A 72089-nucleotide genomic window follows, 5' to 3' on the forward strand; every position below is an offset into this window, starting at 1 on the left:
TTTTATATACAGTATAACTACAGTATCTCACAAAAGTGAGTACACCACTCACATTTTTGTAAATATTTTATTATATCTTTTCATGTGACAACATTGAAGAAATGACACTTTGCTACAATGTAAAGTAGTGAGTGTACAGCTTGTATAACAATGTAAATTTGCTGTCCCCTCAAAATAACTCAATACATAGCCATTAATGTCTAAACCACTGACAACAAAAGTGAGTACACCCCTAAGTGAAAATGTCCAAATTGGGCCCAAGTAGCCATTTTCCCTCCCCGGTGTCATGTGACTCATTAGTGTTACAAGGTCTCAGGTCCCAGAAGGAAGCCTCTTCTAAAGATGATGCACAAGAAAACCCGCCAACAGTTTTCCGAAGACAAGAAGACCACGGACATGGATTACTGGAACCATGTCCTGTGGTCCGATGAGACCAAGATAACGGAAAATTGTATACTCACCTTTCCGTAATTTTTCTTTCCTGGTGCATCTTCATGGCAGCATACATATGGGGTTGTGGCTCTGCCCCCACAACCTGATAGGTCTGGTTAACTATAAATCAAAGACAGAACCGCCTATTAGAGTGTAATGAAGGTGTCCTGGGAGGACCATATTGCTGACTTGCAAATAACCTCAGGAGACACTCAGCGCTGAGCTGTCCACAGAGCTGCCACTGCCCTAGTGCTCTTAAGACCTCCAAAACAGGAACACATTGAAGAGTAGGCTCTTTTAATTGTCTTAACAATCTAGGAGGTGACTGAACATGTTGATGCTAACTGACCCTGCCTTAAGCCACGCTGGAACCAAGAACATATTTCAGCTTTCCTGAATGAAAAGGTAGCTGCCAAGCAGGTCACCAGCGTTAGCTCAACATCCAGGGGATGTGGTTCTCTTGACCAAGAAAGACGGAAAATTAACTTCCTGGTTAAATTGGAAGGAGAAAGACACCCCATGGATAAAAGCAGTCTTGAGTTTTAGGACTATTCTGTCCGGGTAGAACGTTAAGTGAGACTCCTTGAGTACAAAGCCTGCAGTTCTGACATCTTTTTTCACAGAGGTTGTAGCAACCAGAAATACGGTCTTTAGGGTTTGCAGAGTGTAGTCAATTCTGTAGGATAGAAATGAGGCCTTGATAGAAGTGAGAACCATAAGCAAGTTCCACATAGGAAACAATGGTTTCCTGGGAGGTCTATAACTTCATGCAAGCCTTATAAGAATTGCATCACTAAAGGGTTAAGGACTCCTTAAACCCTTGCAAGTGCAGACAAGGCTGAACTTTGAGCTTTAAACATATTTGAACCTAGGCCCCTGTTCAGCCCCAGTTGTAAGAACTGTAGAACCTTGGCTGGTTTAGGTGATAAAAGGACTCCAGACTTTTGCTGTGCGAGATCTGCATCATTTTCCCATATTCTTTGGTAAATCTTATTCATGAAAACCTCTCTGGTTTGACACAAGGTAGGCACCACCTGAACTGAGCATGCTTGACTTGGTAGCCACTGCCTCTCAACTTCCATGCCATCAAAAGTAGTCTCTTGGAGCTGGATGGCAAAACTTTCCATAAGAGCAAATCCATCATCACTGGAAGCGGCAGTGGTGATTCAATGCTTATGAGTCGGAGAGACACTAGAGCCTCCTAAGCCAAAATGGTATATTTGCAATTATTGATACAGGAAGCTCCACTGACAGCCTAAGAATTCCACCCTTCCACTGCTGTCTAGGCACAGTACAAATCTTGCTCCTTTTGCTAAAAGGAGTGAATGACAGAAGTGCTTTGAACACTACTCGATTCAAGAAAATTCAATACTATTCCTCATAAGCTTAACATCCCATGACCTTAAGCAGCCTGCTCTTTGAAATGCGTCCCCCAACCTTTCTAGCTGGGGTCTGATGTGATAATGTTCCATCTGAAAACAACTGGTCAGTTACAAAGAACCAAGGATACTCGGGCACTGTTCTGCTGGAAGAGACTTCACTCCCAAAGCACCTTTGAGTTTCTCTATCAGAGCACGGAAATTCCCTTGTGGAAGTTCTACTGAATTTTTCCCGTCGCTATTGCAGACAGTAAGACCTTTGTGAATACCCTGGAGGAGATGTACAGACCGAAGGGGAGGGGCAGCTGGTTGATAATTATGAAACCACTCCCATTAGGCTCACTCAGCACATGGGCTGGTTATAGCTGGTGTGCCAGCACCTGCAGATGCTACAGTATGTAGGAGCACTTCAGATCTAGATCTAATTTTCGGACTAGAGCCTCCTTGAATGTGACATGTCTTGCCAGCTACATTCATGATGCATCCACCATCAGAGACTACAGCAGGTTGACCTTTAGCTTTTTCAGAGTATACAGTTTTGACAGCCTGTTTATAAGCACATTTTTCTCTGACCCTTTCAATTCTTCCTGGATTAACTCTTCCAGTTGTTCAGTGAAGGAAATTAGTACTTTCTAACCTTGTGGAGAGTTTCCTCCATTTCAACCCAGGCAATTGCGTCCTTAGCTGCCCTTGCAAAAAAGTCTCTATTGGGCAATCTTCAAAGCTTGTGGCCCCTTTAACGTTTTATTCTCATGGCAAGCTTTCCTATTTGGACACCACCTACTGGCTCTGGTTGAAAGTGCTAGGCAATTCATTTACCGTAGCTTGTCAAGCAATGACTTTCCACCAAGAATGCAGCAACCATTAGGGCTGGTAATCTGTGGTGTTTGTAAACGGGAAGCAAACAAAATGAGAGGTGAGATGATGACATTGATCAATGTTGCCTGTATGTCTGCGCTTGAACGGTGACTGTTCTGGCTTTTAGCAGGCTCTCTTCACCTTGAGGTGCTTGCAGGGCTGTATAGTGCTTGTTCCAGGCAGATTTGACATACTAGCTTGGCAGGTAATGACTTTCCACAACAAATGCAGCGAATCAACATTGCCTGGATGTCTGTTCTTAGATGGTGACTTTGTCTTGACTGTGAGAAGGCTCCCTCCATCTTGTAGTCCTTACAGCACTATAGATATTGGCTCTCTTTTTCTCAGTCTTCACTACTTACCTAATCCCTATACCTTAAAGGCAATGGGCGGTCTGACTGGACAGGATTTCCGATAGAAACAGAGCAAAGCAGCAGACTGAAATGAAAAACAGCATAATGCTAAGTCTCCGCTATTGCGACCTGAAAGTCGCATGATTTTGCAGTAAATTTGATCAGACTTTGAAACAATGCCTGTGTATTCTCAAGGTCTATGAACACGGATATGAATGGTACTCATTGGAAATCATGGGGTACAGCTTGTCATGTGACTTTGCAGTGAAAAGTCGCACTACTGGAAACTGAGCCCAACACAGTGATCCCAGAGCAAGCACTGAAAAGGAGATAGGAAGAGCCCAGGTGAAGGCCATAAAGAGCACAATGATCCTAGAGCAACACTGAGAAGGAGATAGGAAAAACGTAGGTAAATGCCATAAAAAAGGAAAACATACCTGCAAACAATGACCACATAAGCATCCAGCATGCATGAGTAGAGAGCTCCACCATTTGTTGCCTAAAAATGCCATAAAACCATTTAGAACTCACATTTGCCATTAGTGATGATATCAGTGCCTGAGCATGTTCAGATCACCATCCTGGAAAAGCTCTAACCAGGAAACACAGAGGCCACATCACTTCCTGCCTCTCATGCTGAGAGTGTACTTGCACTGCTGCAGCCATCTTGGGAATGGCAAATGCCCATAACACAGAGAAAAGAAGTAAAAAAGCATATGGAAAGCAAAAGGAAATGCTGTCACTTACGTTAAAGCTTGTTTAAAGCTTTCTTTGAGAAGCCTGCACCACCAGAATGGGGCTTCAACCATATAGCTCATTTAGAGACTGTAGAGGAAGGACTTCCACCCAGGAGAGGCTGAAATTTGCCCCCCAGACCACCAGAATGGGGCTCCAACCATATAGGCTCATTTAGAGACTGTACAGGAAGGACTTCCACCCAGGGGAGGCTGAACCTGGCTGGGGCGACAAACAGTAAGGGATACCTCGTGATTTCAGTCCTGGTCAGGTGAGGGAAAAAAAGGAGAATGTTGTGAGCCGGGTCTGTCTTTGATTTATAGTTAACCAGTCCTATCAGGTTGTGGGGGCGGAGTCACAACCCCATATGTATGCTGCCATGATGCACCAGGAAAAACTTATTTGGTTCAGATGGTGTCAGCGTGTGTGGCGGCAACCAGGTGAGGAGGAGTACAAAGACAAGTGTGTCTTGCCTACAGTCAAGCATGGTGGTGGGAGTGTCATGGTCTGGGGCTGCATGGGTGCTGCCTGCACTGGGGAGCTACATTTCATTGAGGGAAGCATGAATGGCAACATGTACTGTGACATACTGAAGCAAAGCACGATCCTCTCCCTTAGAATACTGCCCTGCGGCCCAGTCTCCGATCACATGATAACGACCCCAAACACACCTCCAAGACGACCACTGCCTTGCTAAAAATGCTGCATCCACCTAGGTGAGTATTTTTTCTTTTAATATGGAGGTGCAGAAGGAGAAAACTGGCCTTTGACTTTGATACTGTTGTAGAATTGGAGGGATATAAGGGTGGAGGCGTGGAGGCAGTTGCTGCTACTGCCTATTCACGCATGCACCCCCAAAGTTAAAGATTGGGACTATCTCGGCACTTGATAATAACTTACAATTGAAAAGAACATAAAAATTATATACATTTTAATGATTGCAATACAAAATTACATAAATAGTGTATACATACAATAATAAAATCAGGAATATATACCACACTGAATACAGTAAATAACGGGTGAAACCCTCAAAGTTTCTGTAGAGGGGGGTATACAGGATTTTTATCTCGACCGGTTTCGCGGTCAAAAACGCTTCTTCAGGAGGAACAGGTCTACAAAGTAATTGATAATATTTAATTCGTAAACAAATTAGAAGGTATGCAGCAGACATAGGTAGTCACAAAAACATAATACAGAGGTAATAAAATTGAGGACTGGCTCACCCACTCAGGCAGGTACAATGGGATAGCAGGACCCAACACAATTCCCCCCACGGTGGACACGGGGGATTGTGAGCAGACTCTAAGTTGATAGAAGGTAAAAAATGTATATGTAATTATGATAAGGAAACTAAAATGTGGGGGGAGTGCACACCCAGCTGAGGAGGGGGCCGGAATGGGAAGTGATGAGAATGGGGTCAGTGGAAGGGAAAGGAAAGGGGGGGAAGAGGGGGGGAGGGAAGAGTAGGTAGTGCAAAGGGATGGGACAGGTGGGGAAGGGGGGAAAAGAGGGGGGGAGGGGAAAAAGGGGGAGGAAAAGAGGGGAAGGGAGAGGAGGGGGGGAGGGGAAAAAGGGGGAGAAAAAGAGGGGAAGGGAGAGGAGGGAGGGGGGAAAGAGAAAAGGGGGGGGCAAGGGGAAGGAAGGGGATGAGGAGAAGGGTGGGTTGAGGGAGAAGGGGGGTAGGAAGTGGGGGGGAGAGAAGGAGAGGGGCCAGTGAGGGAGAAGGGACGGGACGTAAAGAATGGTGGGAGGGAAGGGGTTGGAGGTGATGGATGGGGAGTGATGAGGGCACGGGAGGGGAGGAAGGTGCAAAGGGACCCCCAAGGCCTAAGGGTACTGTGAATTATATACTGATAAGGACTGAAGCGATAGCAAGCTGACACTCACCGGGTGGTCAGTGAGCCAAAAGTAAGCGCATGAGCTGTGTGTGGCGAGGTATGGTCTGGGGCAAGCAGCATCAATGAGTGGCATAGGGGTAATCCTGAGTTCAATTGTTGAACATTATGGTTTGGGGTTACAATGATGCTAAACAGGATAAAAGCATGGCAGCCTCATCTAAAAGATAAAAATGAAAAAATATATATGACCAGCATGGATAGGATCAAGGTTCCGAGGGTCAGGGATCAAGGGGGATGGTAGAGAGGGCAAGGAAGAAACACATATAGGAATGAAAAAGGTCAAAACAGCCCTGCAAGGCTGGAAAGGGTGTAAGGTACAGGAGATGAGGGGGAAAAAAGAGAGAGACACATGTATGAGATAAGGGAATCTCTGCATAGCTTGCAGGGACATATGACACGTAAGGAACAGGGGTTGCAGAGAACAGTGGAAGGCGCATTCCTGCACAGATCACAGGGACACACCGACACAGAGCAAGGAGCGAGGTAAGGTAATAGGGGAAAGCGGTCCCCTAAGCGAAACCGGTCAAGATAAAAATCCTGTATACCCCCCTCTACAGAAATTTTGCGGGTTTTACCTGTTATTTACTGTATTCAGTGTGGTATATATTCCTGATTTTATTATTGTATGTATACACTATTTATGTAATTTTTTATTGCAATCATTAAAATTTATATAATTTTTATGTTCTTTTCAATTGTAAGTTATTATCAAGTGCCGAGATAGTCCCAATCTTTAACTTTGGGGGTGCATGCGTGACTAGGCAGTAGCAGCAACTGCCTCCAGCCTTATATCCCTCTAATTCTACAATATCGGGATGATGGTAGTAATATCAGTTCTCTACTAATTTGTAATTGAGGCTTCACTCTCTTCTTTTTTACTGTTGTGGTAACAAGTGGTAAAACAAACCTTACCACAGTGCATGGTAACGCACAAAAGTGTGGTGTGTTAAAGTGCCAGTAATTCTGAATGCCATCTCAAGGCGCCTAGCCAGCACACAACAATGTACATGTGTTTTAGGGCATATCAGTGCTTTGTGGTGAACTATGATGACATAAATGCTGCAGGTCTGTTAAAGTGACACTAAACTCACATTTTTTATAACATAAAAGAAATGTAATATGTTTAAATATAAGTAAAATGTACATTCTATCTGTTCATTTCTTTATTTCACCTCTCAAATGCATTTTCCCAGGTGGCTACATTTATTCTCCATGCTCCCCTTGTGTATGTGAACGTAGCCTGCTTGCCTCCGAATTGATCTACACATCTACTTGCAGACACATTCAGAGCTATGAGAATTATAGTATACATAGAGTGAAGCATGATCACCATCTACCGTCCAGTTTTTGTATTTCAACACTAAGTGCAGCTTTAGCGCTATATGATGTCCCTTGTAGTAGAACATCGCAAAACCTTTTGTTTTTTCATTTTGGATAGAGTAAAGGAGGGTTATAATCCCTGTCTCTTTTTCTTCTGTGTCCCTTTGGGGAAATTTCTCTTTGCTTCCTCTCCCATAGCCAAAACAGAAATTGAGACAAAATTCCACCAAAGTAGATTTTCTTTTAATTATACTCTTGGTGATAACGGTAAAGGTGAATCTCCTAGGGGGCAGCAATACAAACCTGGAAGGGGTTCCAATCCCTCTCCACTCCAAAACTAAAAATAGGTTTTGCCTTTAGTTATACTTTAACTCATGGTGGCCCTTTAAATGGGCTTTAAGGGAGAAGTTCAGCTATATAAAAAAAACAAACATACATACTCACCTCCATGCTATAGTATCAGTATAATCCTGCAGCTGTACCCCACTGTCTCTAAGCCTGAACTCAGTGATCACAGGGCCGCTGATTGCTATGCTCTCAGAATAAAGAGCAGTGACTGCCAGTCACCACTCACTGCATTGCCCCTCCAGCGCTCACTGGAGCTCCAGTAGGGTTGCCACCTGTGCGGTTTTCTCCTGGACAGTCTGCTTTTTGAATGATGTGTTGATGGGTTTACTTCTGCCCCAGACCTGGACACACCATTCACATGGACTGCATGGAGAGTTACATGTCTTCCCTCTCCCTGACAGCAGCTTGGTTCAGCAGAGCAGAGTGTCAGTCTATCAAAGCTCCTCCCCTCCTCCTCCTTCTCCATTCTGTACACAAACGAGGAGGAGGGGGGAGCAAGGACGCGCTGATCTCAGGTCTGTAGAAAGTTTTTATTATGCTCTGTAGATGGAAGAGGGAAGGGGAGAGAGCGGCTGGAAAGGAGGACAAGCAGTGGCGGAACTACCGCTATGGGGCCCGCAGATGAGTGGGGCCCGCACAGGGCGGATCCCAGGCGGGTGCACGGGGTGAAGTGCACCTGGGCGCCAGAGAGGTGGGGGCGCTGAAGTGCCAGAGTGCTCCCCTCCCTCCTCCTCTCCTTGTCCAGAGGCGGCTCTCTCCACCCGTCACCGTCGCCGCCGCTGTGATTCCTGCTGAAGCCCATCCCCCCCTCCCTCCTCCTCCTGTCAGAGAAGGGGAGCAGACGGAGATCAGAGCGGCTGGTTCTGTGTGGACAGAGACTGGGGGGGGGGGCGTTCCGTGCCTGACACATATTCTCCTCCTCCTCTCTGTGTCTAACTCCTACCTGCTGTGATCTGTTCTCCACCCGGGTGGCGCGGCTGCAGATTGTCCTCTCCTCTCCAGCTGCCACCGGGTGTTTTTATGTACCCTAATGGAGGAGGGGGGTTTGTCCAGGTAGGGGGGTTTGTAATAATGGAGGGGTGGTTTGTCCCGGGGGGTCTGTAATAATGGAGGGGGGTTTGTCCTGGGGGGCTGTAATAATGGAGGGGGGTTGTCCTTGGGGGTCTGTAATAATGGAGGGGGTTTGTCCTGGGGGGGTCTGTAATAATGGAGGAGGGGTTCCTGGTGGGGGGTCTGTAATAATGGAGGGGGGTTTGTCCTGGTGAGGGTCTGTAATAATGGAGGAGGGGTTTGTCCTGGTGGGGGGTCTGTAATAATAGAGGGGGGTTTGACCTGGTGGGGGGGATCTGTAATAATGGAGGGGGTTTGTCCTGGTGGGGGGTCTGTAATAATGGAGGGGGGTTTTTCCTGGTGGGGGGGTCTGTAATAATGGAGGGGGGGTTGTCCTGGGGGGGTCTGTACTAATGGAGAGGGTGGTTTGTCCTGGGGGGGTCTATACTAATGGAGGGGGGGGTTTGTCCTGGGGGGATCTATACGGATGGAGGGGGGTCTGTACTGATGGAGGGGTTTATACTTAGTGAGGGGTCTGCACTGACGGAGGGGGGTCTATACTTCGTAAAGGGGAGGGGTTGGTAAGATGATCACGCCCATGTGGGGGCGCCAGAAATATTTCTGCACCCAGGCGTCTGTGACCCTAGGATTGGCCCTGGGCCTGCAGTAGGGTGCCCACGTCTCCCGGATTTCTCGGGATTGTGCCTCAATTCAGATTTGTGTCCCGGGAACCTTCATTCAGGGACAATACAGTGTCACGGAATGAAATAAGGACACATAGCCACCCTGATAAACACTGCCAAACTGGTTGCTAGGGCCGCCCTGCCTCGCATCTAGCAACCAGTGACATCATTGGCATAGTCAGTCAGAGGCTGAGCGTCGCAAAGTCCACCCACCTCCTCTCCTTCTCTGCCTCAGGCCGCAGCAGCAGTAGCAAAGAGAGAGAAGCAACCAGAGCCCAGTCCAGAATGAGCGTCTGTATCTCCTCCTCCAGAGGCATTCTGCGCTGCAGATCCACGGCAGCCTGTGCCCAGTGCCAGCCAGTCCCGAGGCCGACTCCTGCTGCCTGCAGTACATTGCCAGCAGCCAGACTTCTCTCCTCCTCCCGCCCACGAGGGCCGCGACCCGAGCCGCCCGACCGAGTGCCTGAGGGAGGGCCCCCCAGCCAACTTGCAGGTTTGTAATGTATTAGTAGGTGTGTGCTCACTATTCTATGAGAAGAACATGCATGCTGAGCTCAGTGGAGTCCCTGCTGCTAGCCTATTTGTGCACTATATTTACAATTATTCCACTAGGTGTATGTTACATGTAACACTGTATAACAGTTAATATAATACCATATGTAAAGTTAATTTTTTTTGGGGGGGGGCTGTTTGCAGGGGGGCCCCATACAACATTTTGCTATGGGGCCCTGTGATTTCTAGTTACGCCCCTGAGGACAAGGTAGAAAATATGTGCAGTGATCGAGGGGTTAGGAGGATATGTGCATGGGGGGGGCTTTGGCAGGAGGAAGATATGCTAAAAGTGTGGATTGGATTTGAAATCTGACAACCCCTCCTAGCAGTATCTCTCTTCCTTCCCAAAGGTCCCCTCCAGCACATATCCTACCCCCCTACCCCTCCCCCTTGCACTGGCCCTCTTCTCTCACATATCTGACCCCCCCAAGTGCCCCAGCACATATGGGCACAGCCTGCATATGATGAGCACAGAGGCTGTATGATTGGCACAGAGACTGCATATCATGGGCACAGTGGCTGTATAATAGGCACAGAGGCTGCATATGATGGGCACAGTGGTTGTATGATAGGTACAGAGGCTGCATATGGCTGCGTATGATGGGCACAGAGGCTGCATATGATGGGCACAGAGGCTGCATATGATGGGCACAGTGAGGCTGCAATTGATTTTTTTTTTCTGAATTTTTCAGTTTGTTTGCGTCCCCCCCAAATTTTGAGCGCCAGCCGCCACTGCCCCCCAGCAAATATCTAACTCTCCCCACCCCCCTGCTACCACTAGCCCTCTCCCCAGGACATATCTGACCCCTGCATTCCATGCAGAACACTCACATTTCAGCCACGCGCACTGTTTGATGCGGTGAGATATGCGCCATATTACTACTCTCAGGCCACCAAAAGTGTCCCAGGTCTTTTACAATCTTATAGCAGATACCCCCCCCCCCCCCCCCCCAAAAAAAAAAGCCGCCGCTAAAGTGTTCGGGTTTGGCTTTAGGAAAAGGTGGCAACCCTATACGAGGGGCCAAATTACACAGCACAAACACTGTGCTGTATATAATGCTTTAAAGGAACAGGATCTTTATTTTTTATTTTTTTGGATTAACAAGCACTTCATCCCTTAAGAACCACTTTAAAGTCTCTCAGGCACCTCCTTGCGTTTGACACCGAGCTGCGCTTGTGCAGCTCAGTCTACAATTTCAGCAATCTGAGGGAGTGACATCATCTCGTTCTGGAGTGGGAGTGAGTAGAGTTCTGCTTTAAGGCCTTGTTTACACATGCATTGCACCATGAAGAGCAATCAGCTGTGGAATGCATTTCATTGAGGTGTGGCATGCAGGTGTGGCATGTTTTTTTTTTTTTTTTAAGACAGCAAAATGGGCTATTTGAATGGGAATACGTGACACAACTGCTAGCCAAGGGCTTAATTTACCAGCGCTTTATGGCTGGGGCATGTGTGCAACCCTGTCCAGCTGCTTCCTCATGACCACCAACACTGTTTTTTTTTTTTTTTTCTTGGCCATTTTTTTTTTTTTTTTGTGTGTTTAAAGGAATAGTCCACCTATTGTAAAAAAAATATAATTATTTGCGCTCACATTGCAAAAAGATAGAGATATATAGATATATAGATATATAGATATATAGATATATATATTTATACATAACAAGAGACCTAGTAAACCCACTTTGAAAAAAATAAACTAACACCTGCAAGAAAAAGGCATAATGATCTAGTATGCATAGCATACCAGCTCATTATGTAATACTCACCTGAGATCGAAGCCCTCGCTGTGGTGCCCGTACACAGCACCGGCCGGTGACATCACTCCCGGGGGTAACTCCGCGCTGTGATTGGCCGGAGCTGTGATGACGTCACTCCCTGGCATGCGTGTGGTAATGGCACGTACGTCCCATTGCTTCAGTTTGTGTCAGTGCGCATGTGCCGATGACGTCGGCACATGCAAATACAGGGGATATCTCCTAAACCGTGCAGGTTTAGGAGATATCCTGGATAGCTACAGGTAAGCCTTATTATAGGCTTACCTGTAGCGAAAAGTGGTCTGTAAGGGTTTACAACCACTTTAAGTTATGGAGCCAAAGAAAGTAAACAATGCATTACAATTGTGGTGATGTCACTGCACTTGTGCTCTATTGGGCCAGATGGGACTTGTAGTCTTCCTTGTGGTCTTCACACCCGTGTGAATGGATGACGCAGGTAGAGGCATACACAACCATGACAAATTTAAAAATCAGCAGAAGCCTGCGGGAAGAAGCACCCCACAATTCTGTTAGGGGAGAATGGGTGACTGGGGGATGGCCCATGTTTAAAGTAGTTGTGAAGCCTCAAGATTTTTGACCTTAATGCATTGAGTTTTGCTGTGATTTTTGTACGTTTTTTTTTATGACAATTGCGGCAAAGTTGCACCGCGTTTGGGGTGCCATTAAGAACTAATGGCACCACAACATACCTCCCAACTTTCTGAGATGGGAATGAGGGACACCTATAAGCAAAAGCATACAGGCATAGGACACACCCTCTGCCTCACCTCCTTGAAGGAGAATTATGCAAAAGAAGTTAAACCCACAAGTGTTTTTTTTTTTTTTTTACCACTACTATTTCTTTATATTGGCTTTTGAAATGTACAAATACAACAATTTAGAAACTGGGCAAAAGGCTTAGCACTGCGAAACACTTTTTGAAAGATCAATGGTGCATTTTATATACAACTATATAGATCAGACCAAAATGAGGGACAACCAGGGACAGCTGGGAGCTATGCCACAAGCGTGTCAAATGGTTCGCTGCTATTCTAGAATTGCAGGCAGAGTCATGTTGTTCTGTCCGCAATTCCGATATGCGAAAGTGTAAAAGGGGTCTAAATGATTTTTGTCTTCCTTCACGCCTAATCGCGATTCCAAATCGCTGCAAAACGCATGACGCGTTTGCGATGCCATTACTTTTAATTGGACCTTGTGATGGGAGGGCCCAGAATAAGGGAACTCAGAATACATCTTATGTCTAAGTCACCCTGTGCCATCCTGGCACAGGGTGAGTGAGAAAATATATCTTGGACTACTTAAAATGGGACAGTAATATTTGTCCACAATATCTCCCAGGATGTATGTAGAGACTATTATTGGTTTGGTTGATTCTGAACTCAACCTGTTAATTGAGTGAGCTGATCACATTAGCCTCCAGGACTGGCTAGGAGACGAACTGTTGATGAATAGGCTGAGGAGGGGGGGAGATTGTTGTTTGTATTGTTAATTGTAATTAGCTCCAGCTATTGTGTTTATACTACTGTGTGAAGCTCGGTGCCCACAAGTCTGTCATCTGGTCTGGGTAAATTTTTTAGTAAATTAGCTCATGTTAATTAGGTTAGCTTTGAGTCAGCCTGCTGTATAAATGTGTGTGAGATCTCAAATAAAGAGTTAGTTCTGATGTACTCCAAGACTGGTGTTGTCTAGTTCTTGGGGGTTCCTATTGCCAGATCCATTGGACTCGTGTTCCAGAACTTAGGAAGCGGTATACTGACGGAAGCACTCAAGCGGAGTGTGGGACGTTCTGTGACAGACCTCAAGCGCGCCCCCATTTTGCCGCAATTGTCGCACGGTAAATCATGCCGCAATTGCAACGCGCGCTGCAGTCCGCCAAAAGAAGCTCATGTATCTTTGTGAGCGACAATCGTGGCAAAAATCATGGCGTGATTGGGGTGCCATTTAGAAGTAAGGCTTTGCAGCAATTTGAATTTGCAGGCGGAATGGCTGTGATTCCATCCGCGATCAGGTGTGAATGGAGCCCTTATGCCGCGTACACACCACCGGTTTTGCCTTCGGAATACACTCCAACGGAATTCCATTCAAGCGGTCTTGCCTACACACGGTCAAACCAAAGTCCGACCAAAGTCTGACCGTCCAGAATGAGGTGACATACAACACGTACGACGGAACCAGAAGAAGGAAGTTCAATAGCCAGTAGCCAATAGCTTCCGTCTCGTACTTGCTTCAGAGCATGCGTTGTTTTTGGTCCGTCGGAACAGCATATAGACGATCGGTTTTCCCGATAGGAATTGGTTCCGTCGGAAATATTTAGAACATGTTCCATTTCTAGGTCCGTCAGAATTTTAGAAAAAAAAAGTCAGATGAAGCATACACACGATCGGAATATACGATCAAAAGATTCCGTCGGACATTCCGCTCGTGTGTACGCGGCTTTAGTGTTTTGAAGCCTCGAGCTTCAAGCTCGGTTCACACTGATGCAACAATCGCTCTGATTTTGGAGCACTTGTAGCGTCAGAAGTCGGACCCCATTTAGTGCAATGGAACCGTTCTAATCAGTGCGACTTGAGTCGCTCCTCAAGGTTCCTGCACTACTTTTGGTCCGACTTGCATTGACTTCTGTTAGACCCCTTTCACACTGAAGTCAGTTTTCAGGCGTTTTAGCGATAAATAGCGCCTGTAAACCACCTCCCATGTGTGAAAGCCCGGGTGCTTTCACACTGGGGAGGTGCGTTTGCGGGACGGGAAAAAAAGTCCTGCAAGCAGCATCTTTGGGGCTGTATACACCACTCCTAAACTTTCTTCAGCCGCTAGCGGGGGTTAAAAGTATAGCTCCCAACTGTCCCTGATTTGGACCAATGTCCCTCTGTCCCTCATTTGTCCCTCATTTTGGTCTGATCTATATAGTTGTATATAAAATGCACCTTTTATCTATCAAAAAGTGTTTCCCAGTTCTAAACCTTGTAAATGATAAAAGCCAATAAAAAGGAATAGTAGTGGAATAAAAGGATTTAAAAAAGCACTTGTAGGTTGAACCAATCTTTTATTTTTTTTGTACAATTCTCCTTCAAAGGGGCGTGACAAGAGGTGTGTCCTATGCCTACATACTTTTGCTGATAGGTGTCCCTCATTCCCATCTCAAAAAGTTGGGAGGAATGTAAAAGCGTCCCGCTAGCGCCCGAAAAGTGGCACTAAAATGACGGTAAAGCGCCGCTAAAACGAGTTTGCCTTTCCCGCCAAGGCAACCGCGGCTACAGTGTGAAAGTAGCCTTAAAAAAGTCTCATGCAAGTTGTGCCAAAGTTGCGCTGGGGTCCGGCTTCAAAGTTGCCCTGTAGTCGCGCGCCTTTTGAAGCCTCGGTGCTGGTGTGAACCCGGGCTCAAGCTACTAAACAATCAGGTGTGAAAAGGGCCTCAATAACGCAACACACATGCAATAATACAATGAATAATGGGTGCTTGTTATGTTTATTCGCCAATTTAACAGCAGACAATGGAAAACCATAAAGATTAAAATAAAAAAAAAAAAATCAATAAAAAACACATTGCTACTTTCGCCCAGGTCCCATAGCCCCGCCCATCTCTTGGCAGTGGCTTATACGGTGTGACGCGTAGCACAGTTACGTCACGTTCAGGGCGGAAGAGAACGGAATGCTGTGAAGGGACGGGCGGAAGCAGGAAGTACAGCTACCGGACGTGGTTAGGAGATATTTCTGGGGACTTGTGTAGTGGTTGTGGTCGGGTGAGCTGACATGGGGCTGTTCGGGAAGACGCAGGAGAGGCCGCCTAAAGACCTGGTGAGTGAGGTAGAAGGGTCATGTCCTGAATTCTCCTCGAACCTCATAGGGGTTACCCGGTGATATTAGTCACCCTGTGTCACGTGAGTAGGGCTCAGCACTTACATCATCTGTATAGGGGGTGATCTTCTAAATAAGGAACATCAAGAGCCGGTACACGGCATAGGCTGTCTATGCTGTGATGCTGGTTATTAAAGAGAACCTATCACTAGTTCATGGCTCCTAAAGGTGTTCAAGGATCCTTGTCACCGCACCTCACAGCCACCGGAGGGCCCCGTTTACTTTAGTGTTCTACTATGTTCATACCGCCAACACCTACTGGACCCTTCTATAACATGGGTTATATTGTTCTACCGATAGGGGATCTGTCCGTGTTATGCGAGAACCTGACCACTAAAACATGCTGGAGGGCTGCAAAGGATGCCTGTCGGCATGGCAACCCATGTCCTAGCAACAGCGGGGGCGGGACAGGGGAACGCTGGCCAACATGGCCCCTCCCCTTAGGTGTGTTCATTGAACAGGGGGCTGTGGTGGCAACTGAGCTTAACATTAGAGACGCCCACAAATTGGGCTTTCTTCAGGGGAGGAGCAGAGAGGCTGAAAGGCAAGTGAATTAAAAAAAAGGGTTTTCCTCACACTTCAATACAAGGCTAATGCAGATATTCTCACATGAATGTATGGACTGGTATTTAAAGTGTAAGTTCACCTTTACAGTAAATCTGTAAGCTGAACTTACACAGGACCCCCCCCTCCCCATTCTCCAACCCCCACCCCACCCCCGGTCCCACTCACCTGCAGTCCCGCGATCACACTCTGTGAGACAGTGGGTTGCCGCTTTACCAGTCCAGAGATTTAGAATCCCTGCCGCTTTCTCTCTCCTCTCTTCCAGCACTTACAGGACGGATGCCACCTATACATAACTTTACGAGGTATGTTTAGAAGATTAGGCCGCGGGGATTTCAAATCCCCTGACAGGTGAAGCGGCGACCGAATGTGTCACAGTGGGTGATTGCCGGACTCCAGGTCAGCTCGACCAGGGGGGATAGGGAGGGGGTCCAGTGTAAGTTCACCCTTTAAAGAGGTATTAAACCTAAAAGCAAGCATTTTGTTATATTGCAGCTTACCCATCCTTAGATGTGATGGTTGCATTAATTTTTCTTTTTTTAAGCTTTCTTTCCTTCATTTTGAGCTGATGATCTATCCAGTAAAGCTATTATTTTTTCAATAGAACAAGCTGTCCTGCAGATGTAGCAGTTAGAAGGCTGAGACAAACAATTTAAAGCTGGCCATAGATTGATCAAATCTCTGTTGGTTAGTTAGTTGGAGTAAACTCCCACCTCTGACTTGTACCTATAGGCAAGTCCATAATCAGGCTTACCTATAGGGTACTGTAATTATGTCCTAAATGTGCCGGAGATATTTATTGTACATGCATCCGGTGACGTCACTGGCGCAAGCGCTCTGAAGGACTGACCACCCGGGCCATTCCTTCAGAGTCCTGTGCCGTAAACGGCAGGTCCCGGGTGCATGCGTGGGAGTGACATCATCGCAGCTCCAGCCACTCACACGGCTGGAGTCTGTGGACCTGGAAGGAAGACCAGGTGAAGATGGGATGCCTGCAGTGGTGACAGCACGGCGCTGGAAAGCTTTGTTTTCAAGTAGGTTTAACATAATGTGCTAGTATGCGATGCATACTAGCACATTATGACATTACCTTGCAGGTTAGAGAAAAAACTCCCAGCGCTTTACTATCTCTTTAAGCAGGGACCGGCCTAGATTTGATCCATCTGTAGCCATCTATCGTTCCATTGATCATCTGGGGTACAACCAGCCTGTTGAATTTTTTTAAATGCAATTACTGCATGCAGGTAAAGCCGCTACCAGTAATCATTGTGTTCTGCCTGCCAGAAAGGCAAAAAAACTCTGTGAGAGCGATTCCCCCATAAACATTGACTGAGTTGATGAGGGATTTGAGTGATTTTCTTTCAGTCCACTTGTTATGGAAGGAAAGATAATCACATTGGCCTGCTTAACACTGACAGGGGTGCTCAAAATGATCAGCTTTTATTTATTTATGTAAAACCTTTATCCCAAAAGGAAAAAAAATAGTTTGCTGTAACTCATTATAAAGTATTAGCTGCAGTTCATCTTCTTTCATTTGTTAGATGTACTAGCAGATTTAGATACATTAACACTCCCCCTCCCCTCCGACTGCCATTGTTTTGTCCAAAGGTGCCCCCTGTGCTCCTTCATCCAGAGTGTAGGCACTCTAATACAGGAGGTGTATTACAGATAGAGTTGCCACCTCATCCCTTTAAACCCGAACACATATGAATCACACGGGTTCTGTGGCTGATTAAGGTGGTAATTAAACTCACTTATAGCCTAATCTGCATTTAATTAGCCTCAGAACCTGTGTAATTCATATGTGTCTGGGTTTAAAGAGATGAGGTGGCAGATCAATGGGTGAAAAAAGCCTAAGGAAAAAAAAAAAAAAACGAATGCAGCCACCACATCTAATGATTGGTAAGCTGCAGTATATTACGTTTTTGGGTTTAATACTGATATTTTATAGTAGAATTTTGGGATTTATTATTATTAATATTATTATTATTATTATACAGGATTTATATAGTGCCAACAGTTTGTGCAGCGCTATACAAAATGAAGGCAGACAGTACACTTATGCCGCGTACACACGGTCGGACTTTTCGTCTACAAAAGTCCGACAGCCTGTCCGACAGACTTCCTGCGGACTTTCGGCGGACTTGCAGCAGACTTTCTAACGAACGGACTTGCCTACACACGACCACACAAAAGTCCGACGGATTCGTACGTGATGACGTACACCGGACTAAAATAAGGAAGTTCATAGCCAGTAGCCAATAGCTGCCCTAGCATGGGTTTTTGTCCGTCGGACTAGCACACAGACGAGCGGATTTCGGGGTCCGTCGTAGTTACGACGTAAAGATTTGAAGCATGTTTCAAATCTAAAGTCCGTCGGATTTGAGGCTGAAAAAGTCTGCTGAAAGTCCGGAGAAGCCCACACACGATCGGATTACCAGCCAGCTTTAGTCCGTCGGCGTCCGTTGGACTTTTGTAGACGAAAAGTCCGACCGTGTGTACGCGGCATTACAATACAATTTGGTACAAGAGGAATCAGAATTCTGCTTGTTAGAATTGGGCTGATTTACTCAATCTGGCCATACACACACACACAGATTTTTTTTTCCCTTCAGTTTGCAGCTTCCTCTGCGCATGCTCAACAACGCAGATGTAGAAGTCTTCCACTGCAGCCATTGTACTTCTACAGCCTATGTTGCAGCTGTCTGTCTAAATACCTGCCTCTGATTGGATGCAGGCTCTGCTCAGCTGACAATTTCCTGACAGGCTTCTTCAATTTTTTTTTTTTTCCGATCTGTGAATGCACACTTCAATTATCCAGTCGTGTGCAGATGAAATAAGTAAACAGGAATTTTGCTTTTCACTTAGGTGGATAATTGAAGTGAATATTCATATAATTTATGGCATTAACATTCTCAGCTCCTTTAGCAAGACATCCTCACTGTGTACAAGAACAAACATTGTATCACATTGGGATGGCTGTGTACTCCTTATGAGGCTTCCATCTTGAATGGATCATGTACACTGCTATTATTTACACAGTACACCCTGATGTGTTAGTTTGTGTGTACATTCACTGCTATACCTTCTCCGTGGGGTTGGAGCTGATAGGTCTAGGCTATGTTCACTTTTAGGCTCCATTCACAACTGAGCTCAGAGCTTCAAAACACTCAACGTTCAGAATCCTGTGTATTTTATTGGTGGCCATTCACAAGTGAGGAAATCTAATCTTAAAACCGCCTTCCCCAAACACCTGTACTAACTAACCCATGTAAGATAGATGTACTGTATAGTACATTCACATCAGTCCCTGCCCTCAGGGAGCTTACAATCTAATGTCCTGAACTCACATTCATACATAGACATACTAGGGCCAATATAGACAGGAGCCAATTGGCCTACCAAGCATGTCTTTGGAGTGTGGGAGGAAACCCACACAGGGAGAACATGCAAACTCCAGGCAGGTAGTGCTGTGATTAGTGTTTGAACCAATGACCCTAAAGTCTCGCACACACGATCTGATTTTCCGATTGGTAAATGTTTGATGACAGGGTGTTGGTGGAAAATCCGACCGTGTGTACGCTCCATCGGACGATTGTTGGATTTTCCGCGGCCAAATGTTGGATGGCAGGTTTTTTAAATTTTTTTTCGCGGACAAATGTGTGTTGTCGGATTTTCCGATCGTGTGTACAAAAGTCCAAAGTACAAACACGCATGCTCGGAAGCAAGGGCGAGCCAGAAGCGGTCAGTCTTGTAAACTCGCGTTCATAATGGAGAATTAACATTGGTGACGCGGCAAATTATGAAATCTCGAAATGCAGCTCACAATTCTCTTCTTCTTTAATGAGATAATAATGAAGCTGCTTTGCTGGTGATACTGATGGAGTTATTGCAAACTAATTTTCAAAGGATTTTTTTTCTAGTGATATCAAGAATAATAATATTATGCTTTTTGTTTTTTGTTTTTTTGGTTTTTTTGGGGGGAAAATTACCACAGCACCATTATCCCATAGTTTTTAAGATCAAAGATGTTGGTGTCCCTTGTTAATTTTACATTGAAAAGAATACAATGTAACTGCCTACTCCCAAACTGTCATTTGAAGTAAAACACATAGCCAAGTATTATTCTCCACAATTTTTTTTATTGTGCATTAAAAAAAGAAAACAAATAAAATTAGACATGCTATCTGCCAATAGAACTTAACCAAAATGTGCATTCTATGCATCCAAAAATATAGAAAATATAACAAATCAAATCATTATTCAACCAAAAAAATAATGTCAAACCAATAACTCCAAGGCCAATAATAAATAACACGTTATCTCCTCCGATTCCGCAACATGTCTGGTTCACGAACGGCCGTTCAGAAACGAACTGAAAAGTGCGAAATGAAAAGCGTGAATTAACACTCACCAAACTTCTACTAACACGAAATTATCAGAAGGAGCCCAAAGGGTGGCGCTAAAGAGCTGAAAAACAACGTAGTATGTCACTTACGTTCGTATTTGTTGGCCGACAATTCCTTGCCGTTTCTATGCAAGACAAGTTTGGGCCAACGCCCTTTGGACAAAAGTCCACGGTTTTGTTGGCCAACAATCCGATCGTGTGTACGAGGCTTTATACTGCTAGGCGGAAGTGCTAACCAGTTCCTGCTGAATCGTTGCAATTTAAGCTGTGGCTGGTCTTGTTGAAACCACCTGGCTCAAGAAAAGTGACAATGACTGCATCCAGTCAGGTATTCAGGCAGCGGGTGTCGGGTATATATCATGACGTGTATTAATAAAATGACCATTGCAGTAGATACCTTACTCTGTCCAGTGTTTATATAACAGTCACTCTTTTTAACCTAACATTGTAGTGTATAGAAAGTGTACTTCATCTATATTATGATTCTGTAAAGTGCATGACACTGTACATTTTATAAATGATCTTGTATTATAATTTTAAAACTTTACTTCTTTTTTTGTTCTGTTTTTTAATTTTAGGTCAGTGAATGGTCACTAAAAATTCGTAAAGAAATGCGTGTTATTGACAGACAGATAAGAGGTAAGAGAATGATTTCATCATCATAGAAGAAGCCTCACTAGACTTCTCAATTTTCTATGTAATCTGTTAGGTGTGCCCATAGAAATTGGTCCTACAATTGCTAAGCAGTGTGGTCAGACAGTCCCCTTTAGTGCAGTGTTTATTTTTCATTCATAATATTAATAATAATATTAATAAAAGAACAGTTATCTTTTATGATGGCAAAACACATTTAGAATTTCATTCAAAAATTTTTGTTTTAAGAACGTTCATTCAATTTTTCTAATCGGTGGGGTCAAATCAACGTTAGTTTTCGACTACAGGGACGGGAAAAATTCGAAGAGCGGTATAGAAAACTTTTCATGATCAAATTCATTTTCGGACAGTGTGTGTGTGTGTGGTTTTCGTGCAGAAATTGCATTCATTTTAAAATGGAATGTTAAAGTGGTTGTATGCCCCAAAAAAAACCAAAAAAAAAAACTGTAAGGCAAAGGCATAATGAGCTGGTATGCGGTGCGGTACTAGCTCAATATGTCATACTTACCTTAGAACGAAGCTCCCACAGGGCCGCCCAGTCACCGTTGAGGGAGCTGACATGTTCCGGGTTCGCGGCTCCGGAGCTGTGAGTGGCCAGAGCCGCAATGACCTCATATGCGCGCGGAAGCCCTCCGTTCCTCACAATACGCGGGACCCTCACTGCGCATGCGCCGTTGACGTCAGCGGCTGTATGCAAGGACTGTAGTGCAAATATGCAAAAAGCACTAAAAATGCTTAGGTGTGAATCAGGCCTAACACAACAGGGAGCTGAAACTGGACTTTTTAGGGAAGCTAGAAACATTGTTTATAAGAAGTTCTATAAAGCACAAAAAGGCAGAGATGAATAAATATTAAAGGATAAGTTCACCTTTTTTTACAAAAAATTTTAAATGCACGTTTCTTTTGCATGTAAAAAAAAATGTGCATTTTATTATTATATTGTTGTAGGAACCTGTAAAGCATTGCATCAGCGATTAGCAGATCCCGGGTGCCATGTAGGTCACCTGCAGACCTGTCAGTGTATCTGCTTGCTCGTACCTCTTGCAGGCAAGCCAATACACTCTGGCAAGAAGAACCATTGATCTACCGCAGTGCTCAAGGCGCCAAGCTTAGCCCAGGAAAGGCAAGTAATTAAAGGGATTTTAAGCCCTCGCCTTTTTTTGATAATCCTGCTCCTTTACTCTAGTCTAGCGTGTAATCACACACTAACCTTATCCTTCATTTCTGCATAGAAATGCCTTTTTGTGAGGTCCGTTTTCCCCACTTCCTGTCCTCTCCTATGGGTGCCCTGTCTTCAGCGCCGTTCTCAAGGAGTCTCCCGTGCATGCATGCTCCCATGACTGGGACTTCATCTCTGCGGGGAAGCGCTGGTTTCGTTTGCAGGCATGAGAGCCATGGCCTTGTACGGCGCTGTAGCTCCGCCTCGCATGGGAATGGGCGTGACTTCCAGGAGGTGTCTGAATACAGAAGGCTGTACTAGCTATCAAGAACTAGGCTCATTCTCAATCAAGCAGACAGGGGAAAGGGAATGTGCGATGCCGCTAAGCATGATGGGAATCGTAGTTCAAAAAGCCATATAACGTAGTGCAGGGAGCGTGCTCAGAGAACCTTAAGCTGTGGGAATCTAAAGGAGGAAGAACATACAATGTATTTATAATACACGGAAAATAAACATGTTGGGAGATATATTTATTTCTATATTTCCGTATGTATGTGCCATATACAGCAGATATATGCAAAAAAAAAAAAAAAGTACCTTTACAACCCCTTTCTAAGCTCTTCTAGTACTGTTGTTTTATCAAAACCAGCTAGACCATGACTTTATGGTTTGAGCATAAGTCCCAAAATGGTATAAGCTGCGGATTTACGTGTTTTTCAGTTAAACAATAGGAATGTCACCTCTGTTAATTCAATCAAATGAAATTTTAAGATTTTTTTTTTTAAATTAGTGTTTAAATCGCCGTTCTGAAAAAAATTCTTAAAAAAAAACAATTACAGCACATGGACCAACTTACTGTGCAATTCCAGGCTGTACCTAACTAAAAATGCTCCCTCCCCCTCCTCACACCTCTGTTGACTAACCTGTGTAAGAAAGATGTCTATACTTGCCTATTTTAAGCCAATTCGGTCTGGTCACGTGATCTGGCTTGTACTGACAACGGATGGGCCATAGGAGTCTATGGGTAACATCGCTGCTCCTAGGCATTGCCAGCAGTTGCCGAGTGCGCTCCCCTGCAGCCACCACTGGCTGACAGAGTTGTTCACTTGACCAGACCAGATTGGTCTGAAAATAGTTAAGTATATACATCTTTGTTACACAGGTTAGTCAGAATAGGTGTTGGGAGGTGGAAGGGAGCATTTTTAAGAGTAGTTGGGTATAGGCTGGAATTCTACTTAAGTACATCATTAAAGAGCATGCTGGGACTTGCAGACTTTTCACAGTTGGAGATCATCAGCTTGCCCAGTCCTACTGTAGTCGGTTACTTGACTTTGTACACAAATAGCTTCCTATAAATAACTTAAGTCACAGTGATGTGAGCTGGTCTTGTGACTAGATCGATGGCGTCATCTCCAGTGTTTACTTTATAGTTATCACTCGCCTTGCAGTAAAACCGGTTTTTCTGATCTTAATGTGTCATATAAAGATTATTCCTTCAAGGGCGCCATACTGATACGGTATTGAGAAAACGTCAACATATTGTAGAATGGAAATCTGCACAAAAATGTTCTCGTATGATTTCAGAATAATCTTGTAGATGTGAGAACTTTTGTCAACCTGACCTAGCCTAACAAGTGTCCTAGATAACATGTGCGTTTAATGCTGAACTCGGGGCTAGTTTATAAATTCTCTAAATGCTACTTCTCCTTTGCTAGAGTAAAAACTAACATGTAATTTAATCTACGCTTAGTGTATTTTGTGCTATATTTACCTATTTAAAAGGGTGTGATGCTAACACTGAATATGGAGAAATAAAGACCTGACTGGGCACCACAAGGAGGGGTCAGGGAAGCGGCAACTTCACTTCCTCTGCTGCGGGAGCTACTATTCCTGTCATGCAACTGTAGTTCTTAATTGCTGTTATGTGGGTGGTGGTGTTGACGATCCTGCCATTCACTTACAGTAGGCTTGGATGTGCATGACAAACCAGGAGTCTCCTGGTCTGTCAATCAAATAAAGCAATGTAAGTAAGCAGGTCAGACCAGGAGTTGGAGACTTCTAGGTTCTCCCAGTAATTCTACTCACTATTTGCTCACAGTTTTTTTACCAAATGTATACTGAGCTGTTCATGTGCAGCTCGGCGTGGTCCCGGCACACTTCGGCTGTGCCAGAATGACTGATTCCATATGCATTTGCAAGATGATGCCATCCCTGCTAAAACCTGGCATCTGAAGAGGAGATTACAGTGGCCAGTGAGCGATGTAACTGTTGCATCGCTGGAATGTGGAGGTGAGTATACTGGGAGTTCCGCATTAAAATAAAACAAAGGCTATTCTGGAACTAAGGCATGCCCACTGTTCTTCAACTGTCAGAACCTCTGGGGAAATCCTAGGATGGAAAAGGACCTGGGGGTCCTAGTAGATGACAGGCTCAGCAATGCCAAGCTGCTGCAAGCAAAGCCAACTGAATATTGGCATGCATTAAAAAGGGGATCAACTCCAGAGATAAAACGATAATTCTCCCACTCTACAAGACTCTGGTCCGGCCGCACCTGGAGTATGCCGTCCTGTTCTGGGCACCAATCCTCAGGAGGGATGTACTAGAACTGGAGAGAGTCCCGAGAAGGGCAACAAAGCTAATAAAAGGACTGGAGGATCTTGGTTATGAGGAAAGATTATGAGCACTGAACTTATTCTCTCTGGAGAAGAGACGCTTGAGAGGGGATATGATTTCAATGTACAAATAACGTACTGGTGACCCCACAATAGGGATAAAACTTTTCCGCAACAGAGAATTTAAAAAGACACATGGCCATTCACTAAAATTAGAAGAGAAGTGGTTTAACCTTAAACCAGGGCTCGACAAACCCCGGGCGCCAGGTCGCATTTGCGACTAGAATTAGCGACCTGGCGCCTGGGGCGGCACAGCTGGGGTATCCTGTGTCCGTTCGACACCCCCCCTCCCGACGCGATCGCGTTGGGCCGCGCCGGTAATTGAGGCCCCGGATTTGCGGCCTACTGCAGTCCTATGGTTCCTTATGCAATCGGGCGCCCTCTGGTGGTGGCCGTTGGTATGACAAGACATCCACCAATGCTAATGGAGCTTTTCCTACCTGTTTTCACTGCCTGCCCATCTCCTTCCCTTTACTTAGAACCCCCAAACATTATATATATTTTTTATTCTAACACCCTAGAGAATAAAATGGCGGTCATTAAAATACTTTTTGTCACACCGTATTTGCGCAGCGGACTTACAAGCGCACTTTTTTGGGAAAAAATACTTTTTTTAATTAAAAAATAAGAAAACAGTAAAGTTAGCCCAATTTTTTTTATATTGTGAAAGATAATGTTACGCCGAGTAAATTGATTCCCAACATGTCACGCTTCAAAATTTCGTCCGCTCGTGGAATGGCGACAAACTTTTACCCTTTAAAATCTCCATAGGCGTTGTTTAAAAAATTCTACAGGTTGCATGTTTTGAGTTACAGAGGAGGTCTAGGACTAGAATTATTGCTCTCGCTCTAACGATCGTGGCGATACCTCACATGTGTGGTTTGAACAACGTTTTCATATGCGGGTGCTACTCACATATGCGTTCGCTTCTGCAAGCGAGCTCGGCGGGACGGGGCGCATTTAAAAAAATTATTATTTTTTCTTATATATTTTACTTTTTATTTTTTATTTTTACACTGTTTTTAAAAAAAAATAAAAATGGTGTCACTTTTATTTCTATTACAAGGGATGGGACATATTTAAATTTTTTTTTTTTTTTTCTTATTTATTTTAACTTTTATTTTTTCACTGTTCTTTTAAAAAAAAAAAAGTCACTTTTATTCCTATTACAAGGAATGTAAAAATCCCTTGTAATAGAAAAAAAGCATGACAGGTCCTCTTAAATATGAGATCTGGGGTCAAAAAGACCTCAGATCTCATATTTACACTAAAATGCATTAAAAAAAAAAAAAAAAATTGTCATTTGAAAAAAAATATAATATGTCCCTTCAAGAGCTATGGGTGGAAGTGACGATTTGACGTCGCTTCCACCCTGCAATGACTTGGAGATGGGTGGGGGGGCCATCTTCCTTTCACTTGTTTCCATGTCAGGCCAGGGACAGATCTGGATCGCCTCCGCCGTTACTGACGGCCACGGTAAGCGGGGAAGGGCACCGGAGAGCGGCGGTAGGGGGGGCCCTCTCCTGCCGCCGATAAAAGTGATCTCGCTGCGAATCTGCTGCAGAGACCACTTTTATCTGAAAGAGAACCGCCGGCTCTTGAAGAAGATACTGGGGTTATGGTAGCTAGCTGCTACCATCACAACGGTATTGCTCTTCAAAGACAGGACGTATATAGTCATCCTGCGGGAAGGAAGTGGTTAATTAAAATGAATTTATTATTTGTCATCTCCCTGCTTGGCCCCTTTCACACGGGCTGTCTGATCAGGTTCGCCTGTCAGTTTTTCAGGCGGACCTGATTGGACCCTTAGTGGGAATATGGTGGTCTTGTGTCCCTGCATGGCAGGAAATAAAAGCAGTCACATTAGTTCTAGTCGTCTCTGTGTAAATTTAAGATTGGTTAATTTTTATATTGAAAATAAAGCTTTGTCGGTCATTTAAAAAAAAAAAAAAAAAAAAAAACCTGGCTCCTAACTTTTTTAGCTGGCTCCTAGATTCCAAGCAAATTTGTCAAGCCCTGCCTTAAACTACGTAGAGGGCTCTTTATTGTAAGAGCGGCAAAGATGTGGAATTCCCTTCCACAGGCGGTGGTCTCAGCGGGGGGCATTGATAGTTTCAAAAAACTATTAGATAAGCACCTGAACGACCACAACATACAGGGATATACAATGTAATACTGACATAAAAGTGCACACATAGGTTGGACTTGTGTCTTTTTTCAACCTCACCAACTATGTAACTATATAAGAACCTCAGTCTGAGGTAGAGACTGGAATTCCAAAGTTGAATAAAAAGGGGCAGAGCTTAGTACAGAAAGGGGGATTATTCTTAAGAGATGTATGGGATTTGCTTTTTTGTGAATCATACTTACCTAGGTGGATGCAGCATCTGTCCCCCACTGGCTTAAACACTAAGAAGAACCAAGCGATCAAACACCGTCAACCACTCAGTTCTCACAGCTCCGTGAGCAGAGAGTCGGCTCTCTGCTCTGCCCCCCCCCCCCCTCGCTCACTGGAGTGCTGGGCTGTGGAGGGAGCAGGAGCAACCTGCTCAGGCTTTCAGCGGCTCGCATACAGGCTGAACTAGGTGCCTGTCCAGGCCTGTAGGTGAATCCCGACCATATTGTCACGATCCTTCCTGAGCCTGGACCGGCTCTGTGGTGTCAGCTGACAGTGGGCTTCAGCCCTCTGTCAGCTGAAAATGGGTCACAGGAGTGCAAAACGTTGAACTTGGGCTGTACTTGTCCTTTAAAGCAGAACTGTACTACCCTTCACTCCAGTGATGTGGTGTCCACAACCTCCCTCGCTGGCCACTTTTTCCTTTTTTCAGGTTATGATGATCATCCATTTTGAGTTGCCAGGTCGAGATTGCATTGCCCCCTCACATGCGCAGATGTTCATTTATCTGAGCCAATGGCGGGATATTACATTCAGCTGCGTAGCTCAGTGTACAGGCAAGCAAGAATAGTTTAATGCAAAACATACATAGTATGTGTCTTCTATAATAAAAAGCCTGCCTGTTCACTATTTTATAGCATAAAGTTTCACTTTAATTTGAAGAGACTTTTGAGGTCAAATACCTCTACGTAGAAGTCGATCTGAAGTCTAAAACAGATATTCGCAGCACCATTTGGGTATTATTTACCTTTTAGGTATTTTTTTTTATTTACTTATTTTTAAACCACATTCATTTTAAAAACCAGCTTTAAACAATTTTTTTAATTTATTAATATCATTTACATTTTTAGTTGTGGTTTTAGTGGGGAAAGAGCCTCTGCCGATTTTTGTTTGAATTCAGTTGGGGAGGTTTTTCTGTTCTTATTACACCTCTGGGGTTGATTTACTATAACTGGAAAGTGCGAAATCTGCAGTTGTCCATGGTAGCCAATCAGCTTCCAATTTCAGCTTGTTCAATTTAGCTTTGAAGGGAAAAAAAAAAACCTGGGTGCTGATTGGTTTCTATGCAGAGCTGCACCAGATTTTGCACTCTCCAGTTTTAGTAAATCAACCCCAATGTGTCTTATGCCCTGTACACACGATAGGATTTTCCGATGGAATAGGACCTTGTTGTCGGAAATTCCGACCGTGTGTGGGCTCCATCACACATTTTCCATAGGAATTTCCGACACATAAAGTTTGAGAGCTTGCTATAAAATTTTCCGACAACAAAATCCGTTGTTGGAAATTCCGATCGTGTGTACACAAATACCACGCACAAAGTGCCACGCATGCTCAGAATAAATTAAGAGACGAGAGCTATTGGCTACTGCCCCGTTTATAGTCCCGACGTACATGTTTTACGTCACCGCGTTCAGAACGATCGGATTTTCCAACAACTTTGTGTGACCGTGTGTATGCAAGACAAGTTTGAGCCAACATCCGTCGGAAAAAAATCCATGGTTTTTGTTGTCGGAATGTCCGACCGTGTGTACAGGGCATTAGAGTGACCTGGTGGTATAGAGACAGCAAGTGTTGGAAAATCTCTTCAACTGTAATGTGGACAGCAATAAAAACCTGCCAAAAGGTCTCACCCTTACTCACTGAAATCAAAACGTAAAGAAGTTTAGGCTGAGGTTCTACATAAAGGCAAACTTTTCCAAAAACTTGACTGGAAACATAACCCACTTGTAGGCCCCCAAAATCTAGATTTTCCACTGGTTTTTCTGTGCCATAAGTGTGGGCACACCTGAGTCTCTTCTAAAGGTCAACCTTGGTCGCATGGTCTATGCTTAAGGGGTTGGTATGGTTTAGGTACACCTGTCAACTGTGATTGACCGGGAAGAAAAGTCATCAAGTTGCAAAATAAAAATTAATTTGACCTCTCTAAAATGTTTTATGATGTCTGAAGAGGTGGTTTAGTTGTGTGGACAATACGGGTGCGCTTCTAAATGCTTCTGTTTTTTTGTAGCAAGCCAGATGATATATGTACATGTGTTCTAGATATCCAGAGAGAGCAAGAGAAAGTCAAGCGCTCAATAAAGGAATCGGCAAAGAAAGGCAACAGGGATGTTTGTAAAATATTAGCAAAGTAGGTTGTGCAGTCCAATCGGGCAATAAGTAAGCTCTATGCCTCCAAGGCCCACATGAACTCTGTACTCATGAGTATGAAGAATCAGTTGGGTAAGTCTTTTTCCTTTCTAGGGGAGGGTTAAACCGCTTTGTTGACTCATTTATGATGTATGCCTGGTTTTGGATTTCTGTTCTCGTATGGTTTTTTTTTTTTTTTTTTTTTTGGATCGAGTAAGAACTTAGGACCTCTGGCACGTTTTTGTTCTCCTGTCCTGGGAAACAGGAAGTGAGGGGAAATTCTCTCTTAGACACTTGTTACCAAAGCAAGTGTCCACATTGGAAGATTTTCCCTTTTATAATTTTTTTTTTTTTTTTTTACTTTTTTTAGTTTTGGATTTCTCAGTAAAAATTGTCACCAAGACAGAGAAGGGGGTGAATCTTGCCTAGAAAAGTAACTGCACAAAAAAGACTGAGTGGTCCATCGAGTCTGCCTTTTTTTTTTTTTGTGTGTTATCTATCTATCTATCTATCTACCTAGGCGCCGAGACTGCAAGGACTCGTCGGAGCCGAGATACACATACCCGAGTATCTTCGGCTTTTCTCTGTGCCGCTCACAGTCACGCCCTATGATGGACATAACACAGGTCCAATGGCGGGACTGGGGGTGACTGTGAGCAGCGCCGAGAAAAGCCGAAGATACTCAGGTATGTGTATCTCGGCTCTGACGAGTCCCTGCAGTCTCGGCGCCATATTTGAATTTACACACGGCTGTGTATGTCGGCGGCAATAGCCGCGATCGTTCCGATCATAACAAAATTTTTGTTTTTTAGTTTTGGATTTCTCAGTAAAAATTGTCACCAAGACAGAAGGGGGTGAATCTTGCCTAGAAAAGTAACTGCACAAAAAAGACTGAGTGGTCCATCGAGTCTGCCTTTTTTTTTTTTTTTGTGTGTTATCTAATCTATCTAATCTATCTAATCATTTATGGGCATATAACACGCACTTTTTTCCCCTTAAATTTAGGGGAAAATCGTGGGTGCGTGTTATAGGCCGATCACCGCCAATTTTGTTATGATCGGAACGATCGCGGCTATTGCCGCCGACATACACAGCCGTGTGTAAATTCAAATATGGCGCCCAAAACTGCAGGGACTCGTCGGAGCCGAGATACACATACCTGAGTATCTTCGGCTTTTCTCGGCGCTGCTCAGTCACCCCCAGTCCCGCCCAGTCCCGCCATTGGACCTGTGTTATGTCCATCATAGGGCGGGACTGGGCGTGACTGGGCGTGACTGTGAGCGACACAGAGAAAAGACGAAGATACTCGGGTATGTGTATCTCGGCTCCGACGAGTCCTTGCAGTCTCGGCGCCATATTTGAATTTACACACGGCTGTGTATGTCGGCGGCGATCGCGGCAATCACACAAGGCTGCACTGGGGCAAGGCTGCACTGGGGCAAGGCTGCACTGGGGCAAGGCTGCACTGGGGCAAGGCTGCACTGGGGCAAGGCTGCACTGACATGGCTGCACTGGGGCAAAGCTGCACTGACATGGCTGCACTGGGGCAAAGCTGCACTGACATGGCTGCACTGGGGCAAAGCTGCACTGACATGGCTGCACTGGGGCAAAGCTGCACTGACATGGCTGCACTGGGGCAAAGCTGCACTGACATGGCTGCACTGGGGCAAAGCTGCACTGACATGGCTGCACTGGGGCAAAGCTGCACTGACAAGGCTGCACTGGGGCAAAGCTGCACTGACAAGGCTGTGTATGTCGGCAGCGATTGCGGCAATCGCACAAGGCTGCACTGACATGGCTGCACTGACAAGGCTGCACTGGGGCAAAGCTGCACTGACATGGCTGCACTGGGGCAAAGCTGCACTGACATGGCTGCACTGGGGCAAAGCTGCACTGACATGGCTGCACTGGGGCAAAGCTGCACTGACATGGCTGCACTGGGGCAAAGCTGCACTGACAAGGCTGCACTGGGGCAAAGCTGCACTGACATGGCTGCACTGGGGCAAAGCTGCACTGACATGGCTGCACTGGGGCAAAGCTGCACTGACATGGCTGCACTGGGGCAAAGCTGCACTGACATGGCTGCATTGGGGCAAAGCTGCACTGACATGGCTGCATTGGGGCAAAGCTGCACTGACATGGCTGCATTGGGGCAAAGCTGCACTGACATGGCTGCATTGGGGCAAAGCTGCACTGACATGGCTGCATTGGGGCAAAGCTGCACTGACATGGCTGCATTGGGGCAAAGCTGCACTGACATGGCTGCATTGGGGCAAAGCTGCACTGACATGGCTGCATTGGGGCAAAGCTGCACTGACAAGGCTGCACTGGGGCAAAGCTGCACTGACAAGGCTGTGTATGTCGGCAGCGATTGCGGCAATCGCACAAGGCTGCACTGACATGGCTGCACTGACAAGGCTGCACTGGGGCAAAGCTGCACTGACATGGCTGCACTGGGGCAAAGCTGCACTGACATGGCTGCACTGGGGCAAAGCTGCACTGACATGGCTGCACTGGGGCAAAGCTGCACTGACATGGCTGCACTGGGGCAAAGCTGCACTGACATGGCTGCACTGGGGCAAAGCTGCACTGACATGGCTGCACTGGGGCAAAGCTGCACTGACATGGCTGCACTGGGGCAAAGCTGCACTGACATGGCTGCACTGGGGCAAAGCTGCACTGACATGGCTGCACTGGGGCAAAGCTGCACTGACATGGCTGCACTGGGGCAAAGCTGCACTGACAAGGCTGCAGATGGACACCGATAACGCTGCATTGATGGGCATTTTAATGTAATTTTTTCTTCCTTAAACTTTACTCCTAAAAGTTTTTTTTTCCTTAAAATTCCCTCCTAAACTTGGGGTGCGTGTTATACGCCGATAGATAGATAGATTTCTCTTTGTCCCAAGCATGTTTAAAGCCATTTAGCCTAGGTTCACACATATGCGATGTGGGAACCGGCGCAATTCCAGCGCCGGTTCCCGCATCAAATCTCTCCCGCATGTAGTTTACACTGCCCTCTTACACTGCCCTCTGCAAACCGCTGCAGGTGTCAATACAATGTTAATCACACCCCCAGATTGGTTCACAGATCGCAGTGTGAACTCGCACAGGAATCAGTTCCCTGCACTATTTTCCTGCGGATCGAATGCGGGTTCAGCTATACAACTGTATGGCTAAACTCTCATTGCAGATATTGCATGCGATCGGCACCGTAGTGCGAGTGCGAATCACATGCGATGTCTGTGTTCGCACAAGTGTGAACCCAGGCTTACTGTTGAATAAGAGCCAGAGGACAGCAGTAAAAACATAATTAACCACTTGCCCACTGGGCACTTCCTAACCAGGCCAATTTTTAGCTTTCAGTGTTCTTACATTTTGAATGACAATTTCTCAGTCATTCAACACTGTACTCATATAATTTTTGTGTGTGGTGTTTTATTTGTGTAAAAAAAAAAAAAAAAAAAAAAAAAAAACTTTCTTTTGGTGGTATTTAATCACCACTGGGTTTTTTATTTCTTGCGCTATAAATGAAAAAAGACAAAGTTTTGTAAAAAAAAAAAAAAAAAAAAAAATGCTTTTATCTTTGCTTCTGTTATAAGATTTTGCAAATTACTAATTTTTCTTCATAAATGTTGGCCAAAATTTATACTGCTACATATCTTTGGTAAAAATAACCAAAATTGTTGTATATTATTTGGTCTTTGGCACCATAGCTTGTAAACTCTATAACTTTTACAATCACTGAAAATTGATCACACCTGATGTACTGACGGCCTATCATTTCTTGAGACAATTAGACCACTTTCAGACTGGCACCGCTCTGTGTTGGCGGTAAATCGCTGCTAGTTTTAGCTGCGCTATACTGTCGTTTTAGCTGTGCTTTTTGACCGCTAGCGGGGCTCTTTTAACCCCCGCTAGCGGCCGAAGAAAGGGTTAAATGTGCCTGAAAAGCACCGCTGCCGAAGCGCTTTGCAGGTGCTTTAGCAGCGGCGCCCATTCATTTCAATGGGCAGGGACGGTGTACACACCGCTCCAAAGATGCTGCTTGCAGGACTTTTTCTAACTTCCTGCAAGCGCACCGCTCCAGTGTAAAAGCACTTGGGCTTTCACACTGGGGCTGCAGGGGAGGCGTTTTACAGTCACTATTCTTTTACCACTTTAACACCTGAAAAATGCCTCAGTGTGAAAGGGGTCTAACAAGCCAGGAAAGTACAAATACCCCCCAAATTACCCCTGTTTGGAAAGTAGACATTCCAAGGTATTTAGTAAGAAGCATGGCGAGTTTTTTGTAGTTGTAATTTTTTCCACAATTCTTTGCAAATTGAAGATTTTTTTTTTTTTTTTTCCCCCCATAAAGTTGTCATATTAACAGGTTCTCACAGCATATGCATACTTGCAACTACACCCCAAAACACATTCTGCTACTCCTCTTGAGTATGGTGATGCCACATAGAGGCCCGACATGCAGGGAGCACCGTCAAGTGTTCTAGGGACATAAATCACACACTTAATTTCTTGACTACCTATTACACTTTTGAAGGTCCTGGAGCACTGGGACAATGGAAAAACGCCCCAAAAATGACCCCATTTTGAAAAGCAAACACCCCACCACATAATCTAGGAGGCATAATGAGTCTTTTGAACATGTCATTTTTTCCACAAGTTTTTGGGAAAATGTGTAAAGAAAATAAACGCAATTTTTTTTTTTTTTTTTTTTTTTCACAAAGTTGTCAACTTTATAATATATTTCCAACACATAGCATGTACATAGCAAAAATTACACCCCAAAACACATTCTGCTACTCCTCCTCAGTATGGCTATACCACAGGTGTGAGATTTTTACACAGCCTGGCCACGTACAGAGGCCCAACATGTGGAGAGAACCGTCAGGATGAGCACTGGTGTGGCACTGATGTAGCACGGTTGAGGTATGAATGAGACGTGTATGAGGCATGGATGGGCATGTATGAGGCATGGATGGGGCATGAATGGGCACAGATCAGCGCTGTGGGCACTTTACATCCAGCCCACTCGCACTGCTGCACCAGCTCCCTCCTTTCCTCACATACTGTACCAATCGTTGAGAGGAGAGACAGCTGAACCAGATGTGCTGGCTTGTTGACAAGTGATCGCTCCGTCATTGGATGGAGCAATCTCCAGGTAAAAGGCCACTATCATCGGCCCTTTACCCCGATCCGTGATGCGATCGGTCCTCCCAGGGGGCTCCCCTGAAGCTCGAGTTCAGGAGGACGTCATAGTGCGCCCCCCTCAGAACTAGCCGACCGTGATGTAGCCGTCATTTGGCTGTGGCCCGGTCGGCAAGTGGTTAAGGGGTGGTTTGGGAGCTGGACTGTTAAATATTGTTGTATCTAGAGCCCAGGTCTGGAAACTGAGGCTCTGTTTCCACTAGTGCGACTTGTCATGTGACTTTGGAGTCGCAGTCAATTTGTTTTTTAATGGCACCCGTTCCAATCTGTGACTTAAAGTTGCAGCGGCTTTGAAAAGATGCCCGCACTACTTTGATGTGACTTTGATTCAGAGAGCGTAGAGTTGGATCAAAGTCTCACTCTAAGGCTCGGTTCACACTACCGCGACTTGGGATCCGACTTGTAAGCCCTCAAGTCGCCCCAAGTCGCCCCAGAAAGAGATTCACATTACAGTGCATGGGAGCGTCTTAATAGACACTACTGAAGTCGCTCCGACTTCAGAGCGTACTCCCTGTACTACTTGGATCCGACTTTGATCCGACTTCAGCCTATTGACTATCATTGAAGTCGGATCGCCGTCTCGCATGATCCGACTTCGGCATGCGACTTGTGCTCAAATGGGGAACTCCGCGCCAAATTTTAAATAAAAATCCGGCATGGGTTCCCCCTCCAGGGGCATACCAGGCCCTTGGGTCTGGTATGGACCTTGAGGAGAACCCCCTACGCCGAAAAAACGGCGTGGGGGGTCCCCCCCCAATCCATACCAAACCCTTATCCGAGCACGCAGCCCGGCCGGACAGGAATGGGGGTGGGGACGAGCGAGCGCCCCCCCCCTCCTGAACCGTACCAGGCCGCATGCCCTCAACATGGGGGGTTTGGTGCCTTGGGGGAGGGGGGCGCGCTGCGGCCCCCCCCACCCCAAAGCACCTTGTCCCCATGTTGATGAGGACAAGGGCCTCTTCCCGACAACCCTGGCCGTTGGTTGTCGGGGTCTGCGGGCGGGGGGCTTATCGGAATCTGGGAGCCTCCTTTAATAAGGGGGCCCCCAGATCCCGGCCCCCCACCCTATGTGAATAGGTATGGGGTACATGGTACCCCTACCCATTCACCTAGGGAAAAAAGCGTCAATAAAAAACACAGTACACAGGTATTTAAAATAATTTATTAGGCAGCTCCGGGATCTTCTTCCGACTCCGGGGGTCTCTCCGGCGTCTTCTCCCGGTGTCCGCATCTTCTGCCGGCTCCACCGCTATCTTCTGGCGCTCTTTTGCCAGCGGTGGTCCGGACCTCTGGATCATCTTCTTCCCTCTTCTCTTCCAGAGATGTTGACACGACGCTCTCCCCAGCCAGAATGGTTTCTGTGCGCTCTGCAAGGGACTTATATAGGCGGTGACCCCGCCCCCTTATGCCGTCACAGTCCCTGGGCATGCTGGGTCTGTGACGTTTTAGGAGGCGTGGTCACCGGGTGATGACCACGCCCCCTTATGACGGCACAGCCCCAGCATGCCCTGGGACAGTGACCTCATAAGGGGGCGGGGTCACCGCCTATATAAGTTCGTTGCGGAGCGTTCAGAGACCATTCCAGCTGGAGAGAGCGTCGTGTCAACATCTCTGGAAGAAAAGAAGAAGGCAGAAGTCCGGACCACCGCTAGCAATTGAGCTGCAGAAGATAGCGGAGGAGCCGGCAGAAGATGCGGACACCGGGAGGAGACGGCGGAGAGACCCCCGAAGTCGGAAGAGGACCCCCGAAGTCGGAAGAAGATCCCGGAGCTGCCTAATAAATTATTTTAAAAAACCTGTGTACTGTTTGTTTTATTGACGCTTTTTTTCCCCTAGGTGAATGGGTAGGGGTACCATGTACCCCATACTCATTCACATAGGGTGGGGGGCCGGGATCTGGGGGCCCCCTTATTAAAGGGGGCTCCCAGATTCCGATAAGCCCCCCGCCCGCAGACCCCGACAACCAACGGCCAGGGTTGTCGGGAAGAGGCCCTTGTCCTCATCAACATGGGGACAAGGTGCTTTGGGGTGGGGGGGCCGCAGCGCGCCCCCCTGCCCCAAGGCACCAACCCCCCCCATGTTGAGGGCATGCGGCCTGGTACGGTTCAAGGGGGGGGGGGCGCTCGCTCGTCCCCACCCCCATTCCTGTCCGGCCGGGCTGCGTGCTCGGATAAGGGTCTGGTATGGATTGGGGGGACCCCCCACGCCGTCCTTTCGGCGTAGGGGGGTTCCCCTCAAGATCCATACCGGACCCAAGGGCCTGGTATGCCCCTGGGGGGGGAACCCATGCCGGATTTTTATTTAAAAATTGGCGCGGAGTTCCCCCTTAAGATTCATACCAAACACAGTGGCGGGGATCCAAGTCGGATCCCCGTTCATTGAAAGTCGGATCCACAAGTCGTGTTGAAGTCGTGTTGCAAAGTCGCGTTGAAGTCGTGTTGCCCCTGTGTGAATCGAGTGTAAATCGCACGACTTTGGAGTTGCACTAGTGGAAACATAGCCTGAAGGTTATGTTTTTGTTTTGATATTTGTACTTTTTAGGCAGCTCAGCGCAGAGGATTGAAGGGTGCACACCCCATATGTTGTGTAGAAACTTGACAGAGATTCTAAACCTCCCTACTACATCTACACTCCAAACTTCTACAAAAAATAAAGTTCTGGCTCTATATACACATTAAAGCTATTCTAGAACTAATCTAAAATTGTGTGTCGAGTGTTGTGTTCATGTGTGCAGTAGTCTCATGGTTGATGTGCTGTGGTCTCATAGTTCTACTTTAAGCCATTGTAGTCTCTCTGGTTTGTTATTGCAAATAATAGACTGGTTTTCCAGCAATGCACCCTTAAAGCTCATAGATTGATCAGAAGACATGCCCCCTGTATAAAATGCTTACAAGGGAATCTGTGCTTGCATGTACTTCAGTTGTGACAATCCATGTCACCACCCCCCAGAATCTGTAGTTCTAATCCTGAGGGTTACTTCCCTGTAATATGATTTAGACATGCCAGGTTAGAACACCCACACCACTGAAACCTTGGAGTTAAACAGAAGCGCATAGGTCATCAATTTCTATACTTTAAAAAAAAATCTTTTTTGGGGAAAAAAACGTAAATAATAGGTTAGGTAATGGGTAATAAACTATACTGTATATTTGAGTTTGGGTGTGCCTCTGTAGAATTGGGTTCAGGCTGTTTCTAAAGTGAGTGGACACTTGGAATCGGCTTCGCGGATGCACTTTAAAGGGTTCTGTAGTGCAGTGGTTTAGGTTTGAATTTCCTAGAATAGAGTAGGCTGACATTTTTGTCAAATTTTGTTATTTTACAGCCTTATTCCAAATTAGATTAAATTCATTATTTTCCTCAAAATTCTACAAATAATACTCCATAATGACAACGTGAAAAAAGTGTGTTTGAAATCTTTGCAAATTTATTAAAAAAAAAAAAAAACCCATGTACGTAAGTATTCACAGCCTTTACTAAATACTTTGTTGAAGCACCTTTGGCACCAATTACAGCCTCAAGTCTTTTTGAGTATGATGCTACAAGCTTAGCACACCTATTGTTGGGCAGTTTCTCCCATTCTTCTTTGTAGGACCTGTCATGCTCCATCAGGTTGGATGGGAGCAGGGGCGGACTGACCATCGGGCAGTTCGGACGCTGACCGAGGGCCCGTGGCCAGTAGGGGGCCCCATGGCAGCTTTCACTTCGGGGCCCGACCTACCCGTCAGCTAGCTGTGATTGACGGGCAGATCGGGTCCCTGCTCACTGCTAAGAGACTGTAGTTTATACAGACCTCTCGTGATGCGCTCCTCCTCCCCCCCCGCCGGCCCCTCCTTCCCTCCCGTCCATCCCAGGTGCTTGTATCTGTCATCACCTTGGACGGACAGAAAAGAGGAGAGGCCGGCGAGGAGGAGGACCGCATCACGAGAGGTCTGTATACAGCCGCTTCCCGCGCTACTCTGCATCTAGGAAGGAAAGTGCAGCAGCTTGTACCACATGCTGCTATTAAAAAGTTGCTGCACAGCTTCCCACCCACAGTGTCCCCCTGTGCCCCCCACCTCCCCACAGTTTCCCCCTGAGCCCCCCACCTCCCCACAGTGTCCCCCTGAGCCCCCCACCTCCCCACAGTGTCCCCCTGAGCCCCCCACCTCCCCACAGTGTCCCCCTGAGCCCCCACCTCCCCACAGTGTCCCCCTGTGCCCCACAGTTTCCCCCTGAGCCCTCCACCTCCCCACAGTTTCTCCCTGAGCCCTCCACCTCCCCACAGTGTCCCCCTGAGCCCCCTACCTCCCCACAGTGTCCCCCTGTGCCCCCACCTCCCCACAGTGTCCCCCTGTGCCCCACAGTTTCCCCCTGAGCCCTCCACCTCCCCACAGTTTCCCCCTGAGCCCTCCACCTCCCCACAGTGTCCCCCTGAGCCCTCCACCTCCCCACAGTGTCCCCCTGAGCCCCCCACCTCCCCACAGTGTCCCCCTGAGCCCCCCACAGTGTCCCCCTGTGCCCCCCACCTCCCCACAGTGTCCCCCTGTGCCCCCCACCTCCCCACAGTGTCCCCCTGTGCCCCCCACCTCCCCACAGTGTCCCCCTGAGCCCTCCACCCCCCCACAGTGTCCCCCTGTGCCCCCCACCTCCCCACAGTGTCCCCCTGTGCCCCCCACCTCCCCACAGTGTCCCCCTGTGCCCCCCACCTCCCCACAGTGCCCCCCACCTCCCCACAGTGTCCCCCTGTGCCCCCCACCTCCCCACAGTGTCCCCCTGAGCCCTCCACCCCCCCCACAGTGTCCCCCTGTGCCCCCCACCTCCCCACAGTGTCCCCCTGTGCCCCCCACCTCCCCACAGTGTCCCCCTGAGCCCTCCACCTCCCCACAGTGTCCCCCTGAGCCCTCCACCTCCCCACAGTTTCCCCCTGAGCCCTCCACCTCCCCACAGTGTCCCCCTGAGCCCTCCACCTCCCCACAGTGTCCCCCTGTGCCCCTCACCTCCCCACAGTGTCCCCCTGAGCCCTCCACCTCCCCACAGTGTCCCCCTGAGCCCTCCACCTCCCCACAGTGTCCCCCTGAGCCCCCCACCTTCCCACAGTGTCCCCCTGAGCCCCCCACCTTCCCACAGTGTCCCCCTGTGCCCCCCACCTCCCCACAGTGTCCCCCTGTGCCCTCCACCCCCCCCACAGTGTCCCCCTGAGCCCTCCACCCCCCCCACAGTGTCCCCCTGTGCCCCCCACCTCCCCACAGTGTCCCCCTGTGCCCCCCACCCCCCCCACAGTGTCCCCCTGTGCCCCCCACCCCCCCCACAGTGTCCCCCTGTGCCCCCCACCCCCCCACAGTTTCCCCCTGAGCCCTCCACCTCCCCACAGTTTCCCCCTGAGCCCTCCACCTCCCCACAGTGTCCCCCTGAGCCCCCCACCTCCCCACAGTGTCCCCCTGTGCCCCCCACCTCCCCAGTGTCCCCCTGTGCCCCCCACCTCCCCACAGTGTCCCCCTGTGCCCCCCACCTCCCCACAGTGTCCCCCTGTGCCCCCCACCTCCCCACAGTGTCCCCCTGTGCCCCCCACCTCCCCACAGTGTCCCCCTGTGCCCCCCACCTCCCCACAGTGTCCCCCTGTGCCCTCCACCTCCCCACAGTGTCCCCCTGTGCCCCCCCGTTTCCCCCTGAGCCCTCCACCTCCCCACACTGTCCCCCTGTGCCCCCCACCTCCCCACAGTGTCCCCCTGTGCCCCCCACCGTGTCCCCCTGTGCCTCCACCTCCCCACAGTTTCCCCCTGAGCCTTACACCTCCCCACAGTGTCCCCCTGTTTCCCCCTGAGCCCTCCACCTCCCCACAGTGTCCCCCTGTGCCCCCCACCTCCCCACAGTGTCCCCCTGAGCCCCCCACCTCCCCACAGTGTCCCCCTGTGCCCCCCACCTCCCCACAGTGTCCCCCTGTGCCCCCCACCTCCCCACAGTGTCCCCCTGAGCCCTCCACCTCCCCACAGTGTCCCCCTGAGCCCTCCACCTCCCCACAGTGTCCCCCTGAGCCCTCCACCTCCCCACAGTGTCCCCCTGAGCCCTCCACCTCCCCACAGTGTCCCCCTGAGCCCTCCACCTCCCCACAGTGTCCCCCTGAGCCCTCCACCTCCCCACAGTGTCCCCCTGTGCCCTCCACCTCCCCACAGTGTCCCCCTGAGCCCTCCACCTCCCCACAGTTTCCCCCTGAGCCCTCCACCTCCCCACAGTGTCCCCCTGTGCCCTCCACCTCCCCACAGTGTCCCCCTGTGCCCTCCACCTCCCCACAGTTTCCCCCTGAGCCCTCCACCTCCCCACAGTTTCCCCCTGAGCCCTCCACCTCCCCACAGTGTCCCCCTGTGCCCTCCACCTCCCCACAGTGCCCTCCACCTCCCCACAGTGACCCCCTGTGCCCCCCACCTCCCCACAGTGTCCCCCTGTGCCCCCCACCTCCCCACAGTGTCCCCCTGTGCCCCCCACCTCCCCACAGTGTCCCCCTGTGCCCCCCACCTCCCCACAGTGTCCCCCTGTGCCCCCCACCTCCCCACAGTGTCCCCCTGTGCCCCACAGTTTCCCCCTGTGCCCCCCACCTCCCCACAGTGTCCCCCTGAGCCCCCCACCTCCCCACAGTGTCCCCCTGAGCCCCCCACCTCCCCACAGTGTCCCCCTGTGCCCCCCACCTCCCCACAGTGTCCCCCTGTGCCCCCCACCTCCCCACAGTGTCCCCCTGAGCCCTCCACCCCCCCCCACAGTGTCCCCCTGTGCCCCCCACCTTCCCACAGTGTCCCCCTGTGCCCCCCACCTCCCCACAGTGTCCCCCTGTGCCCCCCACCTCCCCACAGTGTCCCCCTGTGCCCCCCACCTCCCCACAGTGTCCCCCTGTGCCCCCCACCTCCCCACAGTGTCCCCCTGAGCCCTCCACCTCCCCACAGTGTCCCCCTGTGCCCCCCACCTCCCCACAGTGTCCCCCTGTGCCCCCCACCTCCCCACAGTGTCCCCCTGAGCCCCCCACCTCCCCACAGTGTCCCCCTGAGCCCTCCACCTCCCCACAGTGTCCCCCTGAGCCCTCCACCTCCCCACAGTGTCCCCCTGAGCCCTCCACCTCCCCACAGTGTCCCCCTGAGCCCTCCACCTCCCCACAGTGTCCCCCTGAGCCCTCCACCTCCCCACAGTTTCCCCCTGAGCCCTCCACCTCCCCACAGTGTCCCCCACCTCCCCACAGTGACCCCCTGTGCCCTCCACCTCCCCACAGTGACCCCCTGTGCCCTCCACCTCCCCACAGTGTCCCCCTGTGCCCTCCACCTCCCCACAGTGTCCCCCTGTGCCCTTCACCCACCCCCCACGGTGACCCCCTGTGCCCTTCACCCCCCACAGTGTCCCCCTGTGTCTTCTATTCCCCCCCATGGTGTCCCCCTGTGCCCTCAACCCACCTACAGTGTCCCCCTGTGCCACCCACCCCCCCACGGTGTCTTCCTGTGTCCTCCACCCCCACTGTGTCGCCTTCGCCCCTGATGGCTACCCTGAGAGACACTGTGTTAAGTCTGGAGGATCCCAGTGCTCTACTGTGTGCCCTGTGTTTTGGTTTGTGCCCTGCTATTTGCCCTACTGCGTGCCCCATGGCCTGTGATGTGCCCTGCTGTGTACCCCCTTCTTTGCCCCTTGCCCTGTGATGTGCCTTGTGATGTGCCCTGCTGTGTACAGCCTGTTGTGCTCTACTGTGTGCCCTGTAATGTGCTCTACTGTGTGCCCCATGCCCTGGGATGTGTGCCCTGATGTGTACCGCCTGTGTCCTGTTCCCAAGGATGTGCCCTACTGTGTGCCCTGCTGTGTGCCCTACTATTTGCCACATGCCCTGTGATGTGCGGCCCGCTCCCTGCTGTGTATCTCCTGATGTGCTCTGTGATGTTCCCCGCTGTGTACCCACTGATGTGCCCTGTACCCCCTGTGATGCACCATGCTGTGCTCAATAATGTGCCCTGATGTGTACAGCATAATAAACCCTGCTGGGTGCCCCATTATGTGTCCTGTGATGTGCCCTACTGTGTGCCCCATGCCCTGTGCCCCATGATGTGCCCCGTGCTCTGCTATGTGCCATGTGATGTGCCTTACTGTGTGCCCCATGATTTATGTAAGTGGGGCTTTGTGTAGGTGTGGCTTGCATGTGGGCGGAGACACAGGGGGCCCCATGACCTTCTACTGCCCGGGGGCCCCATGAGTTGTCAGTCCGCCCCTGGATGGGAGTGTCGGAGCACAGCCAATTTCAGATCTCTCCAGAGATGTTCAATCGGGTTTAAGTCTGGGCTCTGGCTGGGCCACTAAAGGACATTCTCAGAGTTGTCTCTGGCTGTGCTTGGGGTCATTGTCCTGTTGGAAGATGAACCTTCACTCCAGTCTGAGGTCCATAGCGCTCTGGAGCAGGTTTTCATCAAGGATGTCTCTGTACATTGCTGCATTCATCTTTCCCTTGATATTGACTAGTCTCTCAGTTCCTGCTGCTTAAAAACATGATGCTGCCACCACCATGCTTCACTGTAGGGATGGTATTGGCCAGGTGATAAGCGGTGCCTGGTTTCCTCCAGACAGGACACTTGCCATTCAGGTCAAAGAGTTCAGTCTTTGTTTCATCAGACCAGAGAATTTTTTTTCTCATGGTCTGAGTCCTTCAGGTCACGTTTGGCAAACTCCAGATGGGCTGTCATGTGCCTTTTACTGAGGAGTGGCTTCTGTCTGGCCACTCTACCATACAGGCCTGATTGGTGGAGTGCTGCAGAGATGGTTGTTCTTCTAGAAGGTTCTCCCCTCTCCACAGAGAAATGCTGGAGTTCTGTCAGAGTGACCATCGGGTTCTTGATCACCTCCCCGACTAAGGCCCTTCACCCTCGATTGCTCAGTTTGGCCGGGCGGCCCGCTCTAGGAAGAGTCCTGGTGGTTCCAAACTTCTTCCATTTTTCATGGCTTCCACGGATGATGGAGGCCACCGTGCTCATTGAGACCTTCAATGCTGCAGAAATCTTTCTGCACCCTTCCCCAGATCTGTGCCTCGATACAATCCTGTCTCGGAGATCTACAGAAAATTCCTTGGACCCCATGGCTTGGTTTGTGCTCTGACATGCATTGTTAACTGTGGGACCTTTTATATAGACAGGTGTGTGCCTTTCCAAATTATGTGCAATCAATTGAATTTACCACAGGTGGACCCCAATCAAGTTGTAGAAACATCTCAAGGATGATTAGTGGAAACAGTATGCACTTGAGCTCAGATTTGAGTAAAAAGAACACAAATGCAGCCCAGCGCTCAGGGTGTATTAAAAGCAACCTGCAACGGTCATAAAAATTCAGTAATTTAATAAATCAGTAATAAATATTTATAAAGTGACAGTAGTGGCTACTGATTGAAAAAAATAAAGTTAAAAAGCACTGTTACAGAAAAACCACAGTAACACAGTATTGAGAACCACAATCTCACAATAATAAAAAAGTTAATAAGTATTGCTCTAAGTTTCAACATATGAAGAGCACTTGAAATGGGATACAGTCAGCCTTGGAACAACAAGAGGCCATCACAGGAGATCCTTGCCAAAAAAACTACCCCAGCAGGAGATGGTGGATGAGGTGGTCAGGGCGGAACACAGTGCTCACAGCAGGAGGCTGTTTTTTAGACTAACAATGAAGGTATGATATGAAATCAAAAAGAATTTTTAAATAAGATGTTTTGGAGCGTTCTTTAAGAGGTTTTTGAGATATTTTTAAGAGATTTTTAAGAGATTTTACGTTAATAATATGGAGTGACAACCAATGTAAATTGTGTGTTGGAATGTAAATTATGTGTTCTCATGATTTGTACCCTGTATGTATAGCTGTGTGTGTGTGTGTGAGTGTGTATGTGTATATATATATAGATATATATATATATATATATCTATATATATATATATAATTGTGATTTCTTCCATTATTGGGTGTTTTGAACAACAGGGGGTCAACATCGGAGATCCTGTTTTTTTTTCCCCCCTGTCCCCCATAATGGGTTAACTTTCTTTTTTTTTTTCTTTTTTTTCCCTTTCCCCTCCCACCACGTCCCCTCCTTTAATTCACGTTTATCTATTTAAACCTTGCGAGTTGCCTACACTTTTGACTATAACAAAGCGCTCATGCGTGAAACGCGTCGTCAAGGCAACCCCAGTACAGTGGCCCCAGCCAGAGCCATTTCACAATGAACTTTGATCCATCCATCTTTTTGTGATACCGCCCCATCAACCAGCAGTGGCTTTCCCTCAGCATCATTCCTTTTACCACTCCTTCCTGGTCCGGCGACTTCCGATCCAGTTTTCCGGGTTGCTCCATTTTTCATTTTTTATTTTTATTTTCTACCCTTTATTTTTCAGTTTTTTTATTTTTACTATTTTATTGCATTTACATTTTTCTGATGAACCCCAGGCCGTGTGGGCAGATGAGAACTCCATCAGCCTGCTGGCATCATCATTTCCCCCTTGACCAGCCTCCCAGTTTCAGTACAGATCCCGGTGCTGTGTCACCATATTTCACTGAGGAGCTTTTACCCCTGTGGAGACAACATCCGGCAGAGCAGCGGTTCGCTGCCCACCCACTGACATCCCAGCGGCTCCCCCCGTGCTGACGTCATCTCTCAACGCCACGGAGCTCCAGCTGGGCTGCTCTCCTCACGGCGGAGCTCTGTCACCATCCACACTGCGGTCATCTCACAGCCTGTTGGAGCTTGTGAGCCGTTCTGAATGATGCCAACCTCCCCAACGAATGGGGTAGCTGTGTGTGTTTTTCTCCTGCTGTGAGTACTCTGCTTCGCCCCCACCACTTCACCCACTGCCTCCTGCTGTGAGCACTGTGTTCCGCCCTGACCACCTCACCCACCATCTCCTGCTGGGGTAGTTTTTTTTGGCAAGGATCTCCTGTGATGGCCTCTTGTTGTTCCAAGGCTGACTGTATCCCATTTCAAGTGCTCTTCATATGTTGAAACTTAGAGCAATACCTATTAAGTTTTTTATTATTGTGAGATTGTGGTTCTCAATACTGTGTTACTGTGGTTTTTCTGTAACCGTGCTTTTTAACTTTATTTTTTTTCAATCAGTAGCCACTACTGTCACTTTATAAATATTTATTACTGATTTATTAAATTACTGAATTTTTGATGACCGTTGCAGGTTGCTTTTAATACACCCTGAGCGCTGGGCTGCATTTGTGTTCTTATTGTTATGATCTGTATTTACCAGATATGGTTGGTCCGGCTGCACGGGTGGTCCCTGATTGTCTTCTTCCTCTACTCTTTTGTACTGTAAGTTATTTGATATTTATTTACAATGTTCTAGTACATGGCATGGTTTATACACAAGTTATATATTACATGTCCTGCTTGGAGCTCTCTGGGTAGTATAACATTGGCGCTTGGTTATTGCTGTGTGTGTCTCTCAGATTTGAGTGTCATGGCAAAGGCTGTGAATACTTTTATGTACATGTGATTTTTTTTTTTTATTTATAATAAATTTCCTAAGATTTTCAAACAAATTTCTTTCACGTTGTAATTATGGGGTGTTTGTAGAATTTTTGTGGGAAAATAATGAATTTAATCTATTTTGGGATAAGGCTGTAACATAACAAAAATGTGGAAAAAGTGAAGCACTGTGAATACTTTCTGGATGCACTGTAGGTTAAATTCTAATATTTCTACAGGATAGAGGGACAGTGGTGGGAGAATAAAGGGAGCAGTGTTATAGCAATAGAGGGGGCAATGGTAGAGAAATTAATAAGATAAAGGTAAAAATGTTTTGTTAGCAGTATTGCCCTCCCCACTTGATCCAACGCTGTGCCATTCTGTAGTGGCTCTCCTCTCTCCCTGCTCTCACAGGCTTTGCTGAGGCAGTGGTAGCCATTGGCTGATCTCAGTTAAATCCTATGACAAGGGGGCAGGGTCCTTTCAGTGCAATTCCATGAGACCGCTTGGTAAAGATGGCTATCAGATTCCATTGATCCAGAAACCGGTTCATGGAAAAAAATCCATAAAATACAAAACGGTAAGACATTAAAATGTCATGGTATAAGAAAAAAAACACAATTGTCACTCTGGAGGTGCACACTGTTAATACATCTTTTGTATCCCTTTTCTTAGTGATTTTCATGTGTTTTTATAGCTGTCCTCAAAGTCTCTGGGTCCTTACAGAGGAGCACAGAGGTGATGAAAGCCATGCAGAACTTGGTGAAAATCCCTGAGATCCAGGCTACCATGAGGGAGCTTTCCAAAGAGATGATGAAGGTAAGAGCAGAAAGTTGGAGACTCCATTGTTTGATAGTTTTGTGTAGTATTTTGTCGTTTTTGTTGTACATCCCAAGACAAAAGGGTATCTTCATATCTATTACTATAAGGTAATGCCGTCACTTTCTGATGATTGGATACTGGCAAAACAGACAGGAAATCCCCTTCCAGGCATAACTTCTTTAACTGACAAACCAGTACTATAACCTGACCGTAATAAAAAGTTTGATTTTATTTTTATTTTTTACTGTGGTTGTATGTGACCATTACAGTATTGAACAGTTACACCATGCTGTCTTCAGGTCAGTGTGGCCTCTGCAAGGCTTAGTGTTTGTTGGCAGGCAAACCCGACAGCTTGCATATGATCATTATGTCAGATTCCATTTGATGGTAAATGAAGCAGGTATATCTGTGCACTGTTACCAGTCAAATTGTGTAACGTTGGTTAACGTTATCTCTGCACAAGGCAATATGGTGGGAAACTTCAAACTACAGATTAAAGGATGCTGAGGACATTTAGATCTCTTATTGTGTTGCTTCACAAAACATATTTGCAAAAAATGCACTCTTTCTATTGGCACATCAATCTAGAAAACTTAAAATAATTCTTAGGCAAATAAGACTTTTGCACAGTAGTGTGTATGTACTGACCATTCTTCCCAAGAAAAAGGTCCAGAAAGCATGTTTAAAACTCAGGGTTATTTTCTATTTTTGACACATTACCCAAGGGTAAATTTTAAAGTGATACCGTATTAAACACACAATATTTAATTTACATTTTCCCTTCTATTTCTCTATTTGAATGATGGAACTGTAATTACCGTATTTTAATTTAAAAAAAACATCCAAGTACCTTTTTCCTAGACGATATACAGCTGCCACATGACCCAGATCTTACCCAGCCTGTCTACAGGGAAACCTAAGCAGGAGGAGCTTCTAGTACTCTACTGCTGGTCACATGTTAAAAAAAAAAAAAAAAAAACAGCCTTTGGAATACAGAGAAAAAATATCAATAAACTGTTTTAAATTGTCATACAAATATATTTTTGAAACCAAATCTTTGTTTTGGCAATAAAATGTTGTGGGTGGACTTCTGCCAGTTACAGGCCCCTCCAGCCTGTGTGTTAGAATAAGAGGGAGGTGAATCCTCTATCAATCGACATGTAGTATCTTGCCCCCATTGAGCTTAGCTGGTTAGTGAGCATAGAGAAGGAGGGAGTGGGCTGTCATTTACCACTGTTTATACACCCACATGTGTGACTCTATAGTCACCTAGGCTGCTCAGATTGGATATGGAGGAAATGCTCAGCCTAGAAACTCACTGAAAACTGAGCATGTGCAGAGTTGCCACCACAGCTGTAAAATCCCTAGCTGAATTGGGGACATGAACAGAACGGTGAGATAGAGAGCAGCAGGATCAACCAGGATTTTTGCAGAATACAGAAAGCGAATCTCCTAGTGACTGAGTATGAACAGCATGTAATACACCATTTCCTGACAGTTTTCTATGATGTGGGTTTAGTGACACTGGTATAGAAAAGATATTTCTCCTACAACAGTTACATGTATGCATATGTTTAAATCCTTGTGTGTTTTTTTTGGCTGGCCTTTTGCTTACAGTGAACTTGTCACAGATAAACATTCAGTTTACAGTTGTTAGAATTGTAAAGCATGTTAACTATGAATAAGAATGTATCATTTAAACTTGGGGGGGTTATTTACGAAAGGCAAATCCACTTTGCACTGCAAGTGCACTTGGAAGTGCAGTCGCTCTAAATCTAAGAGGTAGATCTGAAATGAGTGGAAGCTCTGCTGATTTTATCATCCAATCATGTGCAAGCTAAAATGCTGTTTTTTATCTTCCTTGCATGTCCCCCTCAGATCTACAGCGACTTTACTTCCAAGTGCACTTTCAGTGCAAAGTGGATTTTCCTTTAGTAAATAACCCCCATAGTGTCTGTCATTTCCGGCATGGTATCATCCTTATGCCCTGTACACACAGTCGGATTTTCTGATGGAAAATGTGTGATAGGACCTTGTCGGAAATTCCGATCGTGTGTACACAAATCCGACGGACAAAGTGCCACGCATGCTCAGAATAAATAAAGAGATGAAAGCTATTGGCCACTGCCCCGTTTATAGTCCCGACGTACGTGTTTTACGTCACCGCATTTAGAACAATTGGATTTTCCAACAACTTTGTGTGACCGTGTGTATGCAAGACAAGTTTGAGCCAACATCCGTCTGAAAAAATCCTAGGATTTCGTTGTCGGAATGTCTGAACAAAGTCCGACCGTGTGTACGGGGCATTACAGTTTTCTCAGTAAAGGCCTCTGGTTCTGTGTATTTCTGGGGGTACATCTCGTCCCCTGACAACAGGCTCACAAGATGAGCATGGTGGCTGTTTAGTGTTTATACAACCCCAATTCCAAAAAAGCTGAAACCCTGTAAGATCTACATAAAAACAAGATGCAATGATTTGCAAATCACATAAACCCGTATTTTATTCACATTAGAAAACATATCAAATGTTTAAATTGAGATGCACCAATTTAAGAAGAAGAAAAGATAATTTTGAAATTGATGACCGTCTTAAAACATTTTGGACGGGGCCATGTTTACCATGGTGTAGCATCCCCTCTCCTATTACCAACACTCTGTAAATGTCTGGGAGCTGAGGAGACCAGTTGCTGGAGTTTTGTAGAGGAATGGTGTCCCATTCTTCGCTGATATCAATTCTAACTGTTCAACAGTCCTGGATTGTTTCTTTTTTTTCCTCATTTGTGATTCAAAATGCACCAAATAATCCAATATGCACCTTTGCCAACTTTTTTTGGAATTGGTGCTGTGTCACTTAGTAGGGGAGCAGTGTACAGACCTGGAATGTGGGGGTGTAGTGTTCTGGAGTGTAGACAGGTTTTTTAATTTTAACTAACCTTTCTTTTGCATAGGAAGCAGGTAAAGTACTAATTGCATGTGTTGGAAAATTTAAAATGTAGGTCTTGCAGCATCCTCCTGGTCTATTAAATTTGCATTAATAAGTCAGAAGATGTCCTTGATATGGCTGGACAAATCCCAGGAGCTAAAGAGCCAATCTAACTACAAAATATTAGTGAGTTTTCACTTTTCTTCAGCTTCTACAAAACTTTATGGCCCCGAAGTTGCCTGCAGGCCCCCAGATTAAATTGAGTAGCTTTCAAATTTTAGAGTATTTTGTTCATGTTCATCCTAGGTTCTTTAATTGCTTTTTGCTTATTCCCTTTAGGCAGGGATTATAGAAGAGATGCTGGAGGACACGTTTGCAGGAATGGAGGATGAGGATGAAATGGAAGAAGCAGCAGATCTGGAGATTGATAAGATTCTGTATGAGATCACAGCAGGTAATTTCCGATAACAATATTGCATTCCATTGGAGGACTGTAATATAAATCGAGAGCACCAAGCCTGCTCTATGCAGGCAGGGAGAAGGTATAAAAATATAGATTACTGGAGTACTGCTTTAAAGCGTATGTAAACCCTAAAGCCTCGTTCACAGTGCCGAGTAGAGTTGTAGTGTGGCAAAAATCAGCATAAACTACGCCAAGGATCACATGTGTTTGAGATCAGGAAGTCTTTTCAAATCGATGACTCCTCGACTCTTCTCATGTAATTGCACACTGAGCAGTTGCATGCAATTAGGGACAGATGAGTGGCCATGAATGCAAACTGTCTGTGTGGGTTTACATGGACTCTTGCCACACTACAACCCTAATCAACCGCGTGAATGAGGCCTTACTGTACATTTTTTTTTTTTTTATGTATTCTCTCTTGATCTATTAAATATATACCATTGAGAGTGCTTTGTTATATCTGTTGGATTAGTGCAGAAAAATACTTATTGATCCTGCCAGAATTTTTCTCATCTGATAACTTCATGTGCTCTCTTCCTGTGTTGTACGCTAATCACTTAGGCAGGCCATACATCGTTTGAACCTTGTATGGGCAGGCTGAATGTACCAAGTTAATCCATCAACTTGGGTACAACCAACATGCCAGGTTTTACCTACGATTATCACTAGCAGCTGCTACATACCCTAGCAATAATCACAAACTTTTCCTGGTTGGGGGGGGGGGGGAAGCTTCAGGTCAGGACTCTATGCAGGCCAGTCAAGTTCCTCCATCCCAAACTCGCTCATCCATGTCTTTATGAACCTTGCTTTGTGCACTGGTCCAAATCATTTAGTGGAGGGGAGATTATGGGTTTATTAAAAGCCAATTGGCACATGGGTAGAAAAACAAGAAGGCACATCGATATGTCTGTGGCAGAGGTGGTTCAAAGAGGCTGAAAGCTCCAGATATTGGCGTGCCCAATTTATGATTGGATAAAGCTGGCTGGAAGCATCCGCAGAGGGAGCCGGGCCGGGAGTGACATCAGCGGGAGACTAGGAATGCGGCATCCGCTTCTATCTCAAACCTTTAATTCTAACCTGCTATGCTTAGTCTGGTGTCATCTTGTGTTTCCTAGTGTTAAAATCGGCACACTTTTTTTTTTTTATAAATTTACACACTTTACTATACTAACACACAATATTTGTCCTGCATTAAATTCGGATAGGAAAAGGTCAAAACCGTATTGGTTACTGTCTTTAGGAGAGGAAATAAGGGACAAATCTCACTAATGGGTAAACAGCAGCTAAGACTTGACCAAAGTTCCAACACTTCCCCATGTTGCTAAAAATACATTTGTTTTTGTTGCTGTCTATGCCCCTATGGGGGATATTTCCTCTTATTTGCTGTGTTGGTGACCACTCTCTCTCAAGGAAAGGAAATAAATAAAAACCTCCCCTAAAGAGAGCAATAAAAATCTAGTTCTCACTCCAAAGAGAAACCATGTTTGTCTGTTAGGCTTAAAGGATAATAAGTGTGAATTTTAACCTTGATCTGTTTTTTTTTTTTCAGGGGCCCTGGGCAAAGCTCCCAGCAAAGTCACTGATGCCTTGCCAGAACCGGAGCCTGAGGGCGGCGCCGCCGTTTCTGATGAAGAGGAGGATCTGGAAGCCATGCATTCGCGACTAGCTGCCCTTCGCAGCTAATGGTGACCATGCAGTTTCTCCAGTACTGAGCGACTTTGTTTTCCTCTATATGTAACTTTCTTTTGTGAAAGTATTTGGGGTAATATATCTATCTTTGGCTTATTAAAGGTGGCAAAACCCTTGTGCTGACTCCTCCCCCTGGTACTGGTATTCACATCTTGCTTGAGAAGGAGGCACGCTGAAGGCAAAGACTGGACATCTTTCCGTGCCCATAATGTACTTTGCACTCTCTATCTCTCTCTGCTGCCGGGCAGGCCTTACTCTTAACGGGAAATAACCAATTGAACGATTTTACCTGCTGGGCAAGTTTAGTGGAATAGACTACCAATGGACAAAGAGAGGAGTCTGCATCCATCATTAATGTCATTGCACTCTGTGTAAACGATTATTACCAATGTCTTAGTCACAGCATATTCTTCCTCCACCACGTGGCCTGGTTCTCCTTTTAAAGACATTTGACATATGTTTGATCCTTGTACCTTACCATAGATTGTACAGTTTTAGCACTCATCCATATAAGGCTGCCTAACTGGTAAGAATCATTTTCATTTATAGGGCACCTGGTACCTCATGGAGAAGAGGTAGTGATTTTGTAAGCTTGGGGATTTGATTTTTCAGGTAAATATTCTTGGTTCCTAGTGCATAAAAGGGTCAGTCCACCCGAACTGATATTCCAGTTATAGGTGGCTGCTGCTGGGACGGTTAAGTCACTGGCTTATCAATTTATCAGTCTAGGATTCAGGGCTCACAGGTGAGCTTTTGATCAATTGCGATCATGAACCCCTTTAACCACTTTCTGACCAATTGCTCACTTTTTTTTTTTTTTTTTTAAAGGGCTAGTTGTCAACCAGGGGTTAAATTGTATGGTATGATAACCATCTCATCGATAATCCTACATACAGTCAATCAAATGATTGGCTGTACAACCCCGTTGTAATGGCTGAAGTGATCTTTCATTACAACACAAAGAGGCAAACCGAGGCCCTGTTTACACTTGGGCCATTGCGATCGTGGGCAGAATCGCGGCGATTCTGCCTGCGATCCCAAAACGCTCCACAAAACTGAAAAATCGCACTACGCTGGTTCAGGATCTGCTGTGATTGCTGAAATGTGTTGCCCAAAAAAAGCTGACTTGATTAAAGAGAAACAAATCTGTCATAACATTGAAACAATAAGGCCCCATTCACACCTGGGCGTTCCCATTGTATCTGCCCGTGATCCCAAAACACTCTACAAAACTGACAAATCGCACCATGCTTGTCATAAATCGCACTGCAATTGTGGCAATCCGCATCCTGAGATATTTGTCGCTCAAAAAGCAGTGGGAGCTTCTTTTGGGCACCAAGTTTTGACAATCGCGGCAGAACCGTACTCACGTTTAGGTGCCATTGAAAAATGAATGGCACCTGAACAAGCGTGGTGTGATTTGTCAGTTTTGCAGAGCCTTTTGGCATCGTGAGCAGAATCACGGCATTTCTGCCCACGTTTGCCAACGCCCAGGTGTGAATAGGGCCTTAATGCTTCAATGTTATGACTGAGTAGCATCCATTTCCACCATAAGCTCCAGTGAGCGCATATGATTGAATTTTGCTAACAATCCAGTTGTTTTCATCTTTTCCTAAGAGCGTAACTATACTCTCCTTCTCTCCAGTGCTTTGGTGTCCCAGAGCTCCCCATTAGCTGCTGATCTCTTTGGCTGGTCTGCTTCCGGGTACCTATCATCAGTCGTTTTCATTGGCCAGGCCAAGGTGACGTCACTCCTGCACATGCGCAGCAGTTCAATCATTTCAGCATTACTAAAATTTTACATTAAGTTGCGCTTGACAGTTTTTTATAGCAGCTAAATAAACTCTCATCGTTTTTTAATTTTAGAAAATAATTGAAGTAAGGGAGATGTCAGTTAGCATTGGCAGCTCTGTTGCTGAGCCAATGACTTCTCAGAGCTAGATAAAGAATCTCAAGCTTCAATACCTTTTTATCATGTTCCCCAGTGCAGCGAATAGTGATCATGGCCTACCACTGTATCTGCATTGGTCACTGTTGTAGACAACTACAGAAGCAACTCTGTATCCAGCTACTGATCACAAATAATATAAACCATCACAAATCTCTGCTACAAAGTGGTTGCTGGGACATGGCTGTAACATCCAATAGAAAATAGCCAACATAGAGTGGGGAGCCCCTTGTAATGGCAGCTGATGAGAGATTGGGTTTTGAACTGGAAACTATTTCAACATCAGAGTTATTCGGAGAGCTAAAAAGCCAGTTGGTTGGTCTGCCGCAAGCATCTGTCTATATAACTGCCAGCAGTTTTGGTTGGATTGGTGCTTTTGTAGCCTGAATTTCTGTAACGCCGGTGCAATCCATGAGACGGCTGCATCTTGTGAAGGTGACGGAACTGTTGATGCTGTTCCCTTCCACTAATAGGTCTGTTTGATCTTATCCATAAGCCCCTGCCAGTTTGGAAACACAGTAATGAGGCTTGTTTAGGTACACTAGGAAAGTAGTGATGTCAATACAAGAGAGAAATCTGCAACTGTCATTTATCTAGTGCAGGCTAGAAAGTGAAATTTTAGTTGATTTTGATATGGGCAACACATTTTTTTCTTCTTTTTTTTTTTTTTTTATGGCACCTGTTAAAATAAAAATAATAGACACTGCCATTGCTGACTTGTTTTTGTAGGTGAATGTTCCAGGATTGCCATTTTTATCCTTCCTTCTCTACTTCGTGAGACAGTGACCTGAAACAAACATGTTGAAAGAGAAGTATTGGCTTGTAAAAAAACAAAAACCTTTATACTCGCCTAGATAAATGCAACATTGATATGATGCTGCATCTGTCCCCCGCTTCTTCTAAGACTGAGAACAGAGAGATCAAAGACCTCTGATCCCTCAGTTCTCAGCCTTCAGCGAGCAGAGAGTCTGAGACTGTCAGTCACTGGCTCTCTGCTCTGCCCCTCCAGCGCTCACTGGAGCGCTGGGCTGTGGAGGGAGTTGGAGCGGCTGGCTCAGCAGATTGCTGAGAGGCTGAGCCAGCTGGCGGTTCAGGCTTTTGGGCAGATCCGGACCATATGGTCAGGATCTTTTCAGAGCCTGGCCTGGCTCTGTGACGTCAGCCAACAGTGGGCTTTAGCCTGCTGTCTGCTGAAAATGGGTCACAGGAGTGCAGAAGGAACTGAACCCCCTGTTATCCCTAGGAGAAGTGTAGCCAAAATAGTTTTGGCTATACTTCTCCTTTTAAGTGTATGGATGCTTTGACATACCCATTGCTTGTGATTTGCCAAGCAAGAATAAGAAATCAGCCTTGAACTATACACCTGCAAAAACAAGTCAGCATTAGCAGCTCCCATGTTCGTCTCCTGGCGGGTTCCCTTCAAATAGACACCTTCTCCCCCCCCCCCCCATTAGCTGATGATACCGTAACTTAACACTACAAAAAAAATATTTCTTCATGTGCAATTTTTAAATAAAATCTATATAGAGAATTGTAGGCTTGACCCCTCCCCCACCCCACAGGTGAGTAGCAGAGCTTCATAGGTGCAATGCAAGGCATATTGGTAATTGTATAACTGGTGTAGGATGCATTTCAACACTTTAAACACCAGAAGGTAGTCATTTTTAAAACTCTTTTAGGTTAAAGAGGGCAATTTGTTTCCGAATTTATTTAAAGCTAAACTCTGAGCAAATATAAGGACACAAATTAATTCAGCTCTGTAGTGATTAACGTTTTCTTATAAGTGCTCATATTTACAGCAGGAAGGGTGGACCTGAAGATCCACACACTGCACATATGCATTTGTGGCAGGTGAGGTTTCTGTGCTGAAAGTGTGCTCACTGCACACTCAAAGAACAGTGATAGAGCTGTCACAAATAGCTCCCAGTCTTTGGTTGTGATCGGGCTGGCAGAGGGGGTCTCCGATTTTGAGACCACTGTCGCAGCCAGTCGCAGTGAACACTTGCTTGTGAAGTCTTCCTTCTGAAAGTGGCCTATTTTACTTTACATGCGCACTGTGGCCCCATTCTGTCTTATGGGACTTTCCTATAAAAAGAAGTGAGGATAAATCTGCAGCAGACACAGATATTATTATTATTATTTTTTTTTTCATTTTATTTTTTAATTTGAATATAGAAAAGTAAAACTCCACCAGATTTTTATTTTTTTGTCTGTGTCCCTCTTGCAGATCTTTCCCCACTTTCTATGGGAACTGTTGTTAGCAAAACAGAATGTGAATGAGTATCTCCCGAAGGGAGCTCCAGATAGCAGTGAAGACCTCACAGGGATTCTAATCCCTCCCTACTGTATCCAAAATGACATAAAAAAGACCATGAGTTTTACAAATGTCCCCCCAAATAGAAAGCCATTTTGTGGGTTGGGCAAACATTTTCCAAAGGGCAGCCTCACCACGGTATGGCCAAAAGCACGTGGTAGCCCTGATGGAATTGGATATGTGGTCTATGGCAATCAAGTTTTTACCCTTAATGTTGACTTCTGGGATGTGGATATACCAGCTTGAAGCTGATTGACCATTGTGGTGATAAAGTTGCAAGATTTCAGGAGCTTTGGGAAAAGAGGCCCCAGTGTGTCGCTTATTCACTAACATGTTGTCCCATTCCACAAAATGACTTCACACGGGTTTCTCAGGTATATGTTGAATCTTTCCAATGGATCACACTCTAAAAAGCTCACACAGCTGCCACTGCAAATAAGTAAGTAAAAATGTACTCTTTTATTACAAAACTTCACACGTCTTTTAGAGAACAGACATTTGTAAGTGCAGTGGCAGCTGCATGAGTCTGTTTTCCATTTCCAAGATTATCTATGAAGACATCAGTTTCCATCTTTATAATATTTGTTTGATTATATTTCTTGGAGGTTTCTGGTATTTCTGTTTTTAAAATGTTGACTCTTACCTGTATGCCAAAAATATGTACAGTAAAAGTGAAGTCTGTAAAATGCAAGCCGCCGTTTTGTGAACAAAGCATGTTTTCAGCACACATGCTCCCGTGATGGCTTAGCAAGTTGAAGGCCACAGGCCAAATTTACATCCATAACATCACCAATACTGTAAGCAAAAAAGAAAATGGTTGACTCTGTTGCGTAGCCTAATTATAGCCTGGCACAAGAATTTAATAGAAATTGGCTGGCGTGGGAGTGTTTAAAATGTGTGAATCCTCTTATTTTTCTACAAGATGGAATTTGTGTGGCACTGTACCTATAATAAAGGCTGTTTATACACTTACTGGGGTCTTTCTTCGTTTTGACAATATACTGCTGCACAGGGCTAGCCAAAACAAGTACTTTTTTTTTTTTTTTGGTACCCATAAAGTAAGTTGACCAGATTTTTAAAATGAAATCCGGGGACATTGATTTTTTTTAATTTTTTTTTTATTGGCAAATGGTAAACTTTTTTATAAGCATATTTTCATCAAATTATTTATGTAGTGTATGTGTTTATGAATAAATTGTGTGATACAGTGCCTTGAAAAAGTATTCATACCCCTTTAAAATTTTCCACATTTTGTCATGTTACAGCCAAAAATGTAAATGTATTTTATTGGGATTTTATGTGATAGACCAACACAAAGTGGCACATAATTGTGAAGTGGAAGGAAAATTATAAATGGTTTTCACATTTATTTGTAAAAAAAAAAAAAAAAAAAAATTGAAAAGTGTGGTGTGGATTTGTATTCAGCCCCTTTACTCTGATATTCCTAACTAAAATCTAGTGGAATCAATTGCCTTCAGAAGTCACCTAATTAGTAAATAAAGTTCACCTGTGTGTAATTTAATCTCAGTCTAAATAAAGCTGTTCTGTGAATCCCTCAGAGGTTTGTTAGAGAAACTTAGTGCACAAACAGCATCATAAAGGCCAAGGAACACACCAGACAGGTCAGGGATAAAGTTGTGGAGAAGCTTACAACAGGGTTGGGTTATAAAATAAAATAAAAAAAAATATCCTAAGTTTTGAACATCTCATGGAGCACTGTTCAATCCAACATCCGAAAATGGAAAGAGTATGGTACAACTGCAAACCTACCAAGACATGGCCGTCTACCTAAACTGACAGGCCAGGCAAGGAGAGCATTAATCAGAGAAGCAACCAAGAAGCCCATGGTACCTCTGGAAGAGTTGCAGAGATCCACAGCTCAGGTGGGAGAATCTGTCCACAGGACAACTATTAGTCATGCACTCCACAAATCGGGCCTTTATGGAAGAGGGGCAAGAATAAAGACATTGTTGAAAGAAAGCCATAAGAAGTCCCGTTTGCGAGAAGCTATGGGGTGGACATGGCAAACAAGGAAGAAGATCCTCTGGTTAGATGAGACCAAAATTAAACTTTTTGGCCTAAAAGCAAAATGTTATGTGTGGCAGAAAACGAACACTGCACATCACCTTGAACGCACCATCCCCACTGTGACACATGGTTGGTGGCATCATGTTGTGGGGATGCTTTTCTTCAGCAGGGACAGGGAAGCTGGTCAGTGTTGATGGGAAGATGGATGGAGCCAAATACAGGGCAATCTTAAAAGAAAACCTGTTAGAGTCTGTAAAAAAAACTTAAAACTGGGGCAGAGCTTCACCTTCCAGCAGGACAACGACCCTAAACATACAGCCAGAGCTACAATGGAATGGTTTAGATCAAAGCATTATTATGTGTTAGAATGGCCCAGTCAATGTCCAGAGCTAAATCCAACTGAGAATCTGTGGCAAGACTTGAAAATTACTGTTCAGACGCTCCCCATCCAATATGACAGAACTTGAGCTATTTTGCAAAGAAAAATGGGCAAAAATGTCACTCTCTAGATGTGCAAAGCTGGTAGAGACATCCCCAAAAAGACTTTGCAGCGAAAGGTGATTCTACAACATATTGGGGCTGAATACAAATGCACGCCACACTTCACATATTTATTTGTAAAAAAAATTGAAAAACCATATTTTTTGGGATATGACTACCAAATGTTAAGAAAATAAGATAGAGAAAAAACTTTTCAATGCATAGTCTGTATTTTATTCTTACCAAAGAATTTTGGTTCAACAATAACAATGTAAATTAACAATTCAGAATAGTAAAAGATTGCATAGTAGCACGTAGGATACCTTTGAACATAAATAATCAAATATTAATAGTACTATGTACGGAGTGCAGCGTTCAGGGGTGTCCTACATATAGAGTGCAGAGATTAGGAATGCGTTACGTACAGAGTTCAGGAGCACGCTATGGGGTTTATTTACTAAAGGCAAATCCACTTTGCACTACAAGTACACTTGGAAGTGCAATCGCTGTAGATGTGGGGAGGACATGCAAGGAAAATAAACAACATTTTAGCTTGCACATGATTGGATGATAAAATCAGCAGAGCCTCCCCTCATTTCAGATCTTCCCCTCAGATTTACAGCGACTGCACTTCCAAGTGGACTTGTAGTGCAAAGTGGATTTGCCTTTAGTAAATCAACCCCTATGTGTAGCATTCAGGCATTTAGCGCCTCTCCTGTCACTCCAGTGTGAAAGCCCGAGGGCTTTCACACTGGAGCGGTGCGCTGGCAGGACACTAAAAAAAAGTCCTGCAAGCAGCATCTTTGAGGTGCTTTAGGAGCGGTGTAAAGCAACCCTGCCTATTGAAATCAATGGGCAGCAGCGCTTTTAACCCTTTTTCGGGCGTTAGCAGGGGTTAAAAGCGCAGCAAAAACTACGGTAAAGCGCCGATAAAATTAGTGGCCCTTTACCGCCGATGCACGCCAGCCCCAGTGTGAAAGTGCCTTAATACAGCAGCACACAACTATTCATGTCATAGACTGGCTACACACTGCAACTGGACTGCAATTACACTGAATGGGCTCAGCCACTTGTGTGCAAGAGCCATGGCCAGGATGGAGGGAGAGATGGTTAGATGGATAGAACAAGAGATGGTTGGAGGGAGGGTTGGGTGGATGGAGAGATAGAACACAGACATCCTGGTGCTGCTCTTCTAACTTTCTGTACCACACACTCTGATAACAGCTTCTGCCAGCAATAAGAGAGAGCAGAGGCCGTTTCTTTAGACTCACTGCAGAGGCTGAGAAATGATCCGTTTGCCTCTTGTAATCCATCCTCCATAGCAGGCTGTGTTCTCTCCACTCATCTCCTGTCCCCCTCCTATTGATCCGCCAGCACCTCCTGATACAGCTAAGCTTGGAACTCAAATCAGGCGGGCAGGTACAATGCTTTCTCATTGGCTGAGGAAGCAGCAGAGAGGCTGTATCTCAATCCGCCTATGAAATCAGGCTGCCGGGTCTAACTAAAGATTTTTGGCTAATGCAGCTGGAGCTGCTGTATCCCTCCACAGGATAAAGAGTCCCCAGCTTTCTGGCATCAATGGAGAATGTGCATGTACAAGAAAAAAAAAAGTGACATATGCAAGTAGTGGCATCTGAATTTTAGGGTTGCTATGAGGGTGCGACCTTTCCCTAGCCAGGACTGGCTCTGTGACGTTAGCCGGCAGCTGTTTGCTGAAAACAGGTCACAGGAGTGCAGAACGCACTGCATTCCTGTGATCCACAGGAGAAGTACAGCCAAATGAGCAATTTTGGCTGTACTTCTCCTTTTAAGCCCGCTCGGGGGTGCATTTCTGCAAATAGAGTTGATTTGGTCAGGATCAATGCCATCCTCTATGTTGAGAAATACAGGCAGATACTTACACGCCTCCCTGATGGTATGACATGATGGATGATTGGCCCCAAATTTATTCTGCAGCTGGACAACGACCCCAAACATGCAGCCAATGTCATTAAAAACGATTCAGCTTAAAAAAAAAAGAACAAGGAATCCTGAAAGTGATGGTTTAGCCCCCCACAGAGCCCTGATCCCAACATAATGGAGTCTGGAATTACATGACGCGACAGAAGGATTTGAGGCATCCTATATCCACAGAAGATCTATGCTTAGCTCTCCAAGATGTTTGGAACAACCTACCGGCCGAGGTCCTTCAAAAACTGTGTAGAAGTGTACCTAGAAGAATTGATGCTGTTTTGAAGGCAAAGTGTGCGTGAGTGTTAAAATAAGTATTAAACACGTCACCATTTTTCTAAGTAAACATATTTCTAAGGGTGCTATTGACATTAAATTTTTGCCACATGTCGGTAACAATCCATTTAATCCATACATACAAAGAAAGCAAAATGAATAAGTTCAGAAATTAGGTTACGTGTAAAAAAATGGAATGACACAGGGAAAAAGTATTGAACACACGAAGAAAGGGAGATGTAAAAAACGCATGGAAAGCCAAGACACCAGCTGAAATCAATCAGTAATTAAAAAGCAACCCTGACCCTTGCCAGTTCAAATTGATATCAGCTGGTTCAGTCTCAACTGATGGCCTATAAAAAGGTGTCTCATTACCAAGGTGTCACACAAGAAACATCTCATGATAGGTAAAAGCAAAAAAGTTTTTCTCAAGACCTTTGCAGCCTTATTGTTCCAATACATACTGATGGTATTGGTTACAGAAGGATTTCTCAACTTCTGAACGTTCCAGTGAGCACTATTGGGGTCATAATCCGGAAGTGGAAAGAACATCATTTCACCATAATCCAGCCAAGACCAGGTGCTCCTCTGAAGATTTCTGACAAAGGAGTGAAAAGAATTATCAGAAGAGATAACCAAGGACCACTTGTGGAGAGCTTCAGAAAGACCTGGAATTAGCAGGTCCAACTGTTTCAAAGAAAATAATAAGTAATGCACTCAACCGCCATGGCCTGTAAGCATGCTCACCATGCAAGACTCCATTGCTGAAGAAAAAGCATGTTGAAGCTCATTTAAATTTTGCTGCTCAATTTTCTGTTAAAAAAAAAAAAAAAATTTGCTGCTCAACATTTAGACAAACCTGTGAAATACTGGGAGAATATAGTCTAGTCAGATGAGACCAAAATGTATCTCTTTGGATGCCATAATACACACCATGTTTGGAGGTCAAATAGCAAATCACCCCAAAATTAAACCCATACCAACAGTGAAGTTTGGAGGTGGGGGGCTGTTTTTAAGCATATGGCAAACTTCATATCATTGAAGGAAGGATGAATGGAAAAATGTACCAAGACATTCTGGATACAAATCTGCTGCCATCTACCAGGATGATGAAGATGAAACGAGGGTGGACATTTCAGCAAGACAATGATCCCAATCACAAAGCCAAGGAAACTCTCAATTGGTTTCAAAGAAAGAAAATAAAGCTGCTAGAATAGCCCAGCCAATCACCTGACTTGAATCCAATTAAAAAATCTATGTGAAGAACTAAAGATCAGAGTTCATAGAAGAGGTCCACGGAACCTTCACGATTTGAAGACTGTGTGGAAGAATGGGCCAAAATCACACCTGAGCAATGCATGCGACTAGTTTCTCCATACAGGAGGCATCTTGAAGCTGTTATTACCAACAAAGGATTTTGTACAGTATTAATGTATGTATTAAATACATTTTAGTTAGTGTGTTCAATACTTTTTCCCTGTGTCATTCCATTTTATTACACATAACTTCATTTCTGAAGTTATTTGTTTTGGTTTCCTTGTATGTATGGACTGTTACCGACATGTGGTGAATATTTCATGTCAATAGCACCTTTAGAAATATGTTTACCTAGAAAAATGGTGATGTGTTCAACTTAATACTCTATTTTACCCGATATATATCTATACATACATAGATGTGTATATGTATATATATATATATATATATATATATATATATATATATATATATATAATCACACACACACACGTAGAACTCCTATTATAGTACCCTTTGTGCTGGCCTGAAGGCTATGCTCATACAAAGTTTAGCACAAATGATTTAACAGACAATACCTGACTTTACCAGCAGGTGCCAGTATAGGTTACATTTTGTTTTTATTGCAGCTATCTAAGAAGACACTAGAGATTGTTGGGAGCTTTCAGTGTAACTACAAACACATGTTTAGATTATAAATCTCCTTTAATTGGAATGCTTCTTTCTCTAATGAGCTACAGTCACATATCTTATTTTTAATGGAGCTGGCCTTACAAGTAAAGCTTTCCTTTGAGAAATATGGAGACTGTCACTGCTGACCTCCTGAAATTTCCAGTTGCCTGGTTGTTATGCTGACCCAGCACAAGTTATCAATAGCTCAGAGTTGAATAACATGACAGGCAGACAACCTGCATTTGCAGAATGAGAAATTAGCAATGTCAGCCTTGATGTTTGTCAAGAAGATTTTCTTTCAGCTTTAGTTCCTGAAGCCGAGCTTGGTCCTGTCCTATATAAAGGTCCTATGTTATCAGACTTCTTAGACTGTATATACTTGTAGATTTTTTTGAAGATTTGATTTAGTATCATTGGCTATCCGTTTTTCAGCTTTGACCTCTGCCAACTTGATTTTTATTTTCTGCAGCTTATATTAGATTCATAGTTCATTAATTAATACACTCAACCTTCAGTCCCACACATACCTATGCAGTTTAATGTGCATCAAAACCCGTGCAAGGTTCTCCCTCGTTTTTGATGGTACTAGTTCACACATACACAGCTAGTTGACATGAATAATAAATATTAAAAAAAAAGCTCATGTCCATTTTTACATCCATCGACATGCATTACAAGGGCTTTTAATAGGTATAGTCGCACATGTGAACAAATCAAGATGCATGTCAAAAACTTACCACGATGCAAGCTCTTATGTGTGTATCCAGCCTAAAGTGTTAAAATGCTCTTTTCCACCCCCATATTATATTTAAAAGAAAATCCAATTTAGCCACATGTTTCTTTGTATTGCCATTGAGCAAGGGGCTTATTTGTATTAGAGAGTGGATATTGCTATGTGCTCTCCTTTATACTTTGCACACAATGGCCAAAAAAATGTGGTTCAATAAATGCAAGCAAAGAGGTCCTCATTACAGGGGCAGGTAACATGACTGCGCTCTGCTCCCAGCCTTTTTTTTCACAACTGTCGTTCAGTTTTATTGCACTTTGGCTCTGGACTGCAAAAAAGTTGGCAGTACAAGATTTAGCTCATTCAAACCAGCAGGCTGAACGTGAGAGATCTATAGACTCCCCATTTCATGCTAAACTGCATTCATGGGTGAATCTCAAAATGCCGATTATTGTATTCTGATGGCCAGCACCCGTGGCTTTCAGAATACCCGTATAGTGACTGCAGCTGATTGGCTGCAATTGGTTTTCTTCTGACTTATTTTTCTGTCTGGCTACTTTCATCAAATGAAAGTTTGATAAGCACAGACACCCACGGCTTGAGTTTAGGTGGATTCACAGGAATCAGAAATTCGAGCGATGTATGGCCAGCTACAGCCAGCAGACTGCAATGCACAATAATTAAGCACATCACTGTTTTTTTTAAATGTGTGGAGCCTATTTTCTTATTTTTACCATACCAGTGCTTTTCAAATGTACCCCTTTGTTCCTATAAGAACAAAAATGTGTGCAGCGCTTACAGTTTTTCCTGGAGGGAAGGCAGACTTCTTGTATGTCTAAGTAACACATCCTCTTGGACTAGTTTGGTGCATTTTGAATCACCAGAATGCCCTCCCTCTCAATCCTGTGGATCAGATGAGGGAGAAGCTGGGGGTAAAGGCAGAGATTAGACCCGTGAAATCACCAGTTAACTGTAAAGGTCCAAGGGTCCTTTGAACTGGCGACAAACCTGGCCAGTTTGTTGTTGAATCTAGACGCCAGAAATTACTTCTTGTGTCCCCCACCTAGGTCTTGGAACACTTCCGGGTGTTCTACTGAGAAAAAAGAGCCCCACTAGCGGCCGAAATGCACCGCAAATCCGACGGTAAAACGCCGCTATAAATAGCAGCGTTTTATCGCCGACGCTATAGGCGGCTCTGTGTGAAAGGGGTCTAAATGCTATACATTCGTTACTGTATAAGCCCAGATGAGATAAATCATCCTCATCAACATGCATCATTACTAAGTACAACCGACAACATGCTAAAGTACGACATATTTATAATAAATTTTGGTACTTATTGGCAGCTGACCAAAAGGTCTCTAAATTTATTAAACCTCAGCCGGAAATCACCTTTAAACGATCTCGATCATTAAGAGACACCTAGGTAAGTAGTCATCATAGCAACCTGGCTACCATTAAAACCAAATCACCGGGCACCTATCCTTGTGGCAAGTGTAATTTTTGCCCCTTTATTATAGAGGGGAAAAGTATTATGCTTCCCAATAACAATATCTGGACCCCCAAACATAGGACTAACTGCCAATCAGTTGGCTCGGTATATCTAATGAAATGCTGCTGCGGAGCGTTTTATGTGGGGAAGACAAAGCGCCCACTATTCTGAAGAATCAGAGACCATGTATCTCTGATTTCCAAACACAAGATGGAAACACCAATAAGCCGTCATGTGGGGCTGTACCATAAATTTGATCTCAAGTCCATTGGCATTTTAAGCCTTGAACATCTTTCCCAACGTGAATGCGGGGGGGATATTGACAACAAGCTCCTCCAGTTGGAGACGAGATGGATCTATTCGCTACAGTTCCCAGGCCTTAATGAGGGGATTAGCTATAAGCCTTTTCTGTGATCAGTGTCTTTCCCCTGATGTGTTTATCTTTGGCTTTTTTGATTTGGTAACTAGGAGTGTTGGCACCTGTTTGGAGATGTTAGCTATTGATTTGGCCATATTTTTCATCTATCCTCTTATTCTTTGCTATTCATCTACCCTTCAGTGATATGTGACTTCATGTGTATGTTAACTTTGTGTGCCTGACGGGTTGTCCCGTTTGATGTTGCCAGCTATATCATTTGCAATATAAGGAAAGGAATGTATGGCTAGTTATATAGAATATTTCATGTGATTTTCTCATTTCCTTATTATACAAATGTAATTAATATTCAGGTTATTGAAACCTAATTATTGTGATGCACATATATGGCCACACTCATGCTCACTGCAGCCCCTCAGTTGGGTAGGTCTATACGCACACAATTTATTTTATTTATTATTTTTTTATTTAATTTTTTTCTCTCTTCTACACCCATTCCACTTGCAGTCTCTCTGGTCCCTCGCCAATAGATCCCCGTATGGACGCCCAAGGGTGTGCAGTAGAGCTAGCAACTTGCCCTCTCGCGTAGTGCTGCCCCGCTGCACGCCCGCCTCGAGGTACCCTGTTTTCCTATGGCGCTCTGGTCATACAGCGATCAGTCTACCACATACCACCTTTCCAGACCACAATTCCACTCTGTTGGTCTGGTACTGTCTCCACTGCAGGCTACAGTGGTGTTTGACTGTTCACCGGAGGTCTTAGTTACGGTACTTCCGACTTCTGGTCTCCGGTCTTCAGTCCATAGGACATGGACTTTCCCTTTGCGTCCACTTGGCCTCAGTGTGGCGTGACATCACACACTGCATTTTGGCGCCATGGGGAGGGATATTTAAATCCCATACCTCACCTTTCTCACCTTTCTGGCATCCTCCCACATCTATGTTCTCTCCTAGCTGTGGTGATTGGGGCAGGGTGTAACCCTCCACACAGTGGTGAGACATATTGAGGTGAGCAAACTTTCTTGAAGCTATAAGGATATATTTGACATTTTCCTAATGTATAGCATTTACATATATTTATATATACACATTTTTAGAATTCGTTTGACGGTGTGTCGGTTTCGTGTATTTGATCGATATATACCAACGTCCTCCTTTGTGCCTCTCTGTCCGCATGAGCTCTCAATATAGATAATTTTACTTAATTGGATTATGGTGAGTACAGTCCATTTACAAGTTTGTGTTATGGACCTATCCTCTCTTTATCCTCAACTTATTGTCCTTACAATTTATGATATATATTGCAGGTATGGTCATACCTCTATATGACTGATTTATTAACATAAAATACACATCCCTCCTTACGGGAGATCTGGCATTTTTCTGCACCGACTGAAAGCAGGCCCTTGGGGGCCCCCTTGAACACTTTCCCAGTTGCGCTCTTTCCGAAGTTCATTCATAAGGTATGGAGTTTGCGTAGTTGGGGTGTCTCAGTGGCGGAATTACCAGGGTTGCAACAGTCGCACTTGCGTCTGGGCCCTGGAATTCTGCCAGTGTGGGGGGGGGCCCAAGACGCCGCACCTCCCCTGGCTGGCATCTAACTATACAGGGGAGGGGGGAGGGAGGGGGCGATCGGCAGCTATGTGATGTCTGCGCTCTGCGGGATGTCCCCCCAGGCAGCACACAGTTCACTTCCCGAGTATCAGTGAGTACAATGGAGAGGGGAGGGGCCTCTGACCCGAGCAGGCACCAGATTCAGTGCACAAGTTTGCCCCTCTGCTTGTACACTCTGAGTCTTGTTGATACATGCTCGGGTCAGAGGCCCCTCCCCTCTCCATTGGATACAATGATACTCGGGAAGTGAACTGTGCTGCCTGGAGGGACATCCTGCGGACATCACAAGGAAGCATCCTGCTTCTTCCATATGTGCTTCCCATGTAAGTTAAGCACAACACCTGTCACCTTCCACACTGGCCCCCACCTGTCACCTTCCACACTGGCCCCCACCTGTCCCCTCTCACACTGGCCCCCCACCTGTCCCCTCTCACAATGGCCCCCCACCTGTCCCCTCTCACACTGGCCCCCACCTGTCCCCTCTCACACTGCCCCCCCACCTGTCCCCTCTCACACTGGCCCCCCACCTGTCCCCTCTCACACTGGCCCCCCACCTGTCCCCTCTCACACTGGCCCCCCACCTGTCCCCTCTCACACTGGCCCCCACCTGTCCCCTCTCACACTGGCCCCCCACCTGTCCCCTCTCACACTGCCCTCCCACCTGTCCCCTCTCACACTGCCCCCCCACCTGTCCCCTCTCACACTGGCCCCCCCACCTGTCACCTCTCACACTGGCCCCCCCACCTGTCACCTCTCACACTGGCCCCCACCTGTCCCCCACCTGTCCCCTCTCACACTGGCCCCTCCACCTGTCACCTCTCACACTGGCCCTCACCTGTCCCCTCTCACACTGCCCCCCACCTGTCCCCTCTCTCAATAGCCCCCCACCTGTCCCCTCTCACACTGGCCCCCACCTGTCCCCTCTCACACTGGCCCCTCACCTGTCCCCTCTCACACTGGCCCCCCCACCTGTCCCCTCTCACACTGGCCCCCCACCTGTCCCCTCTCACACTGGCCCCCACCTGTCCCCTCTCACACTGGCCCCCCCACTTGTCACCTCTCACACTGGTCCACCACCTGTCACCTCTCCCACTGGTCCCCCACCTGTCACCTCTCACACTGGCCCCCACCTGTCCCCTCACATTGGCCCCCACCTGTCCCCTCACATTGGCCCCCACCTGTCCCCTCTCACACTGCCCCCCACCTGTCCCCTCTCACACTGGCCCCCACATGTCCCCTCTCACACTGGCCCCCCCACCTGTCACCTCTCACACTGGCCCCCCCACCTGTCACCTCTCACACTGGCCCCCCCACCTGTCACCTCTCACACTGGCCCCCACCTGTCCCCCACCTGTCCCCCACCTGTCCCCCACCTATCCCCTCTCACACTGGCCCCTCCACCTGTCACCTCTCACACTGGCCCCCACCTGTCCCCTCTCACACTGCCCCCCACCTGTCCCCTCTCACACTGCCCCCCACCTGTCCCCTCTCACAATAGCCCCCCACCTGTCCCCTCTCACACTGGCCCCCACCTGTCCCCTCTCACACTGGCCCCCCCACATGTCCCCTCTCACACTGGCCCCCCACCTGTCCCCTCTCACACTGGCCCCCACCTGTCCCCTCTCACACTGGCCCCCCCACTTGTCACCTCTCACACTGGTCCACCACCTGTCACCTCTCACACTGGTCCCCCACCTGTCACCTCTCACACTGGCCCCCACCTGTCCCCTCACACTGGCCCCCACCTGTCCCCTCTCACACTGCCCCCCTACCTGTCCCCTCTTACACTGGCCCCCACCTGTCCCCTCTCACACTGGCCCCCACCTGTCCCCTCTGACACTGGCCCCCCACCTGTCCCCTCTCACACTGGCTCCCCACCTGTCCCCTCTCACACTGGCCCCCCACCTGTCCCCTCTCACACTAGCCCCCCACCTGTCCCCTCTCACACTGGCCCCCCACCTGTCCCCTCTCACACTGGCCCCCCACCTGTCCCCTCTCACACTGGCCCCCCACCTGTCCCCTCTCACACTGGCCCCCCACCTGTCACCTCTCACACTGGCCCCCCACCTGTCTCCTGTCACACTGGCCCCCCACCTGTCTCCTGTCACACTGGCCCCCAACTGTCTCCTGTCACACTGGCCCCCACCTGTCCCCTCTCACACTGGCCCCCACCTGTCCTCTCTCACACTAGCCCCCACCTGTCTCCTGTCACACTGGCCCCCACCTGTCCCCTCTCACACTGGCCCCCACCTGTCTCCTGTCACACTGGCCCCCACCTGTCCCGTCTCACACTGGCCCCCACCTGTCTCCTGTCACACTGGCCCCCCACCTGTCCCCTCTCACACTGGCCCCCAACCTGTCCCCTCACACACTGGCCCCCCACCTGCTACATAGCCCCTCTTTTATCACACTGCCCACGTCATACTATTTCCCCATCATACTGCCCCCACTTGTCTCACTGCCCCTCCATCATTCTGCCCCCTCGTCACACTGCCCCCTTCTGTCATATTTACCCCTCTCCTGTCACACTACCCCCCTCTTGTTAAACAGACCCCCCCTTTCACAGTGCTCTCTCATTACACTGCCCCCCTCTTGTAATACTTACCAGGTATCCTTTTCCTGTCACACTGCCCCCCTCTTGTCACAATATCCCCCTTTCACACTGCCCCCTGTCATACTGCCCACTCCTGTCTCATTGCCCCCATCATACTGCCCCTTCTTGTCACACTGCCCCCCTTCTTTCACAGTGCCCCCTCTTATCACACTCCCCCCCTCTGGTCACACTTTCCAGATACCCTTCTTTGGTCACACTGCCCCCTCCTGTCAAAATACCCCGTCATACTGCCCCTCATCCTTTCACAATACCCCCCCATCATACTGCGGGTCAGGGGCCCTTCATGGGTTCTTGCACTGGGGCCCTGAAGGTTATAGTTACGCCTCTGGGGTGTCTGCAGGGGTTGGGGGGTGTGGGGGTGCTGGGGTGAGAGGATCTGTGGGGGTTTTTTTTCTCAAGGGTGGTTTTTGCTCTGTGAGTATGGTGGAGCCATGTTTGTGCAAGCTATATATCTATGTTAACCCTTTGTGAAGTGTGACATATTAATTTTTTGTTTTTCTTTTTTCTACACATCTAAGGTTGAACATGTCATGTGCTTTTATATTTACTAACCAAATATCTTCGTCCTTTTCCTGATGAAGCCGTCTCAGCGAAACATGTCGAAACTTTTGGACGTTGTTATATTTAGTTGTATGTGACTACAGTACTCTCATTTGTCAGTGATAGGTAATATGTGTATACCTATGACCAATGCTGTATCCTGGCCTAGGCCAACAAGGCCCAGGCCTAGGGCAGCACTTTGCAGGAGGGCAGCACTTTGCAGGGGGGCAGCACGGAAAGAGTCCCCGCCGGCTTGCGCTACACTGTTAATGTAGCGCCAGTCTTTTAGGGCGAACAGGGCTGAGAGGCAAATTAGTCTAATGCCCCCAAGAAACCGACATGCGGCAGCCGGCATTCTGCAACAGTGGGGGGGACTGCCGCTTCTAATTTTGACTGTCCTATCATCCTGGACCACAAACCTTCCTCACCGTGCTATATGTTCTCTGCTGCACCATTGGCATGGATATATCTTCTTAGTCCTCTCCATAAAATTTTTAGAAATTTGTGCTTAAAGTAGAACTATAGGCAACACTTTTTTTTTTTTTTTCATTTTGCATAGAATAAGGGAGGGTTATAGCCCCTGTCAGTTTATTTTTTTACCATCCCTGTCCCATTGCAGAGATTTCCCTTCACTTCCTGCCCCATGGCCAATCAAAAAGTAATCTATGCAAATTAAGGGAATCCATTGCCCCCCCCCCCAGGCCCTCAGAACTAGTGTCCACACTCCAAAATTTCAGGGGTGTGGCCTTGACAGGAAGGGGTGGGTCATATTTAAATTAGGGGGTGCACGAGCTTAGTCAGGCCTAGGGTAGCACAAAACCTAAATACACTACTGCCTATGACTGTAAACTGTATTCTCTACTTTTTAAAGTGTTTTTTCTAATAAATATTTGTATATTTTTATATAATTGTGTTTCTGTTCATATGATGTACCCTTAAAGTCCCACACTCTCTACTTCTCTGTTCTACTATTTCTTTATTTAGTTTACTGCAGGTCTTTAGGATTTATTTATTTTTTGTTATTTTACCACGCAAGAAAGGAATTTTACTATAACCTCATGGAATGTTCGGCGCCTGGGGGATCCAATTAAGAAAACTACGGTCCTATCGACACTGGAGGGGAGTGGGCCTGGACTGCTCTGTTTGCAGGAAACGCATTTAACTAATGACACTGCGGCACAAATTCCCAACCGGAAGTTCCAAGTTCAATATCATTCAGTCCACTCCTCCTATTCGAGGGGGGCGAGTATTCTAGTTGGGAGAGGAGTGGCGTTTTCCTGCAGAGAGAGCTGTATCGACGAACAGGGCCGGTATATTTTCTTGCTTTGCTCTATTGAAAACAAACTTTTTGTGTTGGCAAATATTTATATTCCCCCTCCTTTCAAGCTGGAGGTTCTACACAAGCTATTGGAGTTTGTATTGGATAAAGCAGAAACCCCGATAATAGCGGTGGGTGACTTTAATGAAGTTCTGGATAAGAGTCTAGATAGATTCCCATTGGGAAATAGACTTAATATGGCAGGCGAGGGTCGCCTATCTCGATTCTTGGTGGAAAAGGGTCTGAGTGACATATGGCGAATGCACTATCCGTAAGAAAGACAGTATTCTTGCTTTTCAAGCTCTTATCTCACTCTCTCTAGAATTGACATGGCCCTGGGTAACAGGGAGGCAATATCGTCAGTAAGTAATATAGAGTATGGTCCAAGAGGAGTCTCGGACCATTCTCCGCTGGTGCTGACAATAAATACAGAGGGCAAAGCTCATCCTAGAGAATGGAAAATTAGCCCTTGTTGGCTGGAATTGATTGGCAACCCTGGAGAAGTGGTGTCTAGATTAAATGAATTTGTACAAACCAATAAAGGCCTATCTCAGAGGCCTCTTAATCCAACAAGTGGCAGGCACTAAGGGGAAATTGAGAGAGTGGGAAGGGGAAATTAGGAACGAGGCGATCCAGGCAGAGAAGCGATATGTTGAAGATCCGACCCCTGACAGACAGAGGGAATGGTTAGATAAGCAACAAGTCTATA

General features: G+C 46.3%; 1 pseudogene; it reads left to right on the forward strand.

Moving 5' to 3' along the window:
* The first annotated feature begins 14782 nt into the window (after positions 1-14782).
* Positions 14783-57009, forward strand: LOC141119166 (charged multivesicular body protein 3-like; annotated as a pseudogene).
* Positions 57010-72089: the final 15080 nt, after the last annotated feature.

This window comes from Aquarana catesbeiana, linkage group LG01 (genome assembly GCF_042186555.1).
Source record: "Aquarana catesbeiana isolate 2022-GZ linkage group LG01, ASM4218655v1, whole genome shotgun sequence".
Lineage (NCBI taxonomy): Eukaryota > Metazoa > Chordata > Amphibia > Anura > Ranidae > Aquarana > Aquarana catesbeiana.